Source organism: Diceros bicornis, chromosome 34, assembly GCF_020826845.1.
Source record: "Diceros bicornis minor isolate mBicDic1 chromosome 34, mDicBic1.mat.cur, whole genome shotgun sequence".
Classification (NCBI taxonomy): Eukaryota; Metazoa; Chordata; class Mammalia; order Perissodactyla; family Rhinocerotidae; genus Diceros; species Diceros bicornis.
In genome coordinates, this window is record NC_080773.1 from 19176749 (window position 1) to 19246079 (window position 69331).

At 53.7% G+C, this 69331-nt stretch overlaps 2 protein-coding genes across 4 annotated transcripts; both read left to right on the top strand.

The window, feature by feature from the left end:
• Positions 1-5121: 5121 nt before the first annotated feature.
• NECTIN2 (nectin cell adhesion molecule 2) lies at positions 5122-31638 on the top strand. 3 transcript variants are annotated; one of them, XM_058529537.1, is made up of 10 exons: positions 5123-5415; positions 15172-15567; positions 17756-18052; positions 19203-19320; positions 19740-19888; positions 26438-26591; positions 29627-29690; positions 29831-29917; positions 30556-30812; positions 31427-31638. In XM_058529537.1, exons 1-10 carry the CDS (start codon positions 5328-5330, stop codon positions 31428-31430), a joined length of 1614 nt encoding a protein of 537 aa, XP_058385520.1. In that variant the 5' UTR covers positions 5123-5327; the 3' UTR covers positions 31431-31638. The 3 variants fall into 3 exon arrangements, with proteins under 3 accessions (XP_058385521.1, XP_058385520.1, XP_058385519.1); XM_058529536.1 differs by having other exon boundaries at positions 30556-31638; XM_058529538.1 differs by lacking the exons at positions 26438-26591; positions 29627-29690; positions 29831-29917; positions 30556-30812; positions 31427-31638 and adding an exon at positions 23644-24235 and having other exon boundaries at positions 5122-5415.
• Positions 31639-33107: 1469 nt separating this feature from the next.
• On the top strand, positions 33108-39695 carry LOC131396974 (mitochondrial import receptor subunit TOM40 homolog). The gene is made up of 10 exons (XM_058529539.1): positions 33108-33181; positions 33278-33557; positions 34298-34365; positions 34812-34904; positions 35776-35877; positions 35950-36055; positions 37428-37550; positions 38057-38133; positions 38245-38347; positions 39495-39695. The coding sequence occupies exons 2-10, from the start codon at positions 33284-33286 to the stop codon at positions 39632-39634; spliced, it is 1086 nt and encodes a 361-aa protein (XP_058385522.1). The 5' UTR covers positions 33108-33181; positions 33278-33283; the 3' UTR covers positions 39635-39695.
• Positions 39696-69331: the final 29636 nt, after the last annotated feature.

Sequence of the window (69331 nt, forward strand, 5' to 3'; positions counted from 1 at the left end):
AAGACTTACTGAGGCAGAGGAAGAGGGATTGGAGAGAGGGATGGAAAGACTTAGGGAGAGGAAGGAGGGATGGACTGGGGAAGCTCAGAGATGAGAGAGAGCCCTCTAGGAGACAGACAGAGACAGAGAGAGACAAATTTGGGGAGAGAGAGGCAGAGACAGACAGACAAAGACAGAAACCCAGAGAAAGAACTGAGATTCAGAGAGAATTACAGTTAGAAAGGGAGGGAAAAGGGGCTGGCCCCGTGGCATAGCGGTCAAGTGCGCGCGCTCCGCTGCTGGCGGCTCGGGTTCGGATTCTGGGCGCGCACCAATGCACCGCTTGTCAGGCCATGCTGTGGCGGCGTCCCACATAAAGTGGAGGAAGATGGGCACGGATGTTAGCTCAGGACCAGTCTTCCTCAGCAAAAAAAAAAAAAAAAGAGGTTTGGCATGGATGTTAGCTCAGGACTGATCTTCCTCACAAAAAAAAAAGGGGGGAGAGGAAAAAATGTTGCAGGCAGCTCAGGAGCAGTGGGAGGTGGGGATGTGAGACCTTGGCCAAGTGACGTCACCTCCCCAAGCCCATCAAATGGAGACAAGTCACACTTGGCACGTGGAGAGCTGCTGTGAGGAGTGGGCACCACCATCCCCGTGCGATGCAGGCGCGTGCAGAGGTCTCTGCACTCAGACGTCTCTGATCTCGGGCACGTGACCCTGCCTCTGTCCTCAGTTTGCTCAGCCACACAATGGACAAAGTGGGATCTGTCGCCGTGGGAAATTGGTGAGATGCTGTGGGAGCCTCCTAGCAGGTGACAGAGCAGCACGCCCAGGGACCCCGGAGCAGAAGAGCTCACCTGCCTAATTAAAGTGCAAAAATCCCGTAGTTTATTGAATCCGTTAAAAACAAGCACAAGAAGCAAAAGAGATGGGGCAGGTTAGAACAGATCGGGCACAGGAGATCAAAGGTCCCCGCCACCTGAGTTCTGGGCTACGCGTGGCTCCCCGTCCCATCTGTCACCATGGTGTGGTTTCCACCCCCAGAATGGAGGGTGGGCCAGGGGATTCTGCACCCGGAAGGCACCCAGGGCCGCGCGCCCGGCCACGACTGCAGCTGGCTTGACGGCTACGGCTCTTACCTGCGTGACTTGGGCACTGGACTTGTGGAACACAGCGGGAGTCACCCACGGGGAGCATCTTAAGGACTCATGGATACTTGGAGCTACTCGATCGTTCCATCCTTCCCATCTATGTTCAGCTCACGTTCTTAACCGGCTAACAGGCCTCATGAGTTGTGCCTTAATATCCACCCTTTGTTTCATCTATCTGTCTCCATATTTGTGTAGCTTTCTTGTTTTCTATATGGCAGAACTGAGTATTCTTTAAAAAAAATACAGCAAATGCACATAGAGGATCATGGGGTGTTCGGGAGAATTTGATGAGATAACAGTGGAAAGTGTTTAGTACAAAGACTGGCACAGAGGATGTGCTCAGTACGTGCTGATTACTATTATTATTATCCAAGGGAAATGGAGGGAGAGAGACAAAAGCAAAATAGGGGCCCTTGGTCCAGGGAAGGGACCAGGTGGAGGGAGATCCCATTCTAAGGGCAGACATGGGTGAGGGGGATCTGCGGAGCTGGATGGGGAGGGAACAGATGTCTGGGGGGAGGGGAGGAAGGAGACTCCAGGGTGGAAGGGGTACTCTGCCCAGCATCTGGTCCCGGAGTTAATGAGGGGAGGGTCCTGGCCCGCATCCCAGGAGGGCAGACATTTGCATAAGGTCCCTCATCTGCATGGCATCCCACGCAATTTGCGTACAGATGGCAGCCTGTGCCCTCAGGCTGACCCCGCCTCCCACCTTGGCCAAGGGTCTAAGGGAAGGCAGAAGTGGGTGGGGTGATGAACCACAGGATCTGGGGCTCCAGGAAGTACAGGCGAGTTTGGAGTAGCCTCCATCGTTCATCAACCTTATGTGGCTCCCTGTTGCTCCCAGGAGCATGAGCCGCCCTTCCTCTGGCATCCAGGGCCTTCTGAGATGTTACCCCTCACATACCCCCCTGCTCCCTGCTCACACGGGCCCAACCCTGTGCCTTGGTGACCTTCCTGTTCTCCTCACCTGAAATGTCCTTGCCCATTTCCCTCACTGTAACAAAGCCTTGCCTGTCCTTCCAAGCCCAAGCATCTTGAAGGATTCTGAAAATTTTTCACTCCCCTTTCCTTGCCGTCGGAACTTTACAGGCATCTGGGCCTCTTCCAAACTCATATAGAGTTTATCAGTAAGTATATATTTGGTCGCAAATGACAAAAAAAAAAAACGGAGTCCAAAATCTGTGTAAGTTCAAAGAGAAAATTGTTCACTCATATAACCAGGAAGTTCAAGGGCTGACTACCTTCAGGCATAGCTGGATCCAGGGGCTCAAATAGTCTTATCAGAAAACTGTCCTTTTCCATTTCTCAGCTCTGCTGTCCTCCACACACAGGCAGGGTCTTTTGTCTCAGGTGCCACCACAGTGCCAGACCCTACCCTTTTAGCTTAGCAACCCCCCTCAAAACAGAGTGTCCCTTTCCTGTTAGTCCCAGCAGACGTCTCATTGGGAATGAGTCCCTCATTCCTGAACCAATCCCTGTGGCCAGGGGATCAAACGCTCTGATTGGCCAGGACTGGGTCAGGTTCACTCTGAACCACAGGCACAGAGTGTAGGGGGTTCTCTATAGGAAAACTGGGGAGCTGCTGTTGGAGGAAGGGAAAGAGGTTGCTGGGCAGGTAAAATACTTGGCATCAACTCTTTGGCCCTGTGCCACTACCTCCTGGTGGCTATAGCTCTTCAGTGAAGTGCCACCTCTGGGACTCCTTGATGCTGGAAGTTGACTCCCCAGGCATGGGATCCACCCAGTCCTTTGTCAACAAACACGGCAGTGTTCAGCCTTATGCGTGTCTGGAGGCGTCAAACTCCAGCCTCCCCTCCTGGGGCTCCCCTCCGGGGCTCCCCTGTGCCCCCAAAGAACAGCCAGGAGAGCTGAGCCCATTCACCGACAGGCCCAAGAGTGGGTGCTAGGGGGCCTTCCTGGAAGAAAGCTCCCTGGGGACTGGTTATTTTGCTCAAGGGAGAAACAGGGGACCCAGAATTTTACACAGCAAGTTAGTTGCAAAGCTGGCCCCAAACCCCAGAGATTCCGGCCCTCTGTCTGGCCTCAGATTGGGAAGAGAAGGACAGAGAGATCTAGAGCGCATGCATTATGCACCTATTTGTCCAGCCGGCCTCATACCAGGCTGTGCCAAGCCTGAGATACGCGTTATCTGGCGGTCCCAGCCTGCTTCTTCTTGCTGGGTAACTTGGGGCCAATAACCACCTCCGGCTCAGCGTACTCTTCAGTGAAATGGGACCATGATAGTGTCCCCTTCGTGGGATTCTTGTGAGGAGTTAACTAAGAGAAGGCAGTCAGTTCTGGACCTGCCATTTTGTAATAAATTCATTAATAGTGTCATGACTAAGACGCGAACGCGGGTCAATGAGTCTCCGCTAGTTGAGACCTTGCCCTTCTGGAGGAAAGATCAGGTGTGCGCCAGGCGGGAAGAGAGGGTAAGTCTAGGCGGTCCTCTCGCCAGGGCAAGAGCACCTGCCCCGGCCCATCAGCTCGGCGCCTCCTCGCCCCAGAGGAACTGGAACCGAGGGGCTGCAGGGGCTCAGCGGCAGCCCGCCTCGGCCTCCTGCTTCCCGCCCTCACGCCGCCACGCCCGGCGGCCTCCCCAGCTCCCCCGCGCAGCCCGAGGAATGTGAAGAGGTAGGTGGGGGTGGGGAGGAGCCGGAGCCGCCAGGGAGAGACAAAGGGGCCGAGTCAGAAGGAGAGACACAAAGACGCGGGGAGGCTGGGAAGACAGGGGAAGTGCGACAAGGACACGGGGAGGGACAGGCCCGATCCTAGACCAGCGGGGCGCGGGGCCCGGTCTGTGCTGCCCCCTGGCGGGCGGCCGCGGTAAGGAGACGGTGCGGACCGGGTGGAGGAGGGGGCAGCGGGATGTAGAGAGGGAGGGGGAGACGCAGAGCACAGAGGCAGGGACAGAGACAGCGAGAGGGAAACAAGAGACAGTGAAAGAGAGACTCAGAGACACACATGGAGACAGAGACAGACGCAGAAAGAGACACACAGAGAGACAGAGATAGAGATACAGAGAGAGAGACACAGAGACTGAAGGGCAGAGAGACAGAGACAGAGACACACAGAGACACAGAGATGCAGGGAGGAAGAGAGACACAGGGTCAAAAGGATGGAAAGAGACACAGGGACAAGTGACACAGAAACAGTGAACGAAAGGCAAAGAGAGACCAGAAACACAAAGCGACACCGAGACGTGAGGACCGAAAGACCCAGAGATAAATACAGGGACGGGGAAGGAGAACCAAAGGTAGTGAAAGAGACGCAAAGACAGAGACACTGAGACAGAGAGAGATCTACAACGACGCACCGACGCCGAGTCCGCGCCAGAGATCGGAGAGACGCGGGGACACGCCGAGTCGCCCACAGACGCGCCCCGGACCCGGGCCAGGGCGGAGCACCGGGTGAGTCACGAGCTGTGGTTGGGGGCGGGGCCCCAAAAGGGGCGGGCCCATGAGAACACACGTGCCTCCCGCAGGTGTGACGAGGCCCCGGCTGAGGCTGGAGGGGGCGGGGCTAGAACTGGGGGCGGGGCTGCCACCAGGCCGGCCTGAGCTGCGGAGAAGGGGCGGGGCAGACTACCGGCAGGGCGGATGGGCGGGGCCGTCGCGGGGGCGCGGCCTCACGGGGGCAGGGACGGCCGGAAGTTCCATATGGGGCACGAGGCTCTACCTCAAAGTGGCCGCCAGTCGATGGGGGCGGGGCCTCCTTGAGCGCAGGGGGCGTGGTTAACCTCTAGTGGGCGGGGCTTGACGCCCAGAAGGCGGAGCTAGGACTGTGGGGGCGGGGCGTACATGGAATACTGGGGAGCGGCAGGTGTAGACTCCTGGGAGGGGGCGGGTGCAGAATGCTGGGGGTGGGAGGGTAGAATTCTGGGAGGGGCGGTGTAGAATCCTGGGGCGGAACCGGCGTGGAATCCGGGGGGGCGGGGCCTGAGCCCGGCTCGGCTGGACAGGTCGGGGGCGGGAGGGTGGCTGTGACGTCAGCAAGTCCGAACGGCCAGAAAGCAGCCGGGTCCCGAAGGCGCGGAGCCGAGAGAGCCGGGCCCCAGAGCCGAGCCGGGAGAGCGGAGCGCGGCGGAACCGGCCCGGAGCCGAGCGGCTCAGGCACCTGCTTGCCCGCCCAACCGATCGGCGCCCGCAGAGTGGCCCGCGGGCCCCCGCCCGGGCCCAGCCCCTCCCCGGGCCCCCCATGGCCCGGGCCGCAGCCCTCCCGCCGTCCAGATCGCCGCCGACGCTGCCGCTGCTGCCGCTGCTGCTGCTGCTGCTCCGGGAAACCGGTGAGAGACCCCGGCGCCCCCGCCCGCGCGCGGGACCAGCCCCTTCCCCACTCCGAGAGGGGGAGCCCGAGCACCTCCCCCTCCTCCCCCGCGGATCGCCGAGCCCCCTCTCGCGTCCCCCTCCTGGCTGGCGCCACAGACTCCGACCCCCGTACACCCCATTCTCTCTGAGGCTCCCACCCTTTCCTCTCTGCATCCGTCTCCCCCCACCCTTCTCAATCCCAACTCCCCATCCCACGCCGGACTTCTCTGTTACCCCCCTCCCCCTTACTCAGACTGACGCCGAAAGGGTTAAATCCGAGGCCTCGCGCCCCCTCCCCACCCCGCGCCGCTCGGTCACTTGGATCTGGGTTTCCGTCTGCGCTCACCCCCTCAGGAATGTGGGGAATGTCTCCCCACCCGCAGCGGGAGGGTCGGGGGAGGAGGCGAGACCACCCCCCATTCTCCCTTCTCCCAGGGTTGGGCGTCTGAGGCGCGAGGAGGGTGGAGGGCAGCGGGCCAGAGGTCGACGTCCTCGAGAGGAGGGGCGGGGAGCTCGGACTTTGGGTCCCTTGGAGGGCCCAGGATGAGAGTTCGGGCGACCTGGGACAGGGCCTGAGGGCTCCCACCCCGGGGCTCAGGGAGCTGAAGGCTCCGACTCCTAGGCCCCAGGAAACAAGGGGCTGGGGGCTCTGTCTCCTGGGTACCAGGTCGAATGAAGGCTAGGGCCTATGTCTGCTGGGGTCCTGGTAGAATTGGGGGCAGGAAGGGCTCAAACTTGTGGGTTCCAGATTTAAAGGTGAGCGGGGACCTCTGTCTGCTGGGTCCCAGGTAGGACTGGAGTCGGGGGACCAGAGGCCCTATCTCGTGGGCTTCAGATTTAATTGTGGGCGTTGGAATGTCTCCAGATATAAAGGTGGGCAGCGACCCTGTCTCTTGGCTTCTAGATATATTCTTAGGGCCGGAGGCGCAGTCTGGAAGCTGCAGGCTCGTGGGGGGCTGTGTCCCAGGTAGACCGGAGGCCGAGTCCCGAAGGCTGGGACTGCTCCCTTCACTTGCGAGCTGTCGGTGGGGACGTCCCTGGGGAAGTTTTCCCGATTTCACTTTCGTCGAGCCGGTCCCGGGCGGGGCGGGCGCTCTCCTGCTCCCGGTTCCGGACTCCAGGTTTCGGGACCTTATCTTTCCTCCGGTTTCGCCTTTGTCCTCGGATCCGCCGCGGGAGGTGGCCGCGAGGAGACGCCGCCCTAATCCCCCGCCCCTCCCTCTGCCCTGCCCCCTACCCCCTCCTGTTCCCCCAACCCCCGTAGAGGTGGGGCGCAGCCCCCAGGGGAGGGAGGGGCTGGGAGGAACAGGTGAAGGAGGCCCTGGCCCCGCCTCTTGCAGGTGACCCGGCTGTTTATTCCCAGCTGGAAACCTAGGATACTGGGGTTTCCCAAGGGTTTGCCCAGGAGGCGCAGGGGGATCTTGGGGAAACCCTAGTCATCCTATGACCTCATTGTTCCCAGCATGTCTCTGAGTTATCTCCCACCTTGCCCAGGGCTGGATGCTGCCTCTTCCATCCCCTGCCTTTCCCTTCTGGGTCCGAGATAGGGAGATGAGGTCAGAACCTGCCCCCTCTGGGGGAATGCTCAGAATCCCCTGACATTGAGCCAGGCGTGGACTGGGGGCATGAGGTCATGGAAGGCTCTAGACAGGCCCGGGACACAGGTCCTGTTCCTGTTCCCATTTTGCAGATGAGGAAACAGAGGTTTAAAAAGGGCAAGCAACTTTCCCAGGGTTTACAGCTGCTCCGGAAGCCAGACTGCAGACTTCAGAGCCTTTCTTGGCCCTGCTCCACCGGGTGGGCTCCATTTCTGAGCCTCCATTTCCCCCTTTGTAAGACTGAGATAACAATCCCGTCCCTGCAGGGCCATTGGGAGGATTTGGAGGTCCCATTGATCCCCTGTGAAAGCTCTTAGCACCTAGGGAGGGGGCCCTCCCCTTCCTGACTCTCCTTCCTAGTGTCTTTGCTCTCTGCTGTTTCGCCCTCCCTGCTCCTTCCCTGCCTCCCTCCCTCCCTCTCTGTCTCAGTCTCTCCCTCCTTCCTTCCCTCCCTCACTTTCTCTCACCCTCTCGCTCTCTCTGCTCCTCTGGCTCTCTCATCTCTCTCTCTGAGCTCTTTCTCTCCTCCCTTCTCCCCATCTCCCTCTCTCCTTTCCATCCATCTCTGTTTACCCGTCTCTGGCTGCTCTGCCTTCCCCCTGCTAGGCCTCCGCAGAATGAGGGTGCACCGCCCGGGCCTCCCGCTGGGCCGGCCCGCCCCTCAGTCCTCCCCAGCTTTCGCTGCTCATCCACGTCAGCCAGGCAGCCCCACGTGGAGGGGGATGGGAGGACAGGGGACTGCAGGCCTGCTGTCTCTTCTCATTAGGGAAGGAGAAATGGGCAGAGGAGAAGTGAGGGTGGGTCTGCTCCCATACTGGGGGGAGGAGGGGGAGAGGGATACAGGGAGAGGATGGGATATAGGAATGGGGACAGAAGCCAATAGAGCAAGGACCTCAGAAACAGATTTAGGGGTGGGGTTGGAGACACGTACAGGAATGAACCAAGAGGTGGGGAGGAATGAAGTGGAGCTCCAGGGAGGGGACAGAAAGACCTGGGATGGGACAGAGAAAGGTGGGGGCAGGGAGCCAGAGAGAGACACCAGGATAATGGCGGGCACAGCCTAGGGAGAGAGGCTTGGGGGTTTGGTGACAGGCAGGGAGCCCAAAAGACCCCAGCCGTGAGTGACGGAGATGCTGTGACCCCGGGGAGGTCAGGGCACAGGCGAGCCTCAAGGCCAGCCGTGTGTGGGGGTCCACAGGGAGGGTGGCTATAGGGGGAACAGGGAGTTGGGCATGCCAGCCGGCTCCCCCGCCCACCGCCTGGGACGCTGTTACATTTTTAATGTCCCAGCCATGCTGAGAAATGGAGCAGGAGGGGGAGGAGAAGAGGGCACCCAGTGAGTTGGCCCAGGCAGAGAGAAAGTGTGTCAGAGATGGCTGAGACAGGCAGGGATGGGGAGACCCAGGAGCCAGGGAGATCCCAGGGGCAGAGACAGAGAGAAACAGAGACCCTGAGAGATGGAGACCAGAAACCTCGAGAGATTAGAGACCCCAGGAATGGATGCCAGGAGCCAGATTCCAGAGACCGGGAGACCCCCACCCAGAAGGACAGGGACCTCAGATGTCAGAGATACACAAGAAAGAGAAAGAGACCGGCTGAGCATGCGGGGTATCTTCTTGGGCTGGTGAAACATTGTGAAATGGATTGTGGTGATGGATACACAAATCTATGAATATATGAAAAGCCATTGAACTAGACACTTTAAGTGGGTGAATCGTATGGTGTGGGAATTATATCTCAATAAAGATGTTAGAGAAAGAGAGAAAGAAAACATGAGAGACACAGAGAGCAGAGACCAGGGGCTCCTGAGAGACACAGGACAGAGAGACAGAGACTCTGAGAGACACGAGACAGAGACCAGAGACCCCGGGAGTTGGAGGTGTAGCCTTGAGACACTAAGAGCCAGATGCAGAGAGAGACACAGAGATCAAAGAGACAGGCCGTGAAAGGGGAGGCCAGTCTCAGAGACAGCAGCGTTCAGGTGTCAACTCTGGGCTGGGCGGAGCTGTGTGTGAGGGGCTCTGGCTAGAGGCTGAGAACAGCCCTAGAGATTCGCCCCCAGAAATGTCAGACCCCCCCAGGGGAGGCCTTCAGGGCGGCTGAGCCCCTGAGGAGAGGCAGAGAAATCTCAGCCCTGCTGGGCGCTGGGTGATGACCACCATCAGGGAGGCGGACTGGGGGAAGCAGGGGGGCAGGTGCAGAAATGTAGGCACAGCCCCGCATCCTGGCCGAGGCTGCTTCTGCTCACCCCCCAAACCGGCTCCCGGATGTCTGATGTGGGGGCGGGCACTGTGATTAATGCAATTAATTAATTAACTAGGTGGCTGAGACAGCAGCTGGGGCCAGGGCTCCAAGCACACGGGCCTTCAAGGGCCTGCTCAAGTCCTGCCCTACCCCATGGGGAGACCTCGGGTCTCGGTGTTTTTTAGGTCCAGGGGGTGAGCCAAACTTGAGGAGCCAGCTGGGGAGGAACGCAGGACCCCCAGCCCCGTCCTCGTCCAGCGGTCCATAAGTCACTGTGCCTTGATCTTCCTTTCCCCAGATCTCAGGGTGTCAGGCCCAGTATCTCTGTCTCCCAAAGTTTTCCCCGGGGCTCATGCAATGCCCCGGGCAGCCCCACTCTGCCACCACAGGAAGCCTGCAGGCCCGGCCCACAGAGAAAGGAAGCGTGTCTAGGGACCCGGCTGACACGGCATGAAGCTGTCGCCAGTCTGGCTTGTGGAGGGAAGCTGAGGGAGGCCCGTGTTCCCGTGGCCACACTCCCCCGCCGTGGAGCCGGCCAGGCCCGGGACAAGGTCAGGGCACAGGCACCCGCCCAGCAGCGGGCTGGACACTAGAGTGCTCACTCCAGGCCGGCCTTCCTCCTGGCTTCATTTCCCCGACCTCCACCTGAAATGCAAACATCTGGGCGTCGGCCCACACCCCATCCCCCTCATCTCCCGTCAGCCTGTCAGCCTCCGGGTCCCAGCCATTCCGGCTTCTGAATGTGTTTCCAGTCCGGTTTTCCCTCCATCCTCACAGCACCATCTGGTCCAGGTGTCTCTTCTTCCCCTGGGTCCCTGCCCCACTCCATTCTGAGGGCTTTTTCTAAAAGACAAACCTAAGCCTGTTCCTCCCTCTGTGTATAACTCTTCGTGGTTCCCCAGTACCCTCAGGAAAAAGCCCAAACTCTAATTCAGCTTCAGCCTGTGTGAGCTAGTGCACTGTTGAGTCCCCATCTTCATCTCGTTCATTCATTCAGCACATTTATGGGGCTCCTACAGTGTGCCAGGCACTGTTCTAGGCTCTGGGGATCCGGCAGGGAACAAGACAGACGAAGATCCCTGCCCCCCACACTGATGTTCTCCTGGGGGTGATACATCAGGGGCGATGAGGATGACAAAGCAGGGTCAAGGGAGAGTTTGTTATTGTCATTGGAGTGATCAGGGAATGAATGCCTGGCTGAGCAAAGACCTGAAGGGAGTGAGGGAGGGAGCCATGGGGACGTGTAAGGGAAAAGCATTCCAGAAGGAGGGAACAGCACGTGCAAAGGCCCTGAGGTGAGACTTGCCTGGCATGTTTGAGGAACAGTGCGAAGGCCAGCGTGGCTGGAGCAGGGTGAGCCAAGGGGAGAGGATGGGAGATGAGGTCAGAAAGAGGACAGGCGCAGGCCCTGCAGGACTTTGTGGGCCACTCTCAAGTGGAGGAGGAGAGCCATGGGAGGGCTCTGAGCACAGAGGAGCGGCACCGTCTGCTGTAGCTTCTCACAGGACCCCTTTGGCCGCGTGTGGAAACAGACTGTGAGGGGCAACTGCAATCTTCCACCGGGGGGGGTAGGGGGGGACCCGGGGGAGGTGCCAGCGGATTAGACCAGGATGGGGGCGCTGGAGCGGTCAGACAGGGTCCAACTGTAGATATATTTTGAAGGTGGAGGGGACAGGACTTCCTGGTGGATTGCATGTGGGGTGAGAGAGAAAGACGGGAGTCGGGGATGACTCCAAAGCTTCGATCCTGCACCTTTACTGGAGTGGAAATGCCAAAAAATGGACCGTTAGCCCCTCAGGGGCTGAACCATCCTACGCGTTCATTCAGAATCAGAAACTGAGAATGGGGATGGTAGGTGTGGGGTTGTAGGATCTTGTTCATTTCAGCCAATAGTGAGCGTCTGCCACGAGCCGGGCTCTGTTGCAGGTGCGGAGGGTCCAGCTGTGATTAAAACAAGACAGAATCTCTGTCCTGGTGGAGCGCCAGGGGGCTGAGAAATGTCTGGTGTGTAAGATGGGACGGGTGCTGTGCAGGGCGAGACGACGAGGGCCGGCTGGTCAGCGAGGGGAGAGGTGCGCGGCCACCGGGGGCCGAGTCCTCGGGGTGGAAGGACCACTTGAGGAGTTTGCCCCACGAGAAGCTAAAAGTGGGTGTTTTTAATCCCCTGAAGTTGGGCCGGCCCCGTGGCTTAGCAGTTAAGTGCTCGTGCTCCGCTGCTGGCAGCCCGGGTTCGGATCCCGGGGGCGCACCGAGGCACGGCTTCTCCGGCCATGCTGAGGCCACGTCCCACATACAGCAACTAGAAGGATGTGCAAATATGACATACAACTATCTACTGGGGCTTTGGGGGAAAAATAAATAAATAAAAATTAATCCCCTGAAGCCGACATTGCTGAGACACCACCCTAGAGGCGGATGGGCAGCCTCCCTCGGAAGAGAGATGGAGCGTCTTGCCATCACAAGGACCGCCCCTGGGGACAGGAAGTCTGAGTCCCAGGAGGGCCCAGAGATCCAGAGAGAGCTGTGGGGCTCTGTGGGCCTGAGCTCGGCTTCCCGTAAAGGAAGCCAGTCTCCTTCTCCAGGAAGCCCTCCTCTCCTCCCTCAGTGGGTCAGGCCCCTGCTCCAGGGTCTTCCCACCCCCTTCAGTCTTTATGGCGTCCTTGGTGATGACGGTTTGTGCAATATTGTCTCCCCTGCTGGAATGTCAACTCCCCGAGGACAGTCATCTGACTGGTCCTGTCCCTGGAACTCATAAAGCACCTGCACCCAGCACAGAGCCTGATGCTCATTCGACAGTGTTTATTGAGCGCCTCCTCTGTGCCAGGCCCTGGTGTAGCTCTGGGGAGACAGCAAGGAAGAAGACAGACAGATCTGTGTCCTCAGGGGGCCGACCCTCCAGCCCCCAGGACCTGAGTCAATATTGGTTGCTGTGGATTTGGGTAGGATAGGAAAGAAAGGCTGTTGGGCGGATTATCCCCGGTTCCGCCCTCTCTCCCACCCACTAAATCCCTTCAACTTCTAAACCCGCTCATGGAGTCAACCTCCGCCCCACACCCAGGCTCAGTCTCAACCTTTGGGTCTTCTTATTGACACACTGTCGGGCCTTGTGTCTGATAATCCATTTCCATCCGGCTCTACCTTCCCCTCAAGTCTCCTTGGCTTCAGCCACGTCCTTCTCCAGTTGAAGAACCCTCAATGGCTCCCACTTGCCTCAAGGAGAACACCTCACTCCTTGGCCCCATCCTGCTTTCTCTCCAGCTCCCTTGGGCCTGGATGGTTCTTCCCGACTGAGGGCCCTTCCCTCCTCAACCAGCTAGAAAGAGGCAGAGCCTTTGGGGACCCTTGTCCCACACTCAGTGCCTTTGGGGGCCAGGTGGGTGGAGGGTCCTGGCACATGAGGAAGCGCCTTAAGGGAAGGGGGTGGCCCTTCCTGGGCCCACCCAGCTGTTGCCCCTGGGAGCTCCATATCCTGATTTTTGTCTGAGTTTGCCCTTTAATCTCCAGACCCTTCTGTGCCGCTGGGTCACTTTTGAAACAATGCTGTGTAGGCCAAAAGTAAATACGATTGAGAGCCGGATTCGGCCAGCAGCGGGTGGCTGACTGGCCCCGCCTGACTCACCGGGCCCTGTGAAGAGTTTACAGGAGGAAATTGACTCGTGGAATTGTCACCAGGGACCCTGCAGGGCTGCTTCAACATCCCTGCTTTACAGAGAGAGAAACTTGGGCTGGAAACAAGGCCTCCCACTTGGAAAGGGACAGAGCCGGCGGGAGGCCCAGCGATCAGCTTCAAGGTCCCACACTTGTCACTCTCTGTCCCTCCAGAGGAAAGTCCTGTCCCCCAGGGTGGCACCCTTGGGTTTGAGTTGGGAGACGTCTGCTGGGATTCCATGAGATGATGCATGTGTCACACAGTGATGTCACCTCACTGATGGCTTCCTTCCGAAAGTGCCTGGGATGGGCCCCGCCCGAGGGGCTGCCTTCTGCTGGGGCCCCTCTCCTTAGGGTCACCTGTTCATGGTCCCTGTGTGAGGCCAGAGGCTGCACACACTCCCCATCCCCATCTCCGTCAGACTCAGCTGGGCCGTGGTTGCCCCTGGAGACGGGGCATGTGCCCTTGGCCTTGCTGGAGGCTAAGTGTCAAGGACCACTTAGAATTATACTTAACAGGCTGTGTTTATTTAACCAGCACTGATCCCGTGTTTCCTGTGCTGAGTGCTCTACAAATAGTCTCTAATCCTTATAACAACCCCCAGGAGGTGGGCACGATCATTACCCTCATTTTACAGCTGAGGAAACTAAGGCACAGAGAGGTTAAATGACTCGCCCAAGGTCGCACAGCCAACAACCGGCAGAGCCGGGATTCAGACCCAGGCAGTCTGTGCCCTCAGTCGCCAGGCTGTACTGCCTTGCATGGCAGAGAAACATTCTTCTTTATTCCGGTTTTAATGAAAAGTGAGAAAACAAAAGATAAGCCGAGAAATGAAAACCTACATTTACACAAAACTTGTATGTAAATATTCATGGCAGCTTTATTCATAAATCACCCAAAAGTGGAAACAACCCAAATGTCCCTCAGCTGATGAGTAGATAAACAAGATGTGGTATATCCATGCAGTGGAATATTATTCGGCCATAAAAGGAATGAAATACTGATGCAGGCTACCACATGGATAGACCTTGAGGACATTATTCTAAGTGAAAGAAGCCAGACACAAAAGGCCACAGAGCTCATGATTCTATTTATACGAAATGTCCAGAATAGGTAAATCTGTAGAGACAGGAAGTAGATGAGAGGTCGCCAGGGGCTAGGAGGAAGGGGACTGGGGAGTGATGCTAATAGATACAGAGATTTCTTTGGGGGCTTATAAAAATGCCCTAAAATTGAATATAGCCATGGATGCACAACTCTTGTCAATCTACGAAAAGCCGTTCAATTGTACACTTTTTGTGTGTGTGTGTGAGGAAGACCAGCCGTGTGCTAACATCTGCCAATCCTCCTTTTTTTTTTGCTGAGGAAGACTGGCCCTGGGCTAACATCCGTGCCCATCTTCCTCCACTTTATATGGGACGCCGCCACAGCATGGCTTGTCAAGCGGTGCGTTGGTGCACGCGGAGATCCGAACCAGCGAACCCTGGGCCGCCGCAGCGGAGCACGCGCACATAACCGCTTGCGCCACCAGGCCGGCCCCTAATTGTAAACTTTAAACGGGTAAATGGGAATTATATCTCAGTAAAGCTGCCAAAAAAAAGAAAGCCTAAGAGAGGTGTAGGTTTTATCGAAAGGCGAGAGAAAGTATATTACTGTGGAAAAAGATGAAGGCTATCCTCACACTTTTAATTTTTTGAAATTTATTTTGTGATAGACTTATTTGTGTGTGTGTGTGTGTGTGAGGAAGATTAGCCCTGAGCTGACATCTGTGGCCAGTCCTCCTCTTTTTGCTGGGGAAGATTGGCCCTGGGCTAACATCCGTGCCCGTCTTCCTCTACTTTATATGGGACGCCGCCACAGCATGGCATGACAAGCGGTGCCTCTGTGCGCGCCCGGGATCCGAACCTGCGAACCCCGGGCCGCTGCAGCAGAGCGCGCGCACTTAACCGCTGCGTGGCCAGGCTGGCCCGTCAATCCTGTATCTTCTAAGAAAAAGGAATACTCCGTAACCACGATTTACTCATCACACCTAGGAATATTCGCAGTAATTCCGTAATATGTAATCGAGTCCGCACTCGGAGGACCCTAGTTTTCCTCAATGCCTTTTCGGAATCGGGACCTCGGGAAGCCTCCTGCCCTGCGTTCGGGGCCTGCATGTCCCCGCGGGGCCCCCTCAGTGATGCCCCGCCCCTCCTGGCGGCGTCTGGGTCCCCCCTCCGACCTCCCTCTTTCCTCTCCCCCAGGAGCCCAGGAGGTGCAGGTGCGCGTGCTGCCCGAGGTGCGGGGCCGCCTGGGGGACACCGTGGAGCTGCCGTGCCACCTGCTGCCCCCTGCGCCTGAGGTCCAGGTCTCCCAGGTGACGTGGATGCGCGTGGACGCGACCGGGAGCACCTTGAACGTGGCCGTTTTCCACCCTTCGTATGGGCCCAGCTTCCCCAGCCCCAAGCCTGGCAAGGAGCGGCTGTCCTTCGTCACCGCCAGGCAGAGCGCGGGGACCGGGCAGGGCACGAAGACGGAGCTGCAGGACGCCACGCTGGCCCTCGGGGGGCTGACCGTGGAGGATGAGGGCAACTACACGTGCGAGTTTGCCACCTTCCCCCAGGGCACCGGCCGGGGCGTGACCTGGCTCAGAGCCATAGGTGAGCAGGGCGGGGGTGGGGGACGGCGCCCCCCGCTGGTGGGGAGGGGCCCGTGTCGGGGAGCCCCCTGCGGGTCTGTTTCTCTGTACAGCTGTAGATCCACTTTCTCCGTGGTCTTCAGTCAGTTGGCAAATATTCCTTAAACACCTGCTCTGTCAGACGCTGCTCTGCAAGCTGGGGATACAGCCAGCAGCAAGGCATTCAACGGATAGATTTTAAGCACCACGGTGTGCCAGGCACTGTTCTTGTTTTTAAATAAGGGTCACGTTGGTTTATAACGTTATATACATTTCAGGTGTACGTCATTATATGTCGATTTCTGTATAGATTGTACCGTGCTCACCACCCAAAGACTAATTACCGTCTGTCACCACACATACGTGCCCTTTGACTCCTATTCCAGGCACTGTTCCAGGCTCTAGGGAGAAAGCAGTAAGACAGAACTCCCTGTCCTCCTGGAGTTTATACTCCAATAAGCGGGCGCCAGAGAGTAAATACCATAAATAAGCAAAGTGAGAGGCAGTCAGGTGGTGATAGTGCTGGGGAAGTTGGAGGGGGGCAGGTTACACTTCAGCTAAGGAGGTCTGGTGATATTTGAACAAAGACTAGAAGGAGGTGAGGGAGCCCTGCAAGGATCTAAGGGAAGAGAGTGCCAGGCAGAGGGAATGGTAAGTGCAAAGGCCCTGAGGCAGGGTGCACCTGGAATATCTGAGGAAGAGCAAGGAAGTCATTGTGGCTGGAGATGGGCGAAGATGGGGAAAATAGGAAGGGGCAAGGGGAAGGAGGTGGTGTAGGGCACGGATCGTGGACAGCCACTGAGTGAGATGGGGAAGATTTAGGGAAGGCATTTTTTTGAAAGATGCTATTTCTTGCTGACTCCTGGCATTCCCCTGGAATCCCACCTTCCCCCGGCAGCTTCCCAGAAGCCACGTCACTCTGGACACTTTATTTTCCCCCCTCCCAGCCCCAGAGAGTCTGAGGCATCTATGCTGTACCGTCCCTGGGTCAACGCTTCCCTTTCTAAGGAGCCTGAAACCGTAGCTGTTTTCGTAACTCAGAGCTCAGCTCCTCTCCCCACCACCCCTCGCAAAGGTCTCTCTTGTGCAATCGTGTGTTCTGTGCAAGAGATATGTGGAGGCACCTTCGGGAGCAGGAGCGCAGGGCAGAACAGCTGAGCCTCTGCTTTCTTGGAGGGAGCAGGCGATGTGAGGGCCACCAACAGGGGAGAGTCGGAAGTCAGGGAAGTTCCCTTGAGGAAGTGAGGGCGGGATCTGGAGGAGGAGGAGGGGCAAGCCAAGGAGAAGGGAAGCCAGAGCAGTCCAGGCGAAAGGTCACCGAGACCCAGCAGTGGGCAGGAGCAGGGACTGAGGGGGGCGTGGGGTGGGGTGCCCGGAGTGGCCAGAGGACAAGGAGGATGTGGGGAGGCCCATCGGCGGTGCTGTGGCAGTCTGGGGAGAAGTGGGAAAGGAGAGGAAAAGACAGGAGGGCTATTCCACCTTGAGAAGCTCAGGAGACACCCAGATGGAGAGGTCCAGAAGGCGACTAGAGACGTGAGTCAGAACACAGGGGTCATCTGGTTGTGGGCCCACATCAGTAACTGGGTTGGTATGGCTTCCTCGTGGAGGGTTGCTTTTCCCTCCTAATATTTTTCCATGTTTTCCAGGAGGGTGGGTAAAAGGGCAAAATATTACCAGCTTTGGGAATCTCCATTGCTTTATTTCACTTCCGGCACCACAATCTAATGGGGATTACAGGAAAAGAAGAGGAGGTCTTTCCAGCTGGACCTTTGAACCACATTGGGCTGCTCTGGCTTTTCTTTTTAAATCTCAGCCTCTTCCAGGCTTTCGGACACTGTCTCTGCTTTTCCAGCAGAGCAGAACAGACAATATAATATAATGGCTAACTCAGCACAGTGAGCGCCGGGCTCTGTCCAGAGGGCTTTACGTATAATTTATTTAATGCACACACAGTCCTATGGGGTGGGTACTTTTATTATCCCCACTTTACAAAAGAGGAAACTGAGGTACAGAGTTGGGAAATGACTTGCCCAAGCCATGCAGCTGCTAAGAGGCAAAGCTGGGATTTGAACCCTGGGCAGTTGGGGCTTAACTGCTCAGCTCGCCTGCCCAGGTGTTTGTTGACTGACTGCCGGTGAAGACTGACGCGCCCGCTTTGTTCCTCTCCCCAGCCCAGCCCCAGAACCACGCTGAGACACAGGAGGTCTCGCTCAGCCTGGAGCCTGTGCCCGTGGCCCGCTGTGTCTCCACAGGGGGCAGGCCACCCGCCCGCATCTCCTGGCTTTCGCCCCTGGATGGGGAGGCCAGAGAGAGCCAGGTGGCAGGGTCTGTGCCCGGCACAGTCACCGTCACCAGCCGCTTCACCTTGGTGCCCTTGGGTCAAGCCGACGGTGTCAAGGTCACCTGCAAAGTGGAGCACGAGAGCTTCGAGGAGCCCGTCCTGCTGCCTGTGATCCTCTCTGTGCGCTGTGAGTGTCAGGAGTGACCACACCCCTAGTACTGTCTACACTCTCCCTGAGCATCATCTACATTAATTCCCTCGGGCAAATTCTGCACTGCCTTCCTGCCCCTTGTGTACATTGGCTCCCCTGGGCACGATCTGTCTACACACTGCCCCCTCACGGTCTACACTGGCTTCCCTGGGCTCTCTCCTTGCTGCCGCCATCAGTGGTGTAAGCCAGAATGGGTCTGCAGGGGCCCGTTTTACAGGTTTCTCCCCTAGTCTGCCCGAGTGAAGTCATGTTGATAGCCTGAAATCAACCAGTCATGTTGATAGCCTGAAATCAACCACCGGTGGAGTGTTTACAAGGAAATTGACAAACTCTGCAAATCAGGGCTGGTGTTTTTCCCCCCCTTTCAGAGAGTGGGTTTACCAGCACATAATTGCCCCTGCCATATCTTTTCTGGCTCCCACGGTTGCGAGTTGACATTGCTCCCTCTCTGTCTATATATCAACTGCTTTGGGTCTACACTGCCCAACCCAGCTTTGTCTATACACACTCCCATTCACACTGCCTAAATTGGCTTCCCTAGGCACTGGCTATACTGACTCTCCTGGGGTCTCTACACCAACTCCTGCCCCCTAATATGACTCACATTGGCCCCTTGTCAATATTGACCCTTCCAGTATGTTCTATGCTTGCTCTTCAAAACTGCCTACACTGACACCCCCCGATATTACCCATAGAGGCTCCCCAGGCACTCTTCCCACAGACCCTGCCTGATGGGAGCTTTACCAGCCCTTCCGGTCACTGTCCAGACGTACCCCACACCCCAGCTCGGCATCTTCTCCGCCGGCTCCGCAGACAGGGCCTTCCACTACACTGACTCCCGCATCCACTCTGGGAACGTCAGGAGTCACACGCGTTACCTAAGGTCTCCCGCAGGCACTGTCTGCACTGGACAGTGACTTCCTCAGATGGACCCACAGTGGCGGCCCTGGATGGTGTCTACACTGGCCTCAGTAGACAAAGCCTGGACTGATTTGCACCAGATAGTTTCTGTGGGTCCACCTCCTGCCAACCCACTCCATTTCTTTAGGATTCCCATCTGTCTGCTTAGTTGTCACCTCCTCTGGGATTCTCCCCATCTCTGAGCCAGTGCCCCCATTTCCTGCAGACCCCCCCGAGGTCTCCATCTCCGGCTATGATGACAACTGGTACCTTGGCCGTAGTGAGGCCACCCTGAACTGTGACGTCCGCAGCAACCCGGAGCCCACAGGCTATGGCTGGAGCACGTGAGTCCCGGGTCTGTGGGAGGAGGGCCAGGGGATGGACCCTGGGTCGGAGGGAGGAGGGGCTGGAGGCCCAGAACCCCGGGTCTGAGGGAGAAGGGACTGGGGCCTGGACCCCTGGGTCTGAGGGAGGAGGGGCTGGAGGCCCAGAATCCTGGGTCTGAGGGAGGAGGGACTGGGACCTGGACCCCTGGGTCTGAGGGAGGAGGCGGCTGGGGCCTGGACTCCTGTGTCACGAGAGAGGATTGCCAGGGGCCCAAACCCGCGAGTCCTCCAGAAGGAGGGAGCTAGCATTTTGGGATCTCAAGCAGTAAGTTTTAGGTCCCTGGAGCTTGGCTCCTGAGGGCTGTGTCATGAGGGATCAGGCCTGTGCTCCCCTGTGGACCGTGCTGTCCCCCTCACATGAGCCCCCTGCCCTCCAGAACTTCTGGCATCTTGCCAGCCTCAGCCATAGAACGGGGCCACCAGCTGATCATCCACTCAGTGGACAGGCTTGTCAACACCACCTTCATCTGCACAGTCACCAACGCCGTAGGCACAGGCCACGCCGAGCAGGTGGTCCTCGTTCGAGGTGAGCGGGCCTTGGGGGCGGCACGTGATGACCGGCTCTGGTCCCCAGGTGTCCCCCCTTCTGGGCTCCGGGGCTGCGTTGGAGAGGCTGTGCCGCCGGCGGGGGGAGGGCTTCAGACCTGCCTCGCTGATGGGACAGGAGGGCCATGTGGCTTTTCTGTCTTGCCCCAGGTGGGGTCTGGATTGAGGTGACAGGGTGGGCATGGGCAGAGGAGTTAGGAAGTTGAGGCCTGTGCTGGGGGCTTCCTAAAAGTAGAGGCCTGGGAAGGTTCTTCAGGAAGAGACCAGGGACATCAGCAGTCACGAGACATACCCACAGAATCCCACAACTGACAGTCAGAGAGACACGTGTTGGGCAGCTAGACGGAAACACTCAGAAACATCGATTTCTTACAGCGAGTGCTGTTCAGGACGATCTGGAAACCAGACTTAGTGTGTGTTGGAACGTTTGTGTTTCCGGAGATGGTATTTGGGAATGGCAGCTGCTGGGTCTGCGGGTCGAAAGTTCTCTGTCTCCTGATGTGAACTCAGAAACACACACAGGCCGCAAGACACGTAGCTGGAGAGGAAAGGAATGAAGCCAAACCAGGCCTGTGCACAAGCTGATGGAAAGGGGGTCGAAGTCACAGCTGTAGACGCACAAGCCTGCGGGGAGGCAGGGACTGGTCCAGGGCCACATGCCTGAGACACAGACACACGGACCCCAGGGCTGGGAACAGAGTCCCCTTCACGTCAGAGCCACAGCCCGCAGAAGCCACAGCTACAGAGACACACTGTGCTTCGGGATGCATTGGAATCGAAACAGGCGCTCACCCGAGACATAACCCCACACTCAAACCCATTGTCACCAGGGCACATGCCCCTAGAGAGAGGGCACCAGCCAAGACACACTGAACAAAGCCGGATGACACCTGGCCAGAGCCCGTGAGGCACCGTTCTTGGAGACAGCCTCCCAGCGTGACTGTCCACACAGCACGTCTACGCAACACATAACACCAGGAATAGCGGCCTCTGTGGGAGGGAGGAGAGCCCCCTCAGAAACACGACCAAACACAGACGCACAGACGTAGGTGTGACGACAGACACGCGCAGAGCCGCGGCCAGAGACGGACAGACAGAGTCCCCTTTACTAAGACACGATCTTACACACACACACACACCTGGGGAGACACCCAAATGAACACAGACGCCCGTTAAGGAATTCACTCTCCAGGGAGATGTGACACACCTACTCAGAAACGCTGTCGCAAACAGCAAATCCAGAGAGAGGGTTGGCCCGCCCTCGGCACAGCCAACACACTCAGATACACACAAATACACACACCTGGAGGGAGACACTCTCATAGACATGCTGGAAGCAAGAAGAATCTCGAACAGCAACAGTTGTACACGCAGAAACATTGTCCCTCACACAGAGGCCAAGAAAGAAACTCAGAGACGTTCTCAGAGGTGCACACCCTCAGGAACTCTCCAGAAACCCCGTTACGGAGATTCTCTTTCAAAAGGTTGTCATCTGAGAAATATTTGTTGAGGTTTCCTCTTTGCCGGGCAGTTTCCTTGATGTTGGGGATACAGTGGTGGAGAAGAAGGACACAAGCCGTGCCCTCAAAGGCACACCCATGGGAGGGTCAGCTCCACCCATCCAGCAAGACGCCCAACTGGAAATACACCCCAGAACCTCCGGCCCAGAAACACACCGGAGAAACTGGCTCCCCACCCGCGCTCAGTCAATAACACCTGCACGGGGTGTAGCCTGCAGAACACAGACGCAGCCACGCTTAAGGGCGGTTGGAAGAATACACAACCACAAAAACACGGGCACCCCCCAAAACACACAGACACCACGGGGATGTCTGTTGCCAGAAACAGCCCCAAAGAGAACATAGCAGCTTCAGAGTTGAGCCCTTTGGCAATATTCCCCTAGTGAAACACACTCAGAGCCCCATCAAGAATCACACCCCTAGAGCAAGGCCCGGCACTCTGGAAGGACCCTCCTCCTCCTCGACTCTCCCAAAGGCGGCCACAGACCCACACACAGTCAAAAACATCATCGCAAAGACGTGTGCCCGCAGACGGGCACCAACAGAAATGGGGATGCACTGGGCACCCTAGAAATCCAGTCACCGCAGTGAGTGTGGCGACAGACAGCCTTGCCCAGGGAGAAGACTCACAGTTCTTGGTAGTCTCCCTCAGAGGGGCTCAGAGACGCCTCACAGACACGCGGATTCCCACTCGAGCACAGATCCGGGCATGCTTCACAGACACGCGGTTTGGGATTTGCTCTGGCACAAATAGGTGCACGGGCCTCACCACAGGCTAGACACCGCATCCAGGAGACTTCAGAGAACTTTCAACCTGCAGACTCCTGAACACTCACCCACCGGCTCTAAAATAGCACCTCCAGAAACAGACAGATGCTCCAACACGTGCTCAAACCACTGCCAGACGCTATTGATGAGCACTCTCCACAAGAGGTCTGTTTCCCGCCTCCACCCAGTGTGTGGGTAGAGACATATATTCCCCCCAAAAAAGTTTCACGAAATAGTAATTACCCTTCATACTTGAGATGCGCTTTTTCTAGTCTACATTTTTTTATTTTCACTGACGCTGGCGAGTCACTTATCTGATTTGACAGCCCACGGGGTCCTGGCTCCCTGTTTGAAAATGCCACTCTTAAAAGAAACACCCAGAAATGACGTCTTCAGCAGCCTGGGTCCCAGCCCCTGCTGTGTGCAGAGGTGTGGGGAGGAGGGGTCAGGGGTAGATGGATCCCGCCGTCTGCCCCCGCCAGGTCCTGCGTGCAGGGTGGGGGAAGGGCGTGTGTGACAGGGTTCCAGGTTCTGTGGTATCAGTGTCTGTCCCTGGTGTGGGGCCCAGATGCGCCCTCCCTCATTCTCTTATTTGCTCCCTCCTTAGCGCTCCCTGGCTTCCTTCTCCACCTCCCCCTGCTTCTCCTCCAGACCCCTCCTCTCCCAGGTGCTCAGCCACGGCAGGGGGCACTAGAGGAAGTCAGGAAAGTAGGCTTCATGAGCCCCATTTTCCACACTGGGGACATTGCCTGGGCCACGTGCTCCCAGCCACTCCCCAGGGAGGAATTCTCTTCTCAGGAGGACCCTTGCCCTTCTCAGTCCCCCTTCTCCCAGGTGCAAAGAGCTTTGGAATCAGCCTCCCACTCAAATCCAGCTCTGCCTCTCTCTGGCTGGTTCCACCCCAAGATCCCGTGACCCTGACCTCAGGGGACCCCACAGCATGTCCTGCACAGGTTGCAAACTCAGACGCATGCGGGGTCCTGGCAAGTGACTGGGTGGCCATGTGTGGAACTCTGTTCCCTTTCGAGTCACCAGCCTTTACTCAGCCACAGCCCGTGACCAGGTGGAGGAGATAGATGAGAGTTTCATGTTGCCAGATCAGATTCTTTTTTTCTCTAAAAGAAATCGGGAATTTTCAGTGAAATCGCCTGGTTTTTGAAATGTTGGCTAGCAAGTTTTAATTTTTGAAAAATGCCATGCAGGTAGAAGGAAACGTATCTGGGGGCCACTGGTTGGCACCCCCCACTCCAGTATACCAAGCGCCCAGCCTGTAGCGAAGAGTGAATGGGTTCCTGCTTCCCTCCTCTGTTCTTCTGCCCACTCAGAGTCAGTTCCCTAAATCCCGTCACTGCCCCCCTCCCTGTCCTGTGTCCTCCCCGCCCCCCAGATATCTCCTCTTGACCTCGTCTCCCTCTCTCTCTCTCTCACCCCTCCTCTCTCTCCTCAGACACCCCCCGGGCCTCGACCCGAGACGTGGGTCCAGTGGTGTGGGGGGCCGTGGGGGGGACACTGCTGGTGCTGCTGCTTCTGGCTGGGGGGTCCTTGACTTTCATCCTGCTGAGGATGAGGAGGAGGAGGAAGAGCCCTGGAGGAGGAGGAGACGGCGCCAGAGGAGCATCCTACGAGGCGAAAACCCAGGCGTTTGGGAACGGGGGCCCCGTCTACCGGACGCCGACAGCGCCCGGTCCCCCGGGGCCGGATGGCAAGGACGAGGAGGACGAGGAGGACGAGGATGAGAAGGAGGAGAAGGCAGAGAAAGGCCTCATGTTGCCTCCATCCCCTACACTCGAGGACGACATGGAGTCCCAGCTGGACGGCTCCCTCATCTCACGGCGGGCGGTCTACGTGTGACCCCCGAGACAGACAGACAGACAGAGACAGAGCCGGCCGCACCAGCCGAGGGCTGCAGACTGGTGGGACTCGTTTGTCTGCACGACACTGGAGTTCAAAGGCTACCTCCCACTTTCCTGGGGTGTGGAGGGAGGCGGAATATCACACACTGGACTTGTCTCCAGGGCTGCATGGGGAAGGGGGGCCCCGGGGAGCTCGGTAGTGGGGACCCGCAGAGGACCCCGCTAGAGACTTGTTTGTGGCTCCGGCCTGCCCCGGCCCCATGACACTCAGGAGTTAATAAACACCTTGGAGGAAAACGTCGGGGGTGTCTTGTAATACATCAGACCCCCTCCGTGGGGGTGGGACAGGGACTTCTGGGTCCCAGGGGTGGGAGGAACTGAACTGGGCCCCGGGGAGGGGAGCCTGGTGGGAGCTAGACGTGAGGAGGCTGGGGGCTTGGACCACTCGGGTCTGTGAAGGCCACACTGGATGCTGGAGGCCCCCGAGGCCAGTGGGACCGGGAACTGGACTTAGAGGCTGCAGTGCCGGGCCTCGGGTTCCCGGACAGAGGCTGCCTTCCCCGCGGAGTGGCCAGCCTGGTGGGAGGCCTGAGTTCCCGCGAGAGCGGACTGGGATCCTGGACCCCTGGGCCCTTGGTGGGGATACTGGGATCTGGTCCTCTGGGGGCAGCTCAGACCTGACCTCCCGAGGTTGTTGAGGATCTTGGGAGGGAGGGCTGCCCCCTGCATTCTCGAGGTCCCCGAGGGTACAGAGCAGGCCGAGGTACTGAGGAAGCAGGAAAGTCCCACCTGTCAATGCCACCGCGCAGTGGCCTTTCCCAGCCTCCTTCCTCTTCCTTTGTCCCCAGGCTGGGCCCCGGGGGAATTTCAGTGATTCAGAGGGAGGGGCTCGGGCTCCCTATCCCTCCCACTCCCCCCAACTGGAAAATCTCCCAAACCCAGGCCAGGGACTGAGGTGGGGGAGTAGGAGGGCCAGGGTTAACACCCAGCCACCTCTCTCGCCCGAGCCCCAGGGCCACCTCTGTAAAACACGGGTGGCCTTGGTCTCTGCTCCTGAGGCTGTCGTGGGTCCCAGTAAGGCTGAGCCCAAACCCTCAGTGTGGGGCTGCGCAGCCAGGAGGGGCTTGGTGAGTTCATTTCCTCCACCAGTATGGACTTCCACAGGCTCTTTCACCGAACACAGCAGCGACCTCCCAGGCGTGCGGTCAATAACAACGACGGATTAACAGTAATTTTAGGATGAGTGCGTGTGCACCGAGCGGCAATTCTGCTATTCCCCCACACTCTGAAGCCTTCCAGAAGATGCCAGGCCTTGGAATAGGAACTTGCGGAAATCAGATAGTCCAGGGACGCAGACATCCATCTGGGCAGCTTTGTATCCCCCTGTGTGTGGCGGGGTTGATGGAAGGGTGAAGCCTGTGGCTGGGGCTTCTGCACCCCTGTAATTTCCTCTGGTTGTTTACTGTCTGTCCTACCCCTCCTGGGAGGGTAGTGCCAGCAGGCAGGGGTGGGAATTTTGTCGATCTGGCATACAGTAGGTCCTTGAGAGCCCGTGCTGGGCCCCTCCGCACACGTCTAGCAAACGCCAACTGTGTGCCAGACCCTGCCCCTCGGGGCTCACAGTCTAGTGTGGAAATTGACAAGTAGGTAATTGCGCCAGAAGATGACAGGAGAAGGGGCTACACGGGAGAGGCCCAGGGGGCCGGGAGTCCTCTCAACCCCCTTTCCTGTTAGCGTGAAGGGGCTACGATCCTCTGCCCAGGATGACTCCCCTGTCATGAAGGAGGGGTTCTGATCCCAAACCCAGAATCCCCCCAGTTCTCTGACTGTTAGCTCTGCTCCCCCATCACCTCGCTTCCCTCATTGCCCCCACCACCGCCTCATCACTCTGCTCTGGCTGCATGGTCTCCTTGCTGTTCCTTAACAGCAGGGGGCCTCCTCCTCAGGGCCTTTGCACTGGCTGTCCCCGCTGCCTGGAACGCTCTCATTCTCATGGCTCGTCCTTGTTCAAATGTCACTGCGCAGCAAGGCTGTCTCTGACTACCCTGAAGGCCCCTGCTCTGTCACTCTCTTATCACCTTGCCTACTATTATATTTGTATCCTATGTCACTTAACTGCCGCCTGGCACATTAGCCATTATACTTGTTTCTGTCCTGTTGGTCTCCCTGCCCAACCAGAACGTAAGTTCGCTGGGGGTGGGGGCTTTGTACGTTTCGTTCGCCACTGTACCCATAACAAATGCTCAGTGAGGGTTAGTCAAATGGAAGAATGTTCCCTACCCTGGGGAGACAAGGTAGGCAGGTGGGTGGTGACTTGGTGGGGGGGGTGCTGGGGATGAGGAGCGGTGGCTTCCTGGAGACCCCCTTATGCTGTCCTTCTTCTTGCAGAGAGCCCCAACACAGCAGGCGCAGGGGCCACGGGCGGCATCATTGGGGGCATCATCGCTGCCATCATTGCTATCGCTGTGGCCGCCACGGGCATCATCATCTGCCGGCAGCAGAGGAAGGAGCAGGGGCTGCAGGGGGCAGAGGAGGAGGACGAGTGAGTGACGGGCCCTGAGAAGGGATGGGGAGGGGCCCCAGACTGGGAGCACGGGTGGGGGCGAGGGTGGGAGAAAATCATCTGTAATGGCTGCGTGAAATAGAGAGACCCCAGATAACTGACTTAAATGGGGTGGAGAGGAGAGTTGCTTCTGTCTCCGGTAAAGGGTGGCTATGACAGCTCTGCTCTATGAGGTCAGGGGAGCCCAGGCTCCCGCTATCTTGTTGCCCCTCTTTCCTTTGTTGACGCGAATAACCAATAACCAACCACAGAGAAGAAAGTCATATTTATTGAGCCAATGCTGAGGACTAGCCCAGAAGTGCAGTCTCCACTGGGGAAGAAAGCGCTCTGGAGAAGTGTGGTTTACAGCATGGTTACATACCATTTCAGAGCAGAGAACACGCATCAAGAGGCCGGCCCCGTGGCATAGAGGTTAAGTTCCGCACACTCCGCTTCGGCGGCCCAGGTTCAGAACCCAGGTGTGGACCTACACCACTCGTCAGCCCTGCTGTGGCAGCGTCCCACATACAATATAGAGGAAGACAGGCACAGATGTTAGCTCAGGGCCAATCTTCCTCAGCCAAAAAAAAAAAAAAGTAAACAATAAAGTAAACTCCAAATTAAAAAAAAAAAAAAGAACATACATCAAGCATGACAGGAAGACAATTTTTTCCCCCAAAGTCACAAGGAGATGTTTTGTTGCCATTTAGCATATACGCAGCTGGTCAGTTTGGCCTTGGTTCTCTGGGAAGAAAAGCTTATCTTCAGAGAAGTACTGGTATTGGCGTCAGAGGAAGGGAGACATTCACCCCTGTCTTTAAGAGTGCATTCTTTGCTTTGGCAAAATGTTTGAAGCAGATGTACAATGCATGTTTGGCGGGCCATGAGTCAGGCTGCTCTGGGAAAAACAAGTTTTAGGCCAAATCAAGGTTAAACCAGAATGGCTTCCCCATATACCTCAATATGTGAAAACGTCTTATTATTATTTTCATCACCCTCCAGTGTGGCCTTCACTCACATTCCAAGATGGCTCCCCCATCTTCTGTCATTGTCTATGTACATGACAACCAGACATGGCCATCCTGGCCTCAACACCCCCATTCCTGCCAGTGGGAAAGGGAAATGGAAATAGAGGGCAGTGGGCTGCCCTGTAGGGGAACCCATCACTTCCTGTCACTTCCCATTGGCCAGAACTTAATCATGTGGCTGCCCTGGCTGCAGAGGAAGCTGGGAAATGTAGTTTTTCTCGGAGCGGCCCTGTGCCCAGCTGAAATTTCTATTACTATGAGAAAAGAGGGGACTGGATATTAGGGGAAACTAGCCCCCCTTCTCTAACAAGTGTGGAGCACTTGTTATGGGCCAGGCTTGGTGAGATACATTTTACATGTGTGACCCTGATGAAGCCCCCCATCCATTCATTGATTCAAGTAGTATTCAGAGGGCCGGCCCCATGGCTTAGCGGTTAAGTGCGCGCGCTCCACTACTGGCGGCCCAGGTTCGGATCCTGGGCGCGCACCGACGCACCGCTTCTCCAGCCATGCTGAGGCCGCGTCCCACATACAGCAACTAAAAGGATGTGCAACTATGACATACAACTATCTACTGAGGCTTTGGGGGAAAAAAGGAGGAGGATTGGCAATAGATGTTAGCTCAGAGCCCGTCTTCCTCAGCAAAATGAGGAGGATTAGCACGGATGTTAGCTCAGGGCTGATCTTCCTCACAAAAAATAAAAAAAATAAAAATAAAAAAAATAAAATGTGTCCACACACACAAATATATCATGGGAACATAAATCCTCAGAGGGAGCTAATGATACTCATTTTATTGAGGAGGAAACAGGTTCAGAGAGCTGAAATCATTCATCCAGCAAGTAAGCGTTTGGGGGGGCAAAATGGTTCTCAAATAACACTACCCAGTGTGTGCGTGCGTGCGTGTGTGTGTGGGTGTGTGCGTGTAGGAACACTTGTTAAAAATGCAGATACAGGTAGGGCTCGGAGTCTGCATTTATAACAAGCTTCCTAAGTTATTCTGATGCACAAGCAAGTTTGTGAACCACTGTCTTAATCATCTTGTCAGTGCAAACCAGCAACTTGCTACTGAGCCTCTCTTCTAAGCCCAGCCCAGTGCTGGGACCCAGTGGTGCCTGAGATGGCCCTGGCCCTGCCCTCCTAAGGCTCACAGTCAGGGGGAGACACAGCCATCCTCAGACACTGATGGTCCAGCATGGGCAGGGATGGGCTGGGAAGCTGAGGGAGCTGTGAGAGGCCAGAGGGGGCACCTGACCCCGCCTGGAGGCCAGGGAGGACTTCCTGGAGGAGGGGACTTCTGAGCTGGGGATTGAGGCATAGTAAGCACCCATGATTTTTATGTATCCAGGATACTGTGGTCTGTGGGTATGTAGAATGAGAGAATTTAATATAGTTTGGTGGACAGGAAAGCATTTCCTACATTTATTCATTCAGCTTTTTTTTTTTTTTCCTGAGGGAGATTCACCCAGAGCTAACATCTATGCCAATCTTCCTCTATTTTGTATGTGGGTCACTGCCACAGCATGGCTGATGAGTGGTGTAGGTCCATGCCCAGGAATTGAACCCGGGCTGCTGAAGCAGAGCGCACCAAACTAAACTACTAGGCCACGGGGCCGGCCCCTATTCATTCAGTTTTTTAACAAATATTTACTTAATTCCTTATAGTGGGTTCTGGAAATGCTCTGACAATACAGATCTTATTTTTTCCCTCACATTGCTCACAGTGGGTACAGTTATTGAATGATATCAGAAATAAAGTTTCAAATACAAACCCAGGAAGTGTCCCGAGCGGGAAGTACAGCTATATAACAGGAGTTCCTGATCCTCCTGGAGAATCAGAGAAGCTTCCTGGAAGAAGAGAAATTCACGGGATGAGTAGGAGTTAGCCGGGCAAGGGGTGGGTGGGGGCGGTGGAAAGGGAGATCAGGCAGAGGCATGTGCAGTGGTGCTGGGGTGGGAGGGCTTCTCGGGTCTGAGCCTCCACCTGACTTACCTCCTACCCCACAGCCTGGAGGGGCCTCCCTCGTACAAGCCGCCCACCCCAAAGGCGAAGCTGGAGGAGCCAGAGATGGTGAGCACTTCCTCTGGAGCCCAGGCTGCCCCCGCCTCCACATGCACCTTTCCCCACAGAGGCCGGGGCTGGGAGGGGGGACTGGTAGGGAGAGGCTGGCTGTGGGGGGTCCTGACCTGCCCCTCCTTCTCCCACCGCAGCCCTCCCAGCTCTTCACTTTGGGGGCCTCGGAGCACAGCCCTCTCAAGACCCCCTACTTTGATGCTGGTGTCTCGTGCACGGAGCAGGTAGGAGCTCTGGGGAGGACAAGGGTGGGTTTGGGGTCTGGGTTTAAGGGCCAGGGGTCAGTTCCTGACACAAGAGGTCAAGGATTAAAGGTCACAACTCAAGGTCAGGGCTGTCTCTGAGCTTAGAGCATCGGGATGTGTTTAGGATTCAGTGGGGGAGGCCATGGTTGAAAAGACCAAGGACATGGGGTTAGAGTTTAAAGTCACTCGGTCAATGAAGACTGAACATCTGTACTTGCCAGATACTGTGCCTAGAGGTGGGACAAGACACGTCTACTGGAGGTCAGGGGTCAGATAGTGAGGTTGAGACGAGTCAAGGTTCAAGGGGCTGTTTAGGGCTTAAGGTTAAGTAGTTGAGGTCAAGATTGAAGCCAAAGGTTCATGGGGAAAGACTTGGGGTCAGAGATCAAAAGACAAAGGAGAGACCCAGGATTGACAGGGTGAGGTCCATGCTCTGGGCTTTGAGTTAGGGACGAGCCATACGATTGTCCCAGTGCATTCTCGACCCGAGTGACAGGGTGAGGTCGGGTCTGGTTGGCATGGGGAGATGGTCAGGATTTTGGGGTCAAGGGGAAGACGGGGCTTCTGTGTCATGCGCAGGAGGTGACCTTGGGCTCCTGTTCCCTCCCTGCCCCCAGGAAATGCCTCGATACCATGAGCTGCCCACCTTGGAAGAGCGGTCGGGGCCTCTGCTCATGGGGGCCACGAGCCTGGGGTCCCCCATCCCGGTGCCTCCAGGGCCACCTGCTGTGGAGAGAGTTTCCCTGGACCTGGAGGATGAGGAGGAGGAGGAGGAAGACTATCTGGACAAGATCAACCCCATCTATGATGCCCTGTCCTACTCTAGCCCCTCTGATTCCTACCAGAGCAAAGGCTTTGTCATGTCCCGGGCCATGTATGTGTGAGCTGCCGTGGCCCTGGCCTCTCACCTCTCACTTTTTGATCCCTTGACCTCTGCCAGGGATCTAGTGCCCCCTGACGTCTGGCCAGGCCACTGTCAGTTAACACACATGCATCTTATCTGTGACTTCTACCTTGGTGGCTCCACTATGACCTCTAATCCATGATCTCTGACTGAGAGAAACCAGCCAAGACAATGGAAACCTGGTAACCTTATATCATGAGGGCGTAGGGGGGTCTGTTTCTGCACAACCTCTGACCCAAGGACTCCTAAGACTGCGACCTTAGATCATACCTCTCATGTCCCACCATCTCCAGACTCCCCCTCAGATCCCAAAGAAGACCCCAGTCCTCTGATTTGTCCTCAGACAGTAAACTCCCAATAGCTCTGCTGGGCTGGGCATTGGGGGCACCCTGCTGCTCAGACCTGAGCCCTCCAGGCGGCAGAGCCCTACTCGCCCCCTCCCTACCCTGTCTGTTCCCCAAAGGTGGGAGGGAGGGGATTCCCCAGCCCAAGGCAGAGCTTCCTCATCTCCTTCCTCCTGCAGGCAGGAGTCTCAGGGTCCAGACCCTTTCCTGAGCCCCCACTACCCCAATTTCTATCTATAGGTAATGAAATCCCAGCCCAGGGCTAGATGGAGTGAGCCTTATACAGAGTGTGCCTTGCCAGCCCCAGCCTTCAGAGAAGAATTTGCTGTTACTTTGAACACTACTGAGTCCTTTTATTCCTGCCCAGTGGGATAGGACCCACACATCTCCCTGAGGGGGAGAGTGGGTCACCTGGGTTGGGGGTAGGGGATATGATATTGTTTTGTAATAGTGCATTTTAATAGTGCATTTCCTATAAAATATGAATTTATACTTTGACTAGGTCTCAACATGTGTTTTCTGTGAGATGTGAAGGGGATGGGGGTGGGACATGATGGGTAATGAGTAGGGGGCCCAGGGCTTGAGGGAGTCAGTAGACTAGAAGTCAAGATGGGTTACGAACAAAAACAAAGGGGCCACAGATATGAAGAAAACAATTAAGTGAAGGGATAATGAGCAAAAGTGTGTAAACTGAAAACATAATGATGTGTAATGGAAGGAAGGGGGAGGAGTTTATGAAAAAGAATCAGTGCAACAGCAGTCTAATGGGTAATGGACGGAAATGAAACAAAGAGAGAAATTAATAGTAATTAAGTACGAGGTGCTCAGGTTTAATAGATAAATGGCAAGGAAAAATAGGCCAAAGGCAAAATTATGAATAATGTTGTCATAGGAGCTCAGGGCATGATGGGTAATAGGTCTGAATGAATGAGCCAGAGGCAGAGGGATGAATAATGGAGAAATAGGGGCCGCAGGCGTGATTGGGTAATGGACCCAAAACATGATGGTTAATTAAAGAAGGGCTAGAAGAATGATGGACGTGAAGAGGCAGAAAGGGGCTAAAGATGGTACAGGCAACGAAGCTGAAATGCATGGGCAGAGGCATGCTGGGTAATGGGACAGGAATGAATGGGCCAAAGATGGAAGCCGCAGTGACACGGGGGGGGGGGGGGGGGGCGGGGGGGGCAGAGGGCATGATGGGTAACGAAAGGGGTGGGTCTACGGCAACCGTCTCGTGAAACAAGTAAGGGGCATTGTGGGTAACAAAAAGCAGGGTTCACATAACCGAATAGAATTCTCCCGAGGCACTGTGGGAAGGGCCAGCACTTCCGGTTTTCGGTCATCCACCCCAGACCAGAGGCCTGCCCCACTGCCGCGGTGCCTGGTGGGACGCGAGGCCTGACCTTGCTGCCTAGCAGCCTCTGCCGCGCAACCCACCTTTACCAATGTCCCTCGACCCTGGCACGTTACCCAATAAGCGCAGGCGACTGATTACGTCATCAGGGTTGGACGCTGTAACTGCCGGAGCCAATCAGAATTTCGCAAGGGCCAACGCCAACCAATTATCAAGGCAGCTTCGCCGCGGGGCGGAGTCGAAGGAGGGGCACCTTCTGGAGAGGGGCGGAGGCGACGAGTCAGTGGGCGTTGCAAAGTGCGCAGCACAGACCAATGGCGGGCAAGCACCGGAACCCGCGGCGTCGCGAGCCAATAGGCGCGGGTTCTGTGAGGCAATGGAAAGAGGAGAGAGGTGTGCCTTGACCAGCCTGCGAGTGGCAACCAATAGAAAAGGACGTTCCAAAGAGGTGGGTGGGACTTTAAGCCAAGACCCCAATAGTAAGCCCAGGCCCTGAAGCCGGTGGGCGGGCCCTAGGGCATGCTGAACCAATGGGATAGGCGGGGCGGGGCGACGGTGGCGGCGGCGGCGGCAGCGGGTTCGGTTGCGCGTGGCGCACGGGGTGGGAGTGGAGCCCAGGCCGGGAGCAGGCGCTGCCGCCAGTGAGAACCGGACCCCGGAGCAGGGCGGGGGTTGGCCGGGGACTAGGCCTGGAGCGTGCCGGCCAGACCTCCGCCCTCTGACCTTTCCCCTTGCAGGCGACCATGGGGAACGTGTTGGCCGCTAGCTCGCCGCCCGCAGGGCCGCCGCCGCCGCCCGCGCCCGGCCTCGTGGGACTGCCGCCGCCTCCGCCCTCTCCTCCGGGCTTCACGTTGCCGCAGCTCGGGGGCGGCCTGGGCGCTGGGGTTGGCGCGGGTCGGGGCTCGGAGCGGACCCCCGGGGCTGCGACCGCCGGCGCCGCAGGGACCGCGGACGATGGGGCCTGCGGCTGCCTGCCGAACCCGGGCACGTTCGAGGAGTGTCACCGGAAGTGCAAGGGTGAGGGGCGAGGGCCCCGGCGGGGTGCGGTGGCCCGGATCTCGGGGGAAGGGGAAGCACCCTGAGGACCTTGGGAGTTGGCACGTGCCACGGGAAGCATTGAACAGAGCGTTAGGAGTTGGCGTTGGCGTCGGATGATGGAACGTTGGCCTTGGGGCTCAGAACGATGGGATCCAATGGTGGAACTTCGGGGTGGAATGCCGCAACGGTAGAGAAAAGCCTTAGGGACCTCAGGAGCCCCAGAGATCAGCCTAGCCAGCCTCCTCTCGTGGTTGGGAAGAAAATTGAGATCCAAGGTCACAGTGTTAGCAAGGTGTCAGCAAGGGTCCGGTGGGGATGGAACCCAAGGCTTCTGGGTCCTGGCTTGGAATCGTTATGATAGCAAAAGTGATGGAGACTTACTGAGCGCTGTTCTGGCATTCAATGTATGTTAACTTATTAAATCTTTGCAATTTTTTCATGTGGTGAGCATCCTCATCTTACACATGATAGATTTGACATGGATAAAGGGACTTGCCTAAAGTCACACCAAGAGTAGGTAAAGGCATTGGGATTGGGACGCAGGCAAAGGCCTTGGCCCTGACCCAATCCACTAGGCCATACTGGTTAGGGTTCCTTGTATGATGTTCTGCTTGTGGGTCCCTGGAGACAGGAGAGCTGGGATGGTAGGGAAGGAAGGATGAGAGTTGGGGTGTATGTCTGTTTGTCAGTGTGGAGAGTGACACATTTCTCTTCTTCAGAGCTGTTTCCCATTCAGATGGAAGGTGTCAAGCTCACAGTCAACAAAGGGTTGAGTAACCATTTCCAGGTGAGCCTTCCTGGTGCCCTTGCCCTCAGAGGCCATCCCAGCCATCCTCCTGCATCTGCACATACAACTCCTCACTCCTCCCTAAAGGGCTGGGCTCCTTGGGACTTGAAAAGTGTCAGAGACACAGTGCCAGGCTGACTCCTCAATGGGGGCCAGGGTAGCATTTAGGGACCCAGAATGCAGAGATGCCCATCCCCCCATAACGTCCAGGCAGGGGTAGGACCAGGTTAGCAGCCCTACCCCCAGCACATCTTTTCTCTGAGGGTCTCATCTACTCAGGCCACACTTCCCTGCCCAGCCCAGGGGCGCCTGGCGCCTCCTCCCTGATGGGGAAGCCAGACTGGCAGTTGTCTCCCATCCCAGGCTGGTGGAGCTGTGCTGGGGGTGGGCTCAGCAGGGCTTATGGGGGTCCAGACGCATCCCCACAGCCCTCCGTCTTCCCCCAGGTGAACCACACAGTGGCGCTCAGCACAATTGGGGAGTCCAACTACCACTTCGGGGTCACGTACGTGGGGACAAAGCAGCTGAGTCCAACAGAGGTGAGGTGCCTTTTGTCCTTCATTCGGTGTCTCTTCCTTCTCACGGTCTGGAGCCAGACGCAGGAGGAGAAGGCTCTGTCAGGAGGAGGCCAAGCTCTGAGGAGCTGAGGGTGTCGGGAGGTGGGGACCGTGTCTCCCCGAGGTGCATTGGGACAGGGGTCCTTCCCTCCTCCTGAACCCCTGCTGGTTGTTGTGTGAGGCTGGGGACACTGGAGTGACCACGCTGGGGTCACCAGAAGTGATGACCCGGAGCAGGCAGGGCTGGGCTGTAGATCCTGTCGGGTTTTGAATGTCCGAGTTAGCGTGTAGCCTTTCTCTAGGGGGTGCTGGAGAGCTGCAGGAAGATTGGGACACGGGAGAGAGTGGTCAGAGGTGTGCTTGAGAAATGACCCCTCAGGCTGCCCTGCAGAGGCTGGGTTAGCCAAGTGGCGGTGAAACTGAGGTCTGGAAGGAGGCTGGGGCAGGACGCAGGTGGAATTGGACTGAGTTAGGTTTCTGCTTATATTAGCTGTTTCTGTTCAAGAAATTCATTTATTCAACAAACCTTCATTGTCCCCCCATTCTGTGCCCAGCCCTGTGCTATGCGGGGCTGGGGACACAGCCGTGACTGACACGGCCATGGGGCTCACAGTCTAGAGGAGAGAGGGAGCAGACCTGTCCCCAGAGAGTAACCATCCAGAGTGGGCGGAACTGAAATGGGGAAGCCAAAGACTGTGGGAGCCCAGAGGGGGAGCCTAACTCAGCCCAGGTGGTCAAGGAGGGCTTCCTGGAGGAGGGGGCCTCCGTCTGAGGCTTTCTGACACTAGGCACGTCACTCATGAACTTCCATACTGCTAGACCTGGCCCTCTAACCTTGCCGTCTGCCCCACAGGCCTTCCCCGTGCTAGTGGGGGACATGGACAATAGCGGCAGCCTCAATGCTCAGGTCATTCACCAGCTGGGCCCTGGCCTCAGGTCCAAGATGGCCATCCAGGTGAGTGGGAGTCGAATTGGCTGCTCCCCAGCCCCCGTGAGTCCCCGCACCTCACACCCCTGCTCCCCACAGACCCAGCAGTCGAAGTTCGTGAACTGGCAGGTGGACGGGGAGTACCGGGGTTCTGACTTCACAGCCGCCATCACCCTGGGGAACCCAGACGTCCTGGTGGGTTCAGGTAAGAAGCCAGGGCCTGGACGGCGGTCACACCCAGTCCAGCTCTCCCACCACATCCATCCGTCTCAGGACCCCCTTTGCTCCCATCTGAGAATAATCAGAGCGGGAGTAGTTTAGAAACATCCAGCAGCGTGGCTTCGTGGGCGAGAAAGAGGCTCACAGCCCAGCTCTGCCACTGGCTGAACTGCCACGTTACGCAGGTTCCATCCCTGATGTGGCCATCGGTATCCTTGTCTGTAAAACCGGGCTCCCTCACAGGGGTGTTGAGTAGGTTAGGAAAGTCCACGTGTGTGAGAAGCTTCCAGTGGCATGGGGCGTGTCATGGGCCCGAAGGACCTGTGAGCTGCTGTTCTTCATGGCCTCTCCAGACCCTGCAGGGTGGCCCCTGGTGGAGAACCTCTGGTCCTGACCCAGCCCAGCCTCGGGAGCTCAGGGGCCACAGGGAGCTGGGTCTGGATCAGAGCAGAAGGGAACAGCAGAGCGGGTCAGGGAGCTAGAGATGCGGGGAAGGTGAGATGTTCCCACAAGAGGCCTGTACGAGGGCAGTCTGGGCAGCGAGCTGTGCAGCTCTGGAGGGTGAGAACCTGGGCCAGAGGCCCCGGGAATGTGCTCGGGGAGCAGAGAGGATGGGGTGCATGTGGGAACGAGCCAGATCCATCGGGGCTGGCATGTGGGCACCTGGAGGGAGACTCAGGCAGGAGGGACCTCGCACTGACTGGGGTCCTCACAGGCTCCCAGGGGCTGCTTTGTCTGCTCGCCCCCTGCAGGGGACCAGGGTGGGGGACTGCCGTGTCATGTGGTGGTGGTGGCCCCAATCAGGATCGTGCTGGAGAGAAGGAGCCGAATCCAGTTAATATCAGGGGCAAATATTGAGTCGGGCAGACTGAGCAGAGGGAAGGGTCCACGGGGCAGAAGGGACTGTGTGCAGGGGGCTGATGGCAGAGAGCGAGCGAGCTCTGGGCTCCTGCAGCCTGGAGGGGGTGGGGCTGGCTGTGCTCTGGGAGGAGGAAGTGGATCTATTGGAAGCTGTGACCCAGCCCCCAGGGCCTCCCAGCCGTGTGTGAGGAACCGGGTCTCCTGGGCACTGGGGAGCCATGGATGGTCGTGAGCCGGGGGAACAGGGTCAGCTGTTGCTGTAACCAGGTTCCTCTGTGGCTGTCTGGGAAGGTGCTTGAGGAGGCTGTGACTGGGGCAGGGGAGGGACACGGGGGTGGGGCTGGGAAGCAGAAGGTGAGGTAGGCCCAGGCAGAGACCTCAACAGAGCGAGGCCCTGAGCATCTCCAGCAGAGGAGAGCCTGGAAGGCTGCTTGGAGTAGGAGTTTGGCGGGACAGAAATGACTGGGTCCAGGTAACGTCCGCCATCTCACCCGCAGGAATCCTCGTGGCCCACTACCTGCAGAGCATCACGCCGTGTCTGGCCCTGGGTGGAGAGCTGGTCTACCACCGGCGGCCCGGGGAGGAGGGCACTGTCATGTCTCTAGCTGGGAAGTACACATGTGAGCCTGGGGCCCAAGGGTAGGAGTCAGGGCTGGGGCCAGGACCCCAGGGTCTGAGGGAGGTGGGAGGCTGGGGGTGGGAGTCTTTGGCCTTGAGGGAGGAGGAGGCTGGGGGCCTGGACTTCTAGGTCTGAGGGAGGAGGGGCTGGGGGTCAGGACCACTGATTCTGAGGGAGGATGGGGACCTGGGGTCCCGGACTTCTGGGTCTGAGGGAGGAGGGGCTGGGGGCCTGGACTCCTGGGTCTGAGGAAGGAGGAGCTGGGGGCCCGGACTCCTAGGTCTGAGGGAGGAGGGGCTGGGGGCCTGGACCCCTGGGTCTGAGGGAGGAGGGGGACCTGGGGGCCTGGACCCCTGGGTCTGAGGGAGGAGGGGGTGGGGGCCTGGACTCCTGGGTCTGAGGGAGGAGGGACTGGAGGTCTGGCCCCGGGGGTCTGAGGCAGGAGAACCTGGGATCCTAGAGGCCCAAGTCCCCTTGGGAACCTGCCCCACCCCCACCATCACACAGTAAACAACTGGTTGGCGACAGTCACGCTGGGCCAAGCAGGCATGCACGCCACCTACTACCACAAAGCCAGTGACCAGGTGAGCTCGTCTGACACCGGCTCAAGGATCCACATCCGGGCGGGGGTGGCCAGGGGCTGGAGTGCCCAGGAGCCCAGGCGGGAAGCTGACTCTGCTGCCCGGGCCCCTCAGCTGCAGGTGGGCGTGGAGTTTGAGGCCAGCACAAGGATGCAGGACACCAGTGTCTCCTTCGGGTACCAGCTGGACCTGCCCAAGGCCAACCTGCTCTTCAAAGGTACAGGCCTCAGTCTCCCTCCTGGAGGACGGGCGAGAGGGGACTCAGCTCTAGAGGGTGTGCGGGCCAGAGGAGATGGTACAGGCCTCAGTCTCCTCCCAGAGGATGGGCGAGAGGGGACTCGGCTCTAGAGGGTATGCAGGCCACAGGAGATGGTGAGGGCAGTGAGCTGGGACTGCTGGGGGTCTGCAGACTCCCCGGGATGCTTTTTCAGAAGGTGGGAGCCGGGGCCCGAGCTTCACACCCACCATACCACTCCCCACCCTGCCAGCAGCCCCTCTCCCCGCTCTCTGTCCTCGGCCCTCCCTCTCCTTTGTCGTGAGTGGACCACAGCTTGGTGCCCATCCGCCCTACTCGTCTCACATTAGTGGAAACGGAGGCACCTGGAGGTTGCACAGTCACGGCCAGATCCAGAACCTCCTCCAGGGCTGACTGGGTCTAGTCTTCAGTCTTCAGTCTCTTCTGGGACCTCAGTGGTTCTCAGTGTGGGGTGTGTGAAGGCTCCCTGGCTGCTGCCTCAGTCTGCCTGGGCAGGGCTCTGAGGTGGTGTTGAGGTCCAGGGTCTCTGCCTCTGAGGCCTGCCCTGCGGCCTCCTGACCCTGGCTCTGCGCTCAGCCTGGTGTCAGGGGGATGAGATCCAGGTCGACTGCTTCTCTGCTCCCGTTAAATGAGTGATCACCCCTTTCCAGGGTGGGAGGACGGCTCCATGCACTCACACATCTGGAAGGTTCTGGGCCCCAGAGGAGATTTCAATCTCTCATTCGGCAGATTCTGAGCACCTGCTCTGGTCAGCAGTGTGCTGAGGGTGCTGGGGACACCACGGTGACCAGGCCCTGTCCTCACAGGGCCCACAGTGGAGGGGACAGGCCCATTCCCAGAGAGTGATGACTTCGTGTGGACACAGCTGGGCTGGGGGAGCCATGGGGGTGGAGGGCTTCCTGGAGGGGGAGGTCACTGAGCTGAGAGCTGAGGAGGAAGAGGAATAAGGCCGTTGCTCTCAGGGGCGAGGGACCTGGTGCGGGAACCCTGTGGTCGGAGGTCTGGGAACCGGCAGACTGGCTGGTGGCATCTGAGGCGGCCTGGTTGCCAGCCCACGGGGACAGGGCGGGCGGCCGGCACCGGCTCTCAGCACCGCCGTCCCCCACAGGCTCCGTGGACAGCAACTGGATCGTGGGCGCCACGCTGGAGAAGAAGCTGCCCCCGCTGCCCCTGACGCTGGCCCTCGGGGCCTTCCTGAACCACCGCAAGAACAAGTTCCAGTGCGGCTTCGGCCTCACCATCGGCTGAGCCCTCCTGCCCGCCTTCCACGCCCTCCTCCTCCAGACCCCTCCCCGCTCCTGTCTCGTGGGGAGGGGGGAGACCCAGCCCCCTCCCCGCCCTCCCCTCCCTCCTCGGGGGTCCGGGGGCAGCGCAACGGAGGGGACCCACCGCCCCAGCAGCTGAGGGGGGTCCGGAACCACGGGGGCTCCAGGGTCGGAGCAGCAGGGGCAGCGCGCCCCAGGGGGCCGGGGTCCCGGAAGGGATTCCAGAATCCGGGAGGACGCGGGATTCTGAGCACCAGGGGCAGAGGCGGCCACAACCTCAGGGAGGTGTCGGGGCGTCGCCGTCCTCCGGAGGTCCCTGGGCCCGGCCCCGAGGGGGCAGCGCGGAGAGGAGCTTCCCCACCCCCGTCCTCCGCCCCGCCCCCTTCCCCTCCCAGCCCCTCGGTAGAAATCATGTTTATAAGTTATGGAAGAACCGGGACGTTTTACAGAAAAAAACAAAAAAAGAAGAACAAAAAATATACATAAAAAAGCGAAACGGGAGGCCTGGGTTGTCCTGCTCGTGTCTCTGGCCTCTGCCCATCCCGTCCGGCCCGACCTTCCCACGGTGGCCGGTAGGGGGCGCTGCAGTGTCGGCGCCCAGAAGCCTGACGCCACCCACAGGGGGTCAAGCCTGGCCGCCGCCGGGACCCAGCTCACAGGGGAATATCCCAGCCCTGGCTCACACGGCCCCTGACTTGTGCCCTGCTGGGGCATCACAGGCCTTCCCTCAGCAGGGGGGGCGCGGCCTTTCGGTCCCTTGACCCAGCTGCACCTGGCCAGAGTGGCTGCACAGGACTTTGTCCCTGGGAGCTGTGGACACAGGGATGACGCTGTCTCTGAGGGCAGGGGTGGGGACAATGAACTGGGACCCCAAGGTCTTTCCAGGGTCCAAAAGGGACAGGGCATGATGGCGTCGTAGGACTTCTTTCTGATAGGAATGTCAGAGCTATCAGAAGCTTCTGGAAGAATTCAGGCACCTGGAAAGGCTTCAGAATCAATGACTGTGTCCGAGGGAGAGGGGCCAGGGCTCCAGGACTCCTGGGCCTCGGGACGGGCTGGGGTCTGACTCAGTTCACGGGGTGGGACTGGGTCCCCAGGCCTCTGAAGGTCTCAGGCCTCTGAAGCTGGGAGGACGAGGAGCTGTCGCATTTGCCACCTAGGGCTCAGATGAGCTGACACCCCTGATCCCCTCCAGACAGGGGAACTGAAACCCCGTCTGTCACCCACACGCACGGTCTGGGCGAGTGGTGGCTGGGCAGAGATGACCCCTCATTACCCAGAGGAGCTCCCACACATGCTCTGCCAGATCGTCTCTCACGAAGGGAAGCAGCCCGGCCCGGTTGGCACTGGGGCCTCTCCTGGGACCGCCATTCGGCATCCCCTGACTGCATGGAATCCCAGGTTCCCACACCCTGGAAGGACCAGGAACAAATCCCAGCTCCTCCAATTCCTCCTGTGTGGCTTCACCATCCACCTCATCCCTGAACCTCTGTCTGTCATCTGTGAAAGAGCTGGGATTCATGTAACAGGGCTGCTGGGAAGGTGACAGCGTTGGAGCGCTCTTGGAGCTCCTCACAGCAGTCAGCTCTAATACAGAACCCACTGTGTCCCAGGACTGTCCTCAGGACTTCCCACGTCCAGTAGCTTGTTTCATCAACAAACACCTTGTAAGCGTAGCTAGTTCCTGGTTCTGTGGACCAAGAAACTGGATGTTCAGAGAGGCAGGTCACTTGCCCAAGGTCACACAGCTGGCAGCTGGAAGAAGCCGGAGGTGTGGCTTATGTGTCACTGGAGAAAGGAGAGCTGGGATGGTAGGGAAGGAGGGGATGAGCATTGGGTGGTGTGTGTATGTGTGGAGGGTGGAGGGTGACACGTTTCTCTTTTTCAGAGCTGTTTCCCGTTCAGATGGAAGGTGTCAAACTCACAATCAACAAAGGGTTGAGTAACCATTTCCAGGTGAGCCTTCCTGGTGCCCTTTCCCTCAGAGGCCATCCCAGCCATCCCCCTGCGTCTGCTCATACAACCCCTCACTCCTCCCTAAAGGGCTGGGCTCCTTGGGACTTGAAAAGGCTCTGAGACACAGTGCCAGGCTGACTCCTCAGTGGAGGCCAGTATGGCGTCTAGGGACCCAGAATGCAGAGATGCCCGTCCCCCATAAAGCCCAGGCAGGGTAGGACCAGGTTAGCAGCCCCGCCTCCAGCACATCTTTTCTCTGAGGGTCTCATCTACTCAGGCCACACCTCGCTGCCCAGCCCAGGGGCGCCTGGCGCCTCCTCCCTGATGGGGAAGCCAGACTGGCAGGTGTCTCCCATCCCAGGCTGGGGGAGCTGTGCTGGGGGTGGGCTCAGCAGGGCTTATGGGGGGCCAGACGCATCCCCACAGCCCTCCACAGTAGTCCTCAGCACAATCGGGGAGCCCAGCTACCACTTCGGGGTCACGTACGTGGGGACAAAGCAGCTGAGTCCAACAGAGGTGAGGTGCGTTTTGTCCTTCATTCGGTGTCTCTTCCATCTAACATGTCTGGAGCCAGACGCAGGAGGAGAAGGCTCTGTCAGGAGGAGGCCAAGCTGCGAGGGAGCTGAGGGTGTCGGGAGGTGAGGACTGTGTTTCTCCGAGGTGCAATGGGACAGGGGTCCTTCCTTCCTCCTGAACCCCTGCTGTGTGAGGCTGGGGACACTGGAGTGACCACCCTGGGGTCACCAGAAGTGAAGACCCAGAGGAGGCAGGGCTGGGCTGTAGATCCTGGAGAACTCTGATGTCAGAGTTGGCATGTGGACTTTCTCTAGGGGGCGCTGGAGAGCCGCGGGAACATTGGAACAAGGGAAGGCCGTGGTCAGATGTGTGCTTTAGAAATGACCCCTCAGGCTGCCCTGCAGAGGCTCGGTTAGCTGAGTGGGAGTGAAACCAGAGGTCTGGAAGGAGGCTGGGGCAGGACACAGGTGGAGTTGGGGGACTGAGTTAGGTCTCTGCTTATATTAGCTTTTTCTGTTCAAGAAAGTCATTTATTCAGCAGACCTTCATTGTCCAGAGTAACAATCCAGGATGGATGGAACTGAAATGGGCCTCTGCCTCATTCTGAGCAACTGGTGGGTGCCCGGCCCTGGGCAGGCGATGCTGGGACCCAGAGTGACCGAGACAGCCCCTTCCTCCCTCCCGGGGCTCCCAGGCCAGTGGGGACATTGACCTTAAACAGATCATCACACAGTGACGTCATTCCTGTGGTGAGAGAGCCCCCCCAGGAAGGGTCAGGGGCCAGGAGAGCTCCTACGGGGGGCCCGTCCCTCCTGGAGCGAGAGGGATGCTTCTCTGAAACAGGGGTCAAGGTCTGGTCCACAGGTAGATGGAGAAAGCACCGCATAGGGGATGGCCTGGAGGCCCCGGAGCCTGGTGTGTGGAGGGGGGACATCCTGTCCGCCTGGGGCAAGAACGGCCCCCCTCGGGTGCAGCCCCACCTGAGCACCTGCCTGGGTGGCTGCCCTTCCTGCCCCAGGCGACGTCCCCAAGGAATCCTGATGGGCCCAGCCGAGCAGGAGGGGCCAGGAGGTGGCTGCCCCACCTCCCTCTGTCCTCTCACCCCATCTTTATCTCTGCCCTCTCCCTGCTGGAGTCCTCCTTTCTGCCCTCACAGACCTCTGACCCACTGTCTCTCCTTCTCTCAGGGTTTTGAACTCACCAGGTTCTTCATGGCCCCTCCAGACCCTGCAGAGTGGCCCCTGGTGGAGAACTGCTGGTCCTGACCCAGCCCAGCCTCGGGAGCTCACGGGCCACGGGGAACTGGGTCTGGATGTGAGCAGGAGGGAACAATAGAGGTTAGGGAGCTCGAGTTGCAGGAAGGAGGAGATGTTCCCAAAAAGGCCTGTATGAGGGCAGTCTGGGCAGTGAGCTGTGCAGCTCTGGAGGATGAGCACCTGGGCCTAAGGCCCCGGGAATGTGGTCAAGGAGCAGAGAGGATGGGGTGCATGTGAGAATGAGCAAGATTCCTTCTTTACTCACCTGATATGACTGTTGGGAACCCTATAAGCAAGGTACCAGGCCAATGTCCAAGTGGCTTTATTTGTTCCATAAAGTCAAGCTTTCTTCCTTAAAGCTATTTGGTCATAGTTGAGTCTACGCATGTTTCCCTCAACATGATATTCCAGTCAAAACCTTGGTAATATAACCAATGTTTCCAATTGTGTCCTCTTATGAGGAGAACAGATTCTTATTGAACTTATGCAAATAACTATATTGCTGTGAAAATAACAATACTCACTCATCAGGAGATTCCAGATTCTGGAGGCGTCAGGTAGGGAGAAAAAGGTCAATGTTTCAATTCTGCTTACAAAGGTATAATTAAGGAAATTACTATGAGTCATAGTTAGCTTAAGAGAAAAGAGGAAAAGTTTCCTTAAATCTGGAAAAATGAAACAAAAAAATTAGCAGTATTTCAAACAAAAAGTCATAAAAATTATAATAATCCTCATCAGTTCATTCAGTCCCATGTAATCAGTTTTGATCTTGATCTTCTGTTACTAGTTTTATGAAGCCATCATTTTCTCCATTGGAATTCTGTAATTTCTTTTTTTTTATATATAATTTTATTTATCTATTTATTTTTCCCCTCAAAGCCCCAGTAGATAGATGTATGTCATAGCTGCACATCCTTCTAGTTGCTGTATGTGGGACGCGGCCTCAGCATGGCCAGAGAAGCAGTGCGTCGGTGCGCGCCCGGGATCCAAACCCCGGGCCGCCAGCAGGGGAGCGCGCCACTTAACCGCTAAGCCATGGGGCCGGCCCCAGAATTCTGTAATTTCTTACCCAGTTCAGTTTTATGATGTGAAAGTTTGTGAGAAACCTGTATTCTAGAGCAAGTGTCAGAGTGCGTCTCATCAATCTCTCTGAAGATAAAACATGTTTGCAAAAGCATCAGAGTAAAACAAAACTGTCTGTAAATAACAAAAGACTTAGAAATGGCAATTGACAAGGAAATTTCATTATTTCTGTGACATATAACATTTTAAACTAACTAGAATTATAAATGATAACCAGAACAGGTCAGAATTTTAGGAACGTTATATAATTTTTAAAAACACTTATATTAATAACATTCACTCACGCAATACAACCTGAGGCGATTTATCATTTTTGTGACAATGCTTCTTGTGTAATTTAACATACAAAATAAGCCTAATTAGTTTAATATCTTCCTCTTTATACAAAGAGAGAGCCAATTCTTCGAGAACTCCCAGAGGTCCGTTGGAAATTCTCAAAGTTACTTTCAAGTCAAAGAAATACTTTGTATAGGATTTGAATTAGGGGGAAGTTTGTCAAAAATATCAAAATGTTTTAAATCACTTGGTCAAATAGGCTATTACCTCACTGTAAAACAAAACTTAATTATCCATTTAACTGAAGTGACAAAAGAAGATATTAAAGGCAAACATATAGACTTAAACAGTTTAAAAAAACCTTAATAGAGAGACCTCCACCTTTTTAACATAGGTAATTATTTAGACAGAACATACGTTTTTCTGTCTTTTACGAAGCCTTACTCAAAGGTAAAGAAAAGCCATTCATAATCTCTTTATCAAGAGGAGACTAAAAGTTCAAGAAAATTATCTTTTTAAGAGGAGGAAAACCAAATTTTGATTTTTGTAACAGCTTACTTTTGATATTAAAAGTTTTTCACTGAATTGAATTTATTTTAATCTTAGCCAACCTGCCTGTGCACAAAATTCTTTTTAAAGGGTTCTTCCACAAACCTTCTGTAACTCATTTAAATTCAGAATTCATCCCATGTCTTCTTTCCTTCTTCGTATTTTAGGACAAATTTGTCTTTCTAAACAAAACAAAGATATAGCCATTCCTTAAATCTTCTTTACTGAAAACACAATCTTACTTTCCTTAATTTTTTGTATTGGCATCCTGTGGATTGGCAGATCCACAAATACTGTCTAGAAACATGCTTTCTCAAAGAAAATTTCTCAGTGTGGCACAAAACATGTTTATAAATAAAACCAAATATTTTTCCAGTTTCTCTCTAATAAGAAGCCAAAGGTAGATAAATCTATTTAGTAATTACCATCTAATTAATATCTAATATCTTGTGTGGAATTGACCTAGATACTCAATAAATCTTATCATTTAACTTGACTTGGCAGAATTCTAAGGTTTCAAGGTCCCAAAAAGGATTTGAAGTTATTTTAAGTACGTACACAATAACACATAACTATTGTTAAAAATTTACCCAGCACTTTTATCTTTTCCACATCTGTTTAGTTTACTTATTCCTAATAATTATTTAGATTGCCTACAAGACTTCATGAGACTTTAGGAAACATTGGCGATGATTCTGAGTTATTATTTTTGCTAATGAGTTTTATGACAGAGGTAGCATGAGTTTATTTGACCAATAAGCCCAGGTAGAATAAAGGCTGCACGTCTGCATCGTAACTAATATCGGTAACTTACATTCCTATTTCAATCAAGCCAACAAATTAAATCAGCTTTCATTTACCAAAGATTATTTATATCATTTAACTTAAAAAACATCTGAGTTAGTTTCTACTACGTTTATATAAGAAGTTACTTTAATCCAACCAAATAGAGCTCTTTTAGAAATTACACCATCCAGAGGTAAAAACGTTGCACATATATAACATAGACAAACATACGCAGAGACTCCACAGCTATCGTTTTATAATTTTATTTATTTATTTATTTTTCCCCCAAAGCCCCAGCAGATAGTTGTATGTCATAGCTGCACGTCCTTCTAGTTGCTGTATGTGGGATGCGGCCTCAGCATGGCCGGACAAGCGGTGCGTTGGTGCGCACCCGGGATCCGAACCTGGGCCGCCAGCAGCGGAGCGTGCACACTTAACCGCTACGCCACGGGGCCGGCCCCATAGCTATCATTTTAAAATTACTGCCATGCCTCAGGTACAGTAATACAAAGCTCACTAGTTATGAATCCAATTTTTCTTTTAAGCTTTTTCTACTAATATTTGTGGAGAAGACACTTAAAATGGTAGATTTGGGGCGAGGGCACTGTATATGTGTTTTTTCCTCTTTTTTCTTCGGTCTTAGGGATTGCCGATGGGCTAGACAACAGTTCCCAGAGAGGTTACAAGCCATTTGAGATCAAGGAAATGGGTGCAATCTGAACTGCCTAGAGCTGCATTTCCAGTTTTCCAAGGATTTGTAAGAGAAGGACAGTTGCTCTTAATTCCTCAGAAATTGTGTTGTCACTGAAATTACGTTACAGGTTGATCTGCCTGTCCAACCACATCATCCTTAATTTGCTTCTTTCCCTCTGGGTGCTTAGTTTTATTTTAAATTAAGGGAGACAGTCTAAAAAATATCCTATCAGGCTCAGAATTTCAGCTTCCAATTTGGCCACATTTCTGATCATAAGTTGCCAAATTCTTTCAAACATCTTGTCAGGTTGCAGCCAGGAGGAACAATTAATGTACCATCAGTATTGAACAACTCCCTTAATCTGCAACGGAACAAATTCCCAGAAAGTCTCTCAGGGTCTCATTTACTCTGTGAGGGGCTCATATTGGGCCGTCTTTTTAAGGTAGATTACAGGGGTGTCTGTAAAGCTGTGACCTAATAGGCTTTTAGGAACCTTTTGTAACTTATTTATTTTCTTTTTGCAATAAAACTTTCAATCAAGTTGTTTTGGAACTTTGAAGCCTTTGCTTTTAAGTGCACTTCTTAAATGATCTTATCTAATTGGAACTTCCTTCTAATGGCCAATGTAATCCGCTGAGGCTGCAGACAGTTTGGTAGGACCCTTAGCTGCAAATAGAGTTCCACCCGCATTTCTGTCCAGCCATCTCTAACCGTGAATGGGTGCACGCACCTTTTTGTCCATCCGCATTTTGGGACTCCCGACCTGAAAATTATCAAGCCAAGCCTTCAGGACGTGAAACAAGCTTAGGAAGATTTTGCTGTTCTTTGTGAATATTTATAACTTCCAGAACCTTTAAGTTTTGAGGAATTGTGCCAGAAGGTGGCCCACTTTGACTCTTTATTTTTTTTATTTATTTACTTTTTTGTGAGGAAGATGGTCCCTGAGCTAACATCTGTGTCAATCTCCCTCTATGTTGTATATGGGACGCCGCCACAGCATGGCTTGATAAGCAGTGTGTAGGTCCACGCCCAGGATCCGAACCTGCGAACCCCGGACTGCCAAAGTGGAACACGTGAACTTAACCGCTACACCACTGAGCCAGCCCCTGAGTCTTTAAAGATAAAAGATTTTCCTCCTTCCTTGGTTTGGAAGCTCAAAAAGAGCCCACAGTGGCCACTGTAATATTAAATTATCCTGGGTTATCTTGCCAGCCGTTTACAGTATCCCCATTTTAGGGAGCTTTATCCAAGGTGACCACAACAAACAAGGTCTTTCTAGGGGCTAGTGTGTAGGTGTAGAGTGTGTGACCCTCATGAGGTTAATTTCTAAAGAATGTTTATTACGGTCACCAAGAAACTCAGTCCCCAAGCAGCCAATTTTAACACATGAAGCAGTCAGAAATAGACAAACATGAACAGACACAGAAATCCAATATTCTGGGACTCTAACCCAGGACACTGTATGACTCTAACCTGATATTTTGGGTGCCCCAGTGACTGTAAGGTTGTATATTGTCTCCTTTAGTGTGTGACTCAAACCCACGATCCCAGCCTTGGGACTCTAACCCTACATAAATCTCCCAAGGGTGGGACTCGAACCCACAACCCTGATGAAATTATTAGACAATTTAGCACAGGCACGTTTTAACCAGGTCACTCACCCAAAAGACATCTGATCCAGGAGCTGTTTCTTCTCAAAAGAAAAGCACCAAGGGTCCTGGAGAGCCACGGCAGGAAACGGGAATCCAATCAGCTGACCTTCCAGACAAAATTGTCTACTTGGCCGCTTAGGTTCAGGGAAGAGACCCCAGACCCCACCTCTAGAGCCCCTGGCAGGCAGTCACAGGACCTAGTCCCTTCGTTATTACTGCAGAAATTGTTACCACCCAAAAAGGGGGTTCTCAGCCTGATGCATGTAAAAAAAGTCAATAATTACGCCACCACCTTTTGAGAAAAGGAAAGGCTTTATTGGAAGATCAACCAGCAAGACGACAGGGGGCAAAGCTCTGAAATCTCTCTCTTGGATCAAGGGCTTGGGGCTGAATTTGTGGGATAAAGAGGCAGGATCATCTAAAGCATGGGGATAGATGATTGGAGGGGAGGAGAGGTGAGGTATTTGATGATCTGCACAAGCGTAGTCGAGCTTCGTGGCTCCTCATAGGACAAGTGTTCACCAAATGGTGGCATTAGCATGATCTGAGGGTGGAGTTTTCGGCCCCCTGACCTCAAAAGGTCACCTATCAAGCATTCGCACAGGCCCAGTTAATGGGTTGCTGGTCTCAGCTGGCTTGAACTGGACAAGGAGTGAACTCTCAGTTCCTGAGAAAAAATGTAAGCTCCCGTTACCATGACAACAGAAGCATCAGCGATGTTATCTCTAAGGAACCTGGTGGCGGTCTGATAATATATTGCTTATCTACAGGACTTTTAAGAATAACTAATGGCTGTGTGGCCAGTGGTTTCAGTGGGAGTGGAGGCACCCCTGCCGCTCCTTGGTGCTCTGCCCCAGCATGGCCGGCACCTCACTGCGGTACTGCACACGGCAGCTGTGCGTCCTCCATGTCTACCCCCGGGCGGGCCAGGGCCCCCTGCAGCTCCTTGCACAGGCGGGCCTGCATGTCCTGGGCCACGGGGCCCAGCTGCTCCCCCAGCTGCAAATTGTACACCTTCAATCTCCCTCATGGTCTGCTCCGTTAGCACGCTGGGGGCCGAGAGGGCAGGAGCATATGCGTGGAGAGAGGGAGAAAGATGGGGCCGAGGAGGGCAAGATGGGGACAGAGAGACCCCAAAGAGGGAGAAACGGGAGAGGAGGAAAGGCCAAGAGAAGGAGACAGAGACAGACAGACATGCAAAGATGGGAGGGAAGAGTGTGACAGACCGAGCTAGCATGATGGAGGGAGACAGAGAGGAACATGCCAGAGAATCAGAGAGAGGGAAGGCCAGGAGCTCGGATGGAAAAAGGAAGCAAGAAATGAACAGAGTCCGCTAAGAGTTGGTGACAGGGACAGAAAGAAGTAACAATGCCGCAATGAACATCCTCGTCCATCTCCGTATGTTTCTCTGGCCCCTGCATTGGAGTAGACTTGGGATCTCTGGGACACAGGACACACAGATATTTAATGTCACTAGAAGCTTCTAGTTTCTAGAGGTTTCCAGGTTGCTCTCCAGAACAGTGACCCAGTCCACCATCCTGAGAAGTGTGAGCAGCTTCCCAGGGGCCCACATCCTCACCAACGCCTGGCATTTTTGGCTTCTCTGCTTTCTTCCGTGTGACCTGTTGGTTGTTGTCTGTTGCTTGTTTTCCTCTCCCTGCCCCTGAGTTTGAGGCTCTCTTCGCAAGCAGATGCACACTCTCTCCAGGAACTGCCCGTCCATCCCCTCTGTCCCTGTGACTCTCTTGAGTCTCCAGCCTGAGGCCTTCCCAGCGGCTTACGAAAATGGGAAACCAAGAGCCAACTTACTTTAACTATACTCAGTTGTCTGTTTGGAGAAGTATTTGATAATGCATTACAAAATCCCACCCTGTAGATAACATCTCTGACTCCTCCATCGCCAGGACAACTGGTGCTTACCTTGTTTTTCAGGAACTGAGAGTCAACTCCTTGTCCAGTTCAGGCTGGTTGAGACCACCAACTCTTCAGCTGGTCCTGGCACAGATGACCATTAGGTGGCCCTTTGATGTCAAGGAGCTGAAAACTCCATCCTCAGATCATGGTAGTGCCGCCATTTTGTGAACACGTGTCTATGAAGAGCCGTGAAGCTTGACGACACTTGTGCAGAGCATCAATTACCTCACCTCTCCTCACCTGCAATCGTCTGCCTCCACGCTCCCACCCCTTTACTGCATGAATATTCCTAATCCGCATTTTTCAGGGAGGCTGATTTGAGATGGTCCTGCTGCCTCCTAGCTTGGCTGCCTCTGATTAAACTCTTTCTCTTTGCAAACTCATCATCTGAGTGATTGACATAATTGTGCAGCGTGCAAAACGTACTTGTTTGGTAACAAATGCTTGAAATATCGATTGGCTGCAAGATGCTGGAAAAAATGGCCAACTAAAAATTAGTAACTGTTGGATTAAATTGGTACAGAATATATCCTTATGCCAACTAGCAAACACAGTGCAACGCCTCCTATGATTTCTTTCTAATGAGGAACGTGGCTGCATTTTGATATGCCAGGTATGATGCCCACGAGGCCTGGGGCAGGACGTGTGTGCACAGTCGCAGCCGCATGCTCAGCAGGGTGAGGAGGAAAGTGGAGTGAGAATGTGACCCTGAACCCCTCCTCAGGTTCAAATCCTGGCTCTCCCCACTTTGGGCTTTGTGATGTCCCACACGTGACTTTAGTTTTCTCTGCCTCAGTTTCTTCACCTAATAGGGGCAGTGACTGCATCTCTCTCAGAAGGGTTTTGTCAAAATGCAGTGTTTAGGGTTTATTTTTTTTTCAGATTTAGTGTAATTAATTATTTTATCAGATATCACAGTCCCGTGGGAGAGAGAGAGCTCTCTGCAGACAGTGATGACCCAGGGTGGGCAGGGCTGGGATGGAGGTGCTTGAGCCAATGGGAGGTCAAGGAGGGCTTCCTGGAGGAGGGTACATCAAAGCTGAGGCTGGAAGGGTGGGGATTATGTCAGTCTCTAGCTCATGTCCTTCCCTGGCCCTCATCCAGATCGCTTTTCCTGATCCATTGAAATGTAATAAACACCTTCCGTGTGCACAGTGATGAGTCGACCCGGTCTCTTCTCTTGAGCAGCCCAGCCAGGGCAGAGCAGAGCAGAGCGACAGCCCCAGGCTGGGGTCCGCTCCAGTTCTGCACTTCCTGGCTGTGTGACCTTGCACAAGTGTGTAACTCTTGAAGCCGGGTACCTGAGGTTTACTGTAAATATTCAACAAGAATGTGATTACTCTTCAACCTTGTTCCCAACACAGGCACAATTGAGAAAAAGTTAATCTTGTTAATTTACTGTTTTCCTGTTTAATCTGAGGGGTGACTCAAGGGTTACAGGATTTATGAGGTTGTCTTGCAGAAGAAAAGGAAAGCCTGTAAGGAAGTTATGACCACCAGATCACCAGCCCCCAGCTGCTGCTGGATCCAAGAAGTCAGGGTGCCCAAGGGCTTATCTGGAGTGAAAGAAACACGGACTTCCCCTTTGTTTCTCCCAAACGCCTCCTGCCAAGCCCCTTAGCACTATAAAAACCCCCTGCTTTCTTCTTTGTTAAGCTGGATTAGAGAGAACCTATCCTCCCACCTTCTCCTTTTGCCAATTTGAATAAACCTTTCTCCATCTCCAACCACCAGGGCCTCAGTGATTGGCTTATTGTGCATCAGGCACAAGAACTTGAGATCCAGAGGATCAGTATCACTCTCAGGCAATGCCCTCGTGGGATCAATAGGGCCCAGCTCCCAAGGTTCTCCTGAGGATTCTTTTGAGATCATGAACTTCAAAGTCCCCAGAGCAGAGCAAATAGAGAACACTCAGTACAGGAGAGTCCTTGCCTGTCTTCCCCAAAGGTGCAACCCCCACTCTGTCCCATAGCCCAGGCCCCACAGCAAAGAAGCACTCAGAATTCTCTATGGCATTTTTATTGCTGATAGGGGGTGGAGGGGATATGGAGGGTCATGTGGGAAGTCTTCGGTATGGGGGCCTGGGGTGTGGGAAACTTCAGAGCATTCTTCTGAGGCACAGTGGACAGAAGAGGGCTGGACACTACCGGTGCTTGGGGGGCTGTTGTTTTGGTGTGGGCTTGTGTTATGCTGTAGGCTTGTGATGTAATTTCTGGGTTAGCTTCAATTCCTCTTTCCTGTAGGGAGAGATGGGGGAGAGCTCATTGTGTTTGCCTCCTGTCAGATGCCTAATCCTGCCCCTAGCCTGACACCCTGATCTTTCCCTTCCCCCAAGACAACAAGGAGGTGCCCCGGACTGGGTGGCCCCACTTCTGTGCGTGTTTCCAAGATGGACCAGAGCCCCTGGAAGTTGGAACACCTCACCCTGGCCTGGCTTCAAGGTCGCCCTCTCTGGCTCCCAAGCCTGCTCTTGCCCTGACCGTCCCCTGCTGATTCAAGGGCACTTTCCAGCCTCCCTGCCTTTGCCCAGGCTGTGCCCCTGGCCTAGAAGGCCACCCTCTCCTTGATTATGTGCAGATCTTCCTGCCTCAGGGCCTTTGACTCCTCCTCCACAGGGAACATTCTCCCCAAATTCATAGTCCTGGCTGGATTTTCCTATCATTCAGATCTCGATTGAAAGTGTTGTCTCTTCAGAGAAGACCCAGGCTCCATGTCTACAAAAGCCCCTCCCCGTCCTTGGTTGTTCACACCCACCTTCTCAGTGCTCAGCTCCCTCTGGCTCATCTCCTGGAATCCCCTCATTCATGGTCTGTTCCTCCCCCCTCTGCCTCCCCCCAGAATGTCAGCTCCCTGTGGGCTGAGACTTCATATCTTGTTCATCATGATTATTGCCCACATTGGAACAGGTCCTGGCCCTTAGCAGATGCTCCATGAATATCTGTTCAGGAATGGATGCTTTTCTCACTCCTCAGACAGAGCCACTGGGGGTGAAATGATTATGGAGCATCTGCACTGTGCCCAGCATGACGCAAGTCCTCCAGTTTCCTTCCCCCAGAACCACCCATTGTACAGATGCAGACACTGAGGGTCCTGGCACAAGGGAGGAGTGGGTCTTCCCCAGCCTGTGGACACAGGTCCGTCCAAGTCCCCGGCTTGTGTCTTTCACCACCACCCAGGACCATGTCCACAGTGAGCCTGGATGGAGTCAGGGAACCTGTCCCCCACGTCTATGCACACAGAGATGCAGCTATGTGGGGACTTAGTCTCTCCCGGCCTCAATTTTCCCATCTGTTCATCGATACACTCCCTCCTTCCCATGTCCTAGGAAGAGTCCTAACCCGGTTGTAGAAGGAGGGTCGTCCTTTTTGATCTTGTCATCGGCTTCCTTGTTCTTGTTCCCCAGAAGGTTTGCAATCACATTCACTGCATCCGGGATGAAATCCAAGAAGCCAGAGGGCTCTGGGTCAGCCTGGGCTGGGGCTGGACCTGCCCAGAAGATGGGTAGGGGTGCAAACATTTCAGTATTGGGAGGCCTTAGCATGAGATTCCAGGGAGAGGAAGGGACATCAATGAATGGGATTCTTGGGGCTCATGGTGATAGAATGTGGGTGGAGGGGGGACACTGGAGCACATGGGGCTGGAGCTGCTGGGAATTACCTTACTCTCACCACTGGACACCCACCCCCTCCATCGGACCTTTCCATGCTGTGAAAGCAAGACAGCCAATCCTGGAGGGGTGAGAGTCAGTACGTCATCAGTTGCTAGGGCTCCGCTGGGCAGATTTCCCACCCACAAGACTGCCCTTTAGAGACCCTGAGACCCACCTGGCAGGGAGGCGGTAGGGGTGATCGGTGGACAGTAGGGGAACCAGGTTACTAGAGGGGCCCCAGAGCTCTCAAGGGTCCTCTAAGCCTGGACCCCAGGCCCGTGGCCAGCTTCGCACTCCCTCATCTCAATCTCCCAGAGTCTCCTCTCCTCTTTTACCTTCGCAGACCATCCACAGAGCCACCAGCAGGACCGGGAGCGACAGGAGGAGCCTCATGGCTGGTGGGAGGGGCACTCTGGAGGCAGAGGCAAGGATGGGGGTGATCAGTGAGACCCTTCTCCCTCCCCCAGGTCCCTCCCGGCAAGTCAGTGAGCACCTACCTGGACCAGTGAGGGACAGGACAGGTGAGCACCTGCCTGGACCAATGATGGACAGAACAGGTGAGCACCTGCCTGGACCAGTGATGGACAGGTGAAGTGAGGGAGCCTGGCTGGCCTGGGCCTTTATTAGGCTGGGGAGGGGCAGGGCAGGTTGCCCTCCCTCTCCTGGGCCTCCCCTGGGCCTGTCTTCCAGTGTCCTCTCACCTTTTCCATTTGGGCGCCTTGCTGGTGGGGCTGGGATCAGGTGGAGCACAGGAATGTCTCTTAGGACTGAAGGCTCTTGCTGCTCATCACCTGCACCTCCAAATCTCCCTGACTGTGGGGACCTCAGCCTGCTCCAGCCCCTCCTCTCTCGGGAACAAGCTGCACCCTCCCCTCCTGCTGCAGCCCCTTCTCCCAGCCTCAGGGGTCTCAGTCTCTCTCTGGGTGACTCAGGAATCAGTTCACACTGTACTCTCCGCCCCCTCTTCCATCCCTATCCCGGTCGTCACAAGCATCCTCAGCCCAAACAACACACACTCGACGTCTTGGGGTCACGCCGTCTGCCCCCCACTCCTAACCCCTCCCCACCACCTCCAATCTCACTCTCCGACTCACCCTTCAAGTCTCACAACTTGCATCTGGGAGCATGCAGCCCTGGATGCGCTCAGGGGTCTAACCTTCACAGCCCCCACTCTCCCTTCTGGGGAGGGGTCTTCTCAGCCTGTCTAAACCACAAAACCTCAGCTGCAAGGCTCCAGTGTGTGTCCCTCCATCCATCCCACCAGGTCCCCTCTTCTGCTGCTCCCCCATCTCCAAGCTTTCAGGTCCCCTGTAAACACTCCATCTGCTCTTCTTCACCCTCTCAGGCCCCTCCAGGCATGAAGACCCCCCATCTCCTCTCCCAGCACCCCATCAGCCTCCCAGGGCTGGATCTGGTGCTTCCCCCTCTTCTCAGCTGCCTTTGACCGCCAGTGACCCCTGGCAGCTGCGGGTTGGGTCCCAGCCCCAGACTCTAGCTTGGCTGGCCTCCAACCCCACAACCATGTGTCATCCTGGAGATGAAAGGGACACACAGTCACTACCCTGGCAGGATTGCAACACCCCTCTGGGCAGCTCAGCACTTCCGCTCCCTGTCAGGCTCCAGCTGCCTTCCCTGACATCTGCTTCCCTGGTGAGCCAGCCCCCCCAGACACCGACCTGACTGTCTGCCCCCTCCTGCCCCGCCCCAAAGGAAGAGAATAACAGCTTGATTTTTCCAGTCCTATCTTCATCTCAGCTATAGGGGTTTCTGTTTACCCTGGGGAAACTGAGGCACAGCCTAGAACATTAAATGGCTCAGTGAGAGGCTAAGTGGGATGCGGGCCTTTTGTCCCTTCCCTTCCAGGACTTCAGGCTGTGTCTCTGGATCCCTGCTCGGATCAGCCTCCACCCCCCAGCACCCCTGCCGGCCTGTATTCCCCTGAGCTCCTTCCCCAGCCCCTGTTCCCCGGGTAGAGCTGACTGGGGCTGTGGTGAGGGGGACACCGCTCTCTGCTCAGACTCTCCTCTGTGAGGATTCAGAATTCAGCTCTTCCAGGGAGACACATGGCTGGTGTCCCCTCTCTCCCTGACGCCTGGGGGAACAGGCTGAGAGGGGTGGCCCCAGCCCCAGGGCACACAGGGAGCAGTGGAATGCTGAGCGGGGACCAGGCCCCTGGCCTCTGAGCCCTCTGACCCTTCCCCTCCTGACTCAGCTCTGGGTGAGTCATCTGTGGGAGAGGAGAGCCTGGGTGCCTCCCGGCTTCAACCCTTGCTTCTCTGAGTGTTAGCTCCACACTTGACCTCCCAGGCCTGACCTCCACGGGGCAGTGCAGACCCTCCCAGGGTGTCCTCTCCCTTCTCTCTGCAGCCTGGATCCAGCTCCCAGTACGCTGTCGGGATAGACAAGAGGTCCACGTCCCAGCTGGAAGATAAAAGGAACGAGAATGAGGGCAGAGGACAGGGAAGCACAGCTCAGAGGGAAGGGACTTGCTAACCCAGAGGGAGGGAGACAGGCAGAGGGCCCAGAGACAAGAGAATGGTGGGGAAGACACACTTGGAGGAAGGAGGGAGAAGAGAAAACAGAAACAAGCAGGGTGGGGACAAGAGAACCAGGAGGAGGGAGAGAGAACAGAGAGAGGTGGAAGAAAACAGAAAGCAGAAAAATGAAGCCCCTTATGGAGAGCAGGACTGAGACAGAGGCCAGGAGGGGCAGGAGCAGAATCAGCTCAGACAACAGGGAGAAGGAGAGTGGGAAAAAACCACAGTGGCTTCACCATGACGGGGGCCTCAGGTCTTTGAGTCACAAGACCTCTCTCAAGCAGGTATTGTGAAGGTGGACAAACCGAGGCCGGGAGAGGTTGCTTTCTTGCTCAGAGTACTCAGGGGCGACTGCAGGATAGAAGCCAGGGGTGGATTTGTTTCAGAACCTGTTTCTTGGAGACAGAATAGAAAGATAGACACAGGCACAAAAAGGGGAGTTCTCTGCCCAATGCACATTACAAAGCCAAAAATTACGCCACTGAATTTTGAGAAAAGAAAAAGCCTTGTGGCAAAAATTATGGGATAAAGGGTCAGGGTGGTCTGGAGTGTGGGGATAGATGATTGGAGGCGAGGAGAGGTGAGGTATTTGATGACCAGCACAAGCGTAGTCGAGCTTCGTGGCTCCTCATAGGACGCGTGTTCACAAAATGGTGGCATTAGCATGATCTGAGAGTGGAGTTTTCAGCCCCCTGACCTCAAAAGGTGGCCTGTTGTGCATGTGCGCAGGACCAGTTGATGGGTTGCTGGTCTCAACTGACCTGAACGAGACAAGGGGTCAACTCTCAGTTCCTGAGAAACAACTTAAGCACCTGTTGTCATGGTGACCAAAACGTCAGAGATGTTATCTATAAGGAGAGTCTGATAATATATTGCGTATCTACACACTTTTAAGAAGCATCATTAATGGCTATCTGGCCACTGTTTTCAATCTTCCCTATTCTATGATCATTCCTCATTCTCGAGGGATTCAGGGCGACATCTGATCTGGCTACTTCCTGCTGAATGGGGGTGTAGATCTGGGTTAGAGGAGTGGATTTGTTTAGCAATCATTTGGAAATACTCTCTCATCCCCAGCTTCAGGTGGACATTTTGCATTATTAGAATTTTTGCACCTTGTTCAACAGGTTTGGTACAACATCGAAAAGCACGTTTAATAATCAAGTATCTGACCAGAAGGATAAGAAGTACCAACAACTCAAATTTTAACAGTCCCTTGAGAATAGATCTAATCCATTGGGGAATCCATGAGAACAGATATGAAAACAAGTCAGGACGTGGCACCTCTGGGGATAGTCACTGTAGCCAGATAGCTTGTCGTCTGATTTTATCTAAATGTATGTCAACTTCTGATGAGGTGTTAATGAAAGTGTAACATGATGAATTGACTATTATACGTCTTCCTCCCCATTCACCGAGAATGGAGTCTAAGCAATCCTATTATCTAAGATAACCCTTGCTGAGGAGTCTAATGCCCTCTGTTGGGCTGCTATAGCTTGTACAGTCTCGTTGGCTGTGGAGTGATGGAGAGATTTCTGATGTGTTCATGTGATCCAATTCCCCAGCATCATAGGAGTTCCCTCACAAACATATACCAAAATCCATCTTCCTGATAACCAGGCAAGTAAGCAGTTCTCTTAATTCTTGACAACAATTTTGGGGAGCTAGGTTCAGTGTAGCTATGTATAGAAAAGGGGGCAGCAAAACTTCCCATAAGCAAAGCTCTCTATACCCGAATTTACTAAAAAGGACCTGATCGGTTATTATTACCCCTCTGCATACAAAGATATATTCAGTCAGGGCACATGGGCCAGCTTTGGCATTTTGGTCATATTGAAATAAACATCATCGGAATTTGATGGGTCCACAGAAATTGCCAGCTCATTGAACTGATCTCTTAGTCCTGATGATGGTCCAGTTTAGCTAAATTCATTTCAGAAGGCAGTGATGCAGGTGGGATCCCAAAGTTAGGCCTATGGTGTGTATGCAATTACCCTGGGATTTAGTAAGAATCATTTCTTTGTGAACAAAAACAAAACCAAGGTTAATGGTTGGAGTAAGTTTGAAACCAGTTTCTGAGTCCAGGGGACAGCCAGTCCAGAAGATGTTTAGATGTCAGGGTCGAAGCATCTTTTGCAGTTTGAAATGTCTCTGATGATGTCATCGAGTGTTCAGGTATCTCTCTGAGTGGCTTACACAGCAAAGGCATGAAGATTGTCTAAACATGGGCCGTCATGGTGATCTCTCTAAAGTTTCTATCAAGGTGCCCAGCTTCAGTTTGCAGGGCTTCAGGGAAAAGAGTGGTTCCAGTTCTCAGTGATTCCAAATGGAAAGGATGGAAAAAAATGAAAATATTAGTTTGCACATTTGTAGTCAGATGTTTGAGACTAGAAGAATTCAGGATCCAGTCCAGTTTACAGAGAAAACAGAAATCTCAATGACTATTAACAGGACTGGAATCCAATATCCACAAATGTGTACTATAGTTTCTATTGAACCATAATTTTTCTCTCTAAAATCACCCTGTGTTTTCCAAAGATAGCCAAATTTAGACTCATTGTTTTGCAAAATGAGTCTAGTTTTACTAAATATGGCCCAATTATTTCCTTAAGAAGAGCAAGAATAGCAATTGATCATACAGGCTCTTTTAAATCTGCTTTTCTGGAACTTTTCATAAGGAATCTCAAATTGTAATATGAAGGCCTCTCAAGGCCAGGAAAGCCAAGTGAAGGCCTTGTCATCAGATTCTGCCTGCAATACGTATAGATTTCAGTGAATTCTTCTCTTCTCTTTAGTTTCCCCACAGTATCCTGAGGTTCTTGCACCTGCGAGGAAGTGACATTCTTTTTTTTTTTTTTGTGAGGAAGATCAGCCCTGAGCTAACATCCATGCTAATCCTCCTCTTTTTGCTGAGGAAGAGTGGTTCTGAACTAACATCTATTGCCAATCCTCCTCTTTTTTTTCCCCAAAGCCCCAGTAGATAGTTGTATGTCATAGCTGCACATCCTTCTAGTTGCTGTATGTGGGACGCGGCCTCAGCATGGCCGGAGAAGCGGTGTGTTGGTGTGCACCTGGTATCCGAACCCAGGCCACCAGTAGTGGAGTGCACGCACCTAACCGCTAAGCCATGGGGCCAGCCCGGAAGTGACATTATTTACTCACCTGACAAGGTTGCTAGGAAACCTGTCAGCAAGGTACAAGGCCAATTTTCAAGTGGCTTTATTTGTTCCATAAAGTCAAGCTTTGTTCCTTAAACCTGTTTGGACATATCTGAGTCTATACACATTTCTCTCAAATATGACATCCCAGTCAAAGCCTTGGTAATATGACTGATGTTTCCAATTGTGTCCTGTTATAAAGAGAACAGATTCTTATTGAAGTTATGCATATAACTATGTTGTCACGAAAATAAGAATACTAACTCATCAAGAGTTTCCAGATTCTGGAGGGATCTGGAAGGGAGAAAATGGTAAATGTTTCAATTCTGCTTACAAGGTTGTAATTTACCTAATTTCTATAAGTCATAGTTACATTAATAGAAAAGAGGAAAAGTTTTCCTTAAATCTTCAAAAACAAAACCTTTAAAAAAATCAGCAATATTTCAAACAAAAAGTCATAAAAATTATAATCATCCTTGTCAGTTCATTCAGTCCCATGTAATCACTTCTCGTTCTTGATCTTCCATTTTGCAGTTTTATGAGGCCATCATTTTCTCCATTAGAGTTCTGTAATTTCTTTCCCAGTTCAATTTTAAGATCTGAAAGTTGGTCAGAAACCTGTGTTCTAGAGCAAGTGTCAGAGTCCTTTCCATGAATATCTCTGAAGTTTAAACGTATTTGCAAAAGCATCAGAGTAAAACAATGTGTCTGTAAACGACAAAAGACTTAAAAATGATAATTGACAAAGAAATTTCATTATTTCTGTGACATATAACATTTAAAAATAACTAGAATTATAACTGATAACCAGGACACATGAGAATTTTAGGAATGTTATGTAAATTTTTAAGGCATTTATATTAATAACATTCACCCCCACAATATAACCTAAGAAAGCTTACCATCATTCACTGGATAATAATTCCCCTGGGATTTAACATCCTAAATAAGCCTAATTAGTTTCATGTCTCCTTCTTTATAGAAACAGAAAGCAAATTCTTTGAGAAGTCCCCAGGGCACATTGGAAATTCTCAAAGCTACTTTCAATCAAAAGAAAGACTTTAGGATTTGAATTTTGGGAAAGTTTGTCAAAAATATCAAAAGGTTTTTTTTTTTAATATAATTTTATTTATTTACTTTTTCCCCCAAAGCCCCAGTAGATAGTTGTATGTCATAGCTGCACATCCTTCCAGTTGCTGTATGTGGGACGCGGCCTCAGCATGGCCGGAGAAGCGGCGCTTCTGTGCACACCCGGGATCCAAACCCGGGCCGCCAGCAGCAGAGCACGTGCACTTAACCGCCAAGCCACGGGGCCGGCCCTCAAAAGGTTTTAAAACCCTTGGTCAAATAGGATCATAGCTCACTGTGAAAGAATGCTTAGTTATCCACTTAACCAAAGTGACAAGAGAAGATATTAAAGGCAAACATAGAGAGTTAAACAGTTAAAAAACTTAATAGAGAGACCTCCACCTTTTGAACATGGGAAATTATTTGGGCAGAACATAGATTTTTCTGTCTTTTACAAAGACTTACTCAAAGGTATTAAAAATCACTTATAATCTCCTTATCAGGAGTAGACGAAAAGTTCAAGAAAATTGTCTTTTTAAGAGAAAGAAAACCAAATTTTAATTTTTCTACCAGCTGATTTTTGACATTAAAACTTATTCAGGGCTGGCCCAGTGGCGTAGCAGTTAAAGTTCACATGCTTTGCATTGGCGGCCCGGGGTTTGCAGGTTCTGATCCTGGGCACAGACTGACGCACTGCTTGTCAAGCCATGCTGTGGCGGCGTCCCATATAAATTAGAGGAAGATGGGCACAGATGTTAGCCCAGGGCTAATCTTCCTCACCCCCCCAAAAAAACTTATTCACTTAATTGAATTTATGTTAATCTCAGCCAAAGTAACCATGCATGAAATTCTTTTTTTTTTTAAGATTTTATTTATTTATTTATTTTCCCCCCAGTGCCCCAGTAGGTAGTTGTATGTCATAGTTGCACATCCTTCTAGTTGCTGCACGTGGGACGCGGCCCCAGCATGGCTGGAGAAGCAGTGCGTCGGTGCGCGCCCGGGATCCGAACCCAGGCCGCCAGCAGCAGAGCACGAGCACCTAACCGCCAAGCCACGGGGCCGGCCCATGAAATTCTTTTTTCAGGGTTCTTCCATAAATCTTCTATAACTTTCTTTTTACATTCAGAATTCATCCTGTGTCTTCTTTCCTTCCTAGTACTTTAGGGCAAATTTATCTTTATTAAAAACACAAACAAAAATACCTCCATTCTTTAAATCTTCTTTAATGAAAACATACATCTTACTTTCCTTAATTTTTTGTATTGGCATCCTGTAGGTTGGCAGATCCACAAATACCGTCTAGAAATTTGTGTTTCCTCAAAGAAAATTTCTCACCATGGCACAGAACATATTTATCAGTAAACCCAATTATTTTTCCAGTTTCTCTGTAAAAAGAAGCCAAAGGTAGATAAATCTATGTTTAGTAATTAATATCTAATACCTTATGTGGGATTGATCTAGATACTCAATAAATCTTATCATTTAACTTAATTTAGCAGAACTCCAAGGTTTCAAGTTACCAAAAAAGTTTTTTCAAGTTATTTTAAGTACATATACCATAACATTTATTTATTATTAAAACAGTCACCCAAAACTTTTATTTTTTCAGATCTATTTAGTTTACTTGTTCCCAACAAATATTTAGATTGCCTACAAGACTTCGTGAGACATTAGCCAAAATTAGCTATCATCTAATGTATTATTTTTGCTAACAAGTTTTATAACAGATATAACATGAGTTTCTTTGACCAACAAACCCAAGTAGAATAAAGGCTACCTGTCTGCATCATATCCAGTCTTGATAATTTACATTCATATTTCAATCAAACCAACAAACTTAAATCAGCTTTCATTTACCAAAGGTTATTTTATTTCATGTTAACTTAAAAAACATTTGAGTTAGTTTCTCTTACATTTATATAAGTGCTTACTTTAATCCAATTGAATAGAGCTCTTTTAGAAATTATACCATCTGGAGCTAAAATGTCACACATACATAACATAGACAAACATAACCAGAGACTCTACAGCTATTGTTTTAAAATTATTGCCATGAACCTGGTACAGTAGTACAAAGCTCACTAGTTATGAATTCAAATTCTCTTTTAAGCTTTTTCTACTAATATTTGTGGAGAAGACACTTAAAATGGTAGATTTGGGGTGAGGGCACTCCATAGGTGGTTTTTCCTTTTGTTCTTCGGTCTTAGGGATTGCTGATGGGCTGGACGACAGTTCCCAGAGAGGTTACAAGCCACTTGAGATCAAGGAAATGGGTGCAATCTGAACTGCCTCTAAATCTCCATTTTCAGTTTTCCAAGGATTTGTAAGATAAGGACAGTTGCTCTTAATTCCCCAGAAATTGTGTTGTCACTTAAATGATATTATAGGTTGATCTACCTGTCCAACTGTGTCATCCTTAATTTGCTTATTTCCCTCTGGGGCCTTAGTTTGTGTGTGTGTGTGTGTGTGTGTGTGTGTGTGTGAGGAAGATCAGCCCTGAGCTAACATCCACGCTAATCCTCCTCTTTTTGCTGAGGAAGACTGGCCCTGGGCTAACATCTGTGCCCATCTTCCTCCACTTTATATGGGACGCTGCCACAGCATGGCCTGACAAGCGGTGCATCGGTGCGCGCCTGGGATCTGAACCCAGGCGGCCAGCAGTAGATTGCGCGCGCTTAACCGCTACGCCACCAGGCCGGCCCCTGGGGCCTCAGTTTTATTTTAACTTAAGAAAAAAGGCCTAAAAATATTCCTATCAGGCTCTGAATATCACCTTCCAATTTGGCTGAATTTCTGATCATAAGTTGCTAAAGCCTTTCAAATATCTTGTCAGGTTGCAGCCAGGATGAACAGTAACTTAACCTGGCAGTATTGAACAACTCCCTTAATCTTTAACATAGCAGATTCCCAGAAAATCTCTCAGAATCTCATTAACTCTGGGAGGGGCTCATATGAGGCCCTCCTTCAAAGGTAGATTACAGGGGTGTCTGTAAAGCCATGACCTAATACACTTGTCTTTTAGGAACCTTTTGTAACTTATTTATTTTCTTTTTGCAATAAAACTTTCAATCAGGTTATTTTGGAATTTTGAAGCCTTAGCTTTTAAGTGCACTTCTTAAACGATCTTATCTAATTGGAACATTCCTTCTAATGGCCAATGTAATTCCCCTGAGGCTGAAGGCAGTTTGGTTGGACCCTTAGCTGCAAATAGATTGCAATCCGCATTTCTGTCTGACCATCTCTGACCGCAAATGGGGTGCAGCCGCATTGTTGTATTTTGAGATCCTAACCTGATGATTATCAAGCCAAGCCCTCAGGAAGCAAAACAAATTTAGTAAGATTTTGCTGTTCTTTGCAAATATTTACAGCTTCCGGAACCTTTCGGTTTTGAACAATTGTGCCACAAGGCAGCACGCTTGACTCCTTAAAGATTAAAGATTTTCCATGTTCCTCAGTTAGTGAACTCAAAAAGAGCCCAAAGTGGCCACTGCAATGTTAAATTCTCCCGGGTCATCTTGGCAGCTGTTTACAGTATCCCCCATTTTAGAGGGCTTTTTCCAAGGTGGCCATAACAAAAGGTGTTTCTAGGGAATAGTGTGTAGGGTCTAATAGTGCATGAGCGTGAAACAATTAGTATCTAAGAGAGTTTGTTATGGTCACCAAGAAACTCAGTCCTCAGGCAGCTAATTTTAACAAATAAAACAGTCAGACATAGACAGATGTGAACAAACAAAGAAATCCAATATTCTGGGCCTCTAATCCAGGGTACTCTAGGACTCTAACTACGAGTTCAGGACTCTAACCTGATACTTTTATATTGTCTCCCTTAGTGTGGGACTCGGACCCACGATCCCAGCCTTGGGACTCTAACCCAAGGTCGGGACTCTAACCTGACACAAATCTCCCCAGGGTGGGACTCGAACCGACAATCCTGATGAGATTATTAGACAATTTAGCACAGGCGTATTTTAATGAGGACACTCACCCAAAAGGGCGTCTGATCCAGGAGCTGTTTCTTCTCTCAAAAGTAAAAAAGCGCCCACGGGCTTAGGGAGCCGAGGTGGGAAATGGGAATCCAATCAGCTGACCCTCCAAACCAAACTGTCTATGCGGACGCTTAGGGTCCGTGAAGAGACCTCGCACCCCGCCCGGGACTCTAGAGCCTCTGGCGAGGGTTCACAGGACCTGGTTCCTTCACTGTCGCTGGAATTTGTTACTGCACAGAAAGGGGGTTCTCTGCTTGATGCACGTAAAAACGTCAATAATTACACCACCAGGTTTTGAGAAAAGGAAAGGTTTTATTGTGAGGTTGACCAGCAAGAAGACAGGAGGCAAGGATTTCAAATCTCTCTTCCTGTTCCAGGACGTGGGGCAAAATTTATGGGATAAGGAGGCAGGATCGTCTGAAGTGTGGAGGTAGATGATTGGAGGTAAAGAGAGGTGAGCTAATTGATGATCTGCACAATCTTCGTGCTCTTCATAAGACACGTGTTCACAAAATGGTGGTGTTATCATGACCTGAGGGTGGAGTTTTCGGCCCCCTGATGTTAAAGTGTCACCTATCAGCCATTAACGCAGGCCCGGTTGATGGGTTGGTGGTCTCAACTGACCCCTGGACAAGAGGTCGACTCTCAGTTACTGAAAAACAACTTAAGCACCCATTACCATGGTGACCCAAGTGTCACGGATGTTATCGGTAGAAATCCTAGTGGGAGCCTGATAATATATTGCTTATCTCAAGACTTTAAGAATAATAACTAATGACCATGTGGCCACTGGTTTTAGTGGGAGTGGAGGCGCCCCCACGGCTCCTTGGTGCTCTGGCTCTGCATGGCCGGCACCTGGCTGCGGTACTGCGCACGGCAGCTGTGCGTCCTCCATGTCCACTCCCGGGCGGGCCAGGGCCCCCTGCAGCTCCTTGGACGTGGCTGTGTCTCCTCAGCCCTGGGGTCCAGCTGCTCCTCCAGCTCCGATTTGTAAGACTTCACCTCCTTCACGGTCTCCTCCGTCAGCACCCGGGGGGTGGAGAGGGTGGGAGCGAGTATGTGGAGAGAGGGAGAACAACGGGGCCGGGGAAGGGCAAGATGAGGACAGAGAGACCCCAGAGAGGGAGAGAAGGGAGAGGAGGAAAGGCCAAGAGAAGGAGACAGAGACAGAAGCAGAGATGGGAAGGAAGAGTGTGAGAGACCGAGCTAGCGTGATGGAGGGAGACAGAGAGGAACATGCCCGAGAACCAGAGGGAGGGAAGGCCAGGAGCTCAGATGGAAAAAGGAAGCAAGAAATGAACAGAGACCACTAAGAGCTGGTGACAGGGACAGAAAGAAATAACAAATAACGCTGCAATGAACATCCTCGTCCATCTTCATATCTTTCTCTGGCCCCTGCATTGAACCAGACTTGGAGTTTCTGGGATGCAGGACACACAGACACTTAATGTCACTAGACACTGCCAGGTTGCTCTCCAGAACAGTGACCCAGGCCACAATCCCGAGGAGTGTTGCAGCTTCCCAGGGGCCCACATCCTCACCAACCTGGCATTTTCCGCTCTTCTGCTCTCTGCTGGGTGATCGGAAACTGACTGGTGTCTGTGGTTGTTTTCCTCTCACTGCCCCTGAGTTTCGGGCTCTCTTCATAGCAGATGCACACTCTCTGCAGGAACTGCCCGTCCATCCCCTCTGTCCCTGTGAGTCTCTTCAGCCTCCAGCCTGAGAGCTTCCCAGGGGCTGATAAAAATGATTGGAATATCAATTGATTGGCTGCAAAATGCTGGAAAAATGGCCTATCAAAAATTAGTAACTGTTGGATTAAATTGGTACAGATTATACCCTCTTGCCAGCTAGGCAAGTCAGAGCCGCATGCTCTGCAGGGTGAGGAGGAAAGCGGAGTGAGTAAGAATGTGACCCTGGCCCCCCTCCTTGGGTTCTGATCCTGGCTCTACCCACTTTTGGCTGTGTGTTGTCACACAAATGACTTTAGCCTTCTGTGCCTCAGTCTCTTCCTCTAGAAATAGGGGCAGTGACACGTCTACCTCAGAGGAGTTTTGTGAAATGTAATGTCTAGGGATTTTTTTTTTTTTTCAGATTAGTATAATGACTTATTACAAGTGTTTTTAGCCCCGGCATTATGCCCAGGCCTGTGCTGGGCTGTGCCTGGGGAAATAGTGGAGAGAACAGCCCTGGCCCTGTCCTTCTGTGGCTCATAGTCCAGTGGAGGAAACAGACCTGTCCCCAGATATGGGTGGGCAGTACTGGGATGGAGGTGCTTGATCCAGCCTGGCAATCAAGGAGAGCTTCCTGGAGGAGGGAACATCAAAGCTGAGACTGGAAGGGTGGGGATTGTGTCAGTCTTTAGCTCACATCCTACCCTGGCCCTCATCCAGATCCCTTTTCCTGATCCATTGAAATATAATAAACACCGCCTGTGTGCACAGTATGAGTCAACCCAGTCTCTTCTTTTAAGCAGCCCAGCCAAGGAAGAGCAGAGCAAAGTGACGGCCTCAGACTGGGGTCCACTCCAATTCTCCACTTCCTGGCTGTGTGACCTTGCACAAGTGTCTTCAACTCTTGAAGCCAGGTACGTGAGGGTTCTTGTAAATATTCAGTAAGAACATGGTTGCTCTTCAACCTTGTTCCCAACACAGACACAATTGAGAAAAAGTTAATCTTGTTAATTTACTGTTTTCTTGTTTAACCTGAGGGGTGACTCAAGGGTTGAAAGGATTTATGAGGTTGTCTTGCAGAAGAAAAAGAATGCCTGTAAGGAAGTTATGACCACCAGATCACCAGCCCCCAGCTGCTGCTGGATCCAAGAAGTCAGGGTGCCCAAGGGCTTATCTGGAGTGAAAGAAACACGGACTTCCTAGTTTCTCTCAAACTCCTCCTGCCAAGCCCCTTAGCTCTGTAAAACCCCCCTGCTTTCTTCCTTTGTTAAGACAGATTAGAGAGAACCTATCCTCCCTCCTTCTCATTCTGTCAATTTGAATAAAACTTTTTCCATCTCCAACCACCAGGGCCTCAGTGATTGGCTTATTGTGCATCAGGCACAAGAACTTGAGATCCAGAGGATCAGTGTCACTCTCAGGCAATGCCCTCATGGGATTAATAGGGCCCAACTCCCAAGCTTCTTGTGAGGATTCTTTTGAGATCATGAAGTTCTAAGCCCTCAGCAGGGAGCAAGTAGAGAATGTTCGATACAGGTGAGTCCTTGCCTCTCTTCCCTGAAGGCGCAACCCCCACCCTGTCCTGCAGCCCTGCTCCACAGCAAAGAAGCACTCAGAATTCTCTACAGGATTTTTATTGCTGGTGGGGGTTGGGAAGGATATGGGGCATCATGTGGGAAATCTTCTGCACATGAAATTTCAGTGGCTTCTGCTGGGGCACAGCCGGAGAGGAGAGGGGAGGACCCTACGAGCATTTGGTGGAGTGGTGTTTTGGTGTAGGCTTGTGTTGTGGTGTAGGCTTGTGAAGTAATTTCTAGGTTGGCTTCGATACAGGTGCCCTGTAGGGAGAGGTGGGGGAGAGGTCATTGTGTTTTGCCTCCCCCTAGAATGCCTAATCCCGCCCCTAACGTGACTCTCTGATCTTTCTCTTCCCCCAAGGGTCATCTCCTGGAATCCCATCATTCATGGTCTGTTCCTCCCCCCTCTGCCTCCCCCCAGAATGTCAGCTCCCCGTGGGCTGAGACTTCATCTTGTTTATCACAATTATTCCCCACACTGGAACAGGTCCTGGCCCTTAGCAGATGCTCCATGAATATCTGAATGTTCTGTTCATGAATGGATGCTTTTCTCACTCCTCAGACAGAGCCACTGGGGGTGAAATGATTATGGAGCATCTGCACTGTGCCTGGCACGACGCAAGTCCTCCAGTTTCCTTCCCCCAGAACCACCCATTTTACAGATGCAGACACTGAGGGTCGTGGTCACAAGGGAGGAGTGGGTCTTCCCCAGCCTGTGGACGCAGGTCTGTCCAAGTCCCCTGCTTGGGTCTTTCACCACCACCCAGGACCATGTCCACAGTGAGCCTGGATGGAGTCAGGGAACCTGTCTCCCCAGTCTGAGCACCACAGGGACTTAGTCTCTCCCGGCCTGTTTTCCCATCTGTTCATCGATACACTCCATCCTTCCCATGTCCTAGGAAGAGTCCTAACCCGGTTGTAGAAGGAGGGTCGTCCTTTTTGATCTTGTTGTCGGCTTCCTCGTTCTTGTTCCCCAGAAGTTCTGCAATCACATTCACTACATCCGGGATGAAATCCAAGAAGCCAGAGGGCTCTGGGTCAGCCTGGGCTGGGGCTGGACCTGCCCAGAAGATGGGTAGGGGTGCAAACATTTCAGTATTGGGAGGCCTTAGCATGAGATTCCAGGGAGAGGAAGGGACATCAATGAATGGGATTCTTGGGGCTCATGGTGATAGAATGTGGGTGGAGGGGGGGCACTGGAGCACATGGGGCTGGAGCTGCTGGGAATTACCTTACTCTCACCACTGGACACCCACCCCCTCCCTCGGACCTTTCCAGGTCGTAAAAGCAAGACAGCCAATCCTGGAGGGGTGAGAGTCAGTACGTCATCAGTTGCTAGGGCTCCGCTGG

What these genes read in the sequence shown, in the direction of transcription:
- NECTIN2 (XM_058529536.1), top strand. Translation starts at nt 5,328, where the DNA reads ATGGCCCGGGCCGCAGCCCTCCCGCCGTCCAGATCGCCGCCGACGCTG. An exon ending in GACCTGGCTCAGAGCCATAG is followed by an intron (nt 15,568 to 17,755) that starts GTGAGCAGGGCG and finishes TCCTCTCCCCAG; the next exon opens with CCCAGCCCCAGAACCACGCT. An exon ending in TGTGATCCTCTCTGTGCGCT is followed by an intron (nt 18,053 to 19,202) that starts GTGAGTGTCAGG and finishes CATTTCCTGCAG; the next exon opens with ACCCCCCCGAGGTCTCCATC.
- LOC131396974 (XM_058529539.1), top strand. Translation starts at nt 33,284, where the DNA reads ATGGGGAACGTGTTGGCCGCTAGCTCGCCGCCCGCAGGGCCGCCGCCG. An exon ending in GTGTCACCGGAAGTGCAAGG is followed by an intron (nt 33,558 to 34,297) that starts GTGAGGGGCGAG and finishes TCTCTTCTTCAG; the next exon opens with AGCTGTTTCCCATTCAGATG. An exon ending in ACCACAAAGCCAGTGACCAG is followed by an intron (nt 38,134 to 38,244) that starts GTGAGCTCGTCT and finishes CGGGCCCCTCAG; the next exon opens with CTGCAGGTGGGCGTGGAGTT.